The 72089-nt window shown below is 42.8% G+C and overlaps 2 long non-coding RNA genes across 4 annotated transcripts; one reads left to right on the forward strand and one right to left on the reverse strand.

The window, feature by feature from the left end:
- Window positions 1-13985: 13985 nt before the first annotated feature.
- On the reverse strand, window positions 13986-36527 carry LOC129634187 (uncharacterized). Of its 3 annotated transcripts, XR_008705464.1 has the most exons (5): window positions 36443-36527; window positions 35742-35857; window positions 15649-15914; window positions 15054-15163; window positions 14415-14735 (listed from the first exon to the last, which is right to left on the reverse strand). It is a non-coding gene; the product is annotated as an uncharacterized LOC129634187 (long non-coding RNA). The 3 variants fall into 3 exon arrangements; XR_008705465.1 differs by lacking the exons at window positions 14415-14735; window positions 36443-36527 and adding an exon at window positions 13986-14093 and having other exon boundaries at window positions 35742-35869; XR_008705463.1 differs by lacking the exon at window positions 36443-36527 and having other exon boundaries at window positions 35742-35869.
- LOC129634188 (uncharacterized) lies at window positions 35016-39864 on the forward strand. Its single transcript, XR_008705466.1, has 3 exons — window positions 35016-35382; window positions 35756-35937; window positions 39458-39864. It is a non-coding gene; the product is annotated as an uncharacterized LOC129634188 (long non-coding RNA).
- The last annotated feature ends 32225 nt before the right edge of the window (window positions 39865-72089 follow it).

Below are 72089 nucleotides of genomic sequence, written 5' to 3' on the forward strand. Positions count from 1 at the left end.
TACTTGGAGTCTGAGCAGCTTCGGAACCCACAATTGGCCAAGAATGGGGTCCAACAGCCCAGCAGAGCGCCCTTAATTGAGTCCTCTATTTAACCTGTTCTGTCTTATTTGCCCTAATGGGCACCAGAATCCCTAGTAAACCAAAAGATGATGATTCAGCCCTCTGACTTCTAGGACCTTAGAGAAGTCACCTAGCCTCCAAGTCTCCCAGTACTGGGGTCACCCAAGCCTCCTTCCTGAAAGTGCAGCCTCCTAGGCCCCTCAGCAGGAGCTGTGGCCCAGGTTGGAATGAGCCTTGAGGGGAGGGGTGAAGCTTTAGGGGGAAGAAATACTGAGATACAAGCCCTTGGGTGTTGGCTCAGGCATGTTGCACTTTAATTTACAGCTCAGGAAGCCAACATTTCCTAAGGTTCTGGCTGCCAAAGGAACCCGTGTTGGGCATGAAGAAGTTACTGCCACCTTATGGACATTTCTTGTAACTACAACTTGATCCGTAGGGCTCACTGTCACCTCCAACTACCAAGACCTAGAGGACTAAAATCCCATGGACAGAGGAGCCTGGTAGGTGCAGTCCATGGGGTTGCTAAGAGTCGGACACGACTGAACGACTTCACCTTCACTTTTCACTTTCATGCACTGGAGAAGGAAATGGCAACCCACTCCAGTGTTCTTGCCTGGAGAATCCCAGGGACGGGGGAGACTCGTGGGCTGCCATCTATGGGGTCACACAGAGTTGGACACAACTGAAGGGACTTAGCAGCAACAGCAGAGGGCTATTAATGACAGCTGCCCTGGGGAAAGTTCCTGGGGTGGGCACTTCAGAAATAAATTCCAAAAACAACTGACTCTCCAGAAGACAATTGCAACACATAAATATTCCTCACACCCTTTAAGGTAAAAAATGCAAAAAACAATCCAAATGACCACAGGACATGATGTTCAGCATCCCTAATTATTATAGAAGAAATACCAATTAAAACAAGATATCAAATCCTACCTGTCAGAATGGTCATCCTCACAATTGTACAAACAATAAATGTGGGAGAGCATCGGCAGATGACGGAATCCCCTTCCAACAAGGTCAGTGGAATGGACATTGCAAACAGCATCGAGGAAGGCCAGCCTTTGCATACTAGAGAAAGTCTTTCAAAAAGCTAAGCCTAGAATCTGATATACCCTCACCTGTGCTAATATTCCAAAAGTAAAGCCATCATTCAAAAAGACATGAACACCCCACTTTCACTCCAGCACTATTTACAACGGCCAAGTACAGACCTAGGAAAACATCCACTGAACATATGAAAGAGTAAAGAAGGTGTAGCGTATATATCAACGGACTATTACTCAGCCATTAAAAACTGCTTCTGAAATTAGGAAATTATGCCCCTGGTAGTCATAACAGTGGACCTTGGAGGATCATACACTAAATGAAGTCAGAGAGAGAGGAAGAAAATAGCAGATAATAACCATTCTACTGCACTGGTCATAGCAAACGCCCTCTTCCAACAACATAAGAGAAGACTCTACATATGGATGTCACCAGATGGTCAACAATAAAATCAGACTGATTATATTCTTTGCAGCCAAAGATGGAGAAACTCTATACAGTCAGCAAAAACAAGACCAGGAGTTGACTGTGGCTCAGATCATGAAATCCTTATTGCCAAATTCAGACTTAAATTGAAGAAAGTGGGGAAAACCACTAGAACATTCAGGTATGACCTAAATCAAATCCCTTACAACTATACAGTGAAAGTGACAATATATTCAAGGGATTAGAACTGGTAGAGTGCCTGAAGTACTACAGATGGAGGTTCATGACATTGTTCAGGAGACAGTGATCAAGACTATCCCCAAGAAAAAGAAATGCAAAAAGGCAAAACAGTTGTCTGAAGAGGCCTTATAAACAGCTATGAAAAGAGAAGTGAAAGGCAAAGGAGAAAAGGAAAGATATACCCATTTGTATACAGAGTTCCAAAAAATGGCAAGGAGAGATAAGAAAGCCTTCCTCAGTGATCAATGCAAAGAAATAGAGGAAAACAATAGAATGGGAAAGACTAGAGATCTCTTCAAGAAAATTAGAGATACCAAGGGAACTTTACATGCAAAGATGGGCACAATAAAGGACAGAAATGGTATGGACCTAACAGAAGCAGTTGATATTAAGAAGAGGTGGCAAGAATACACAGAAGAACTATACAAAAGAGATCTTCACGACCCAGATAATCATGATGGTGTGATCACTCACCTAGAGCCAGACATGCTGGAATGTGAAGTCAACTAGGACTTAGGAAGCATCACTACGAACAAAGCTAGTGGAGGTGATAAAATTCCAGTTGAACTATTTCAAATCCTAAAAGATGATGCTGTGAAAGTGCTGCACTCAATATGTCAGCAAATTTGGAAAACTCAGCAGTGGCCACAGGACTGGAAAAGGTCAGTTTTCAGCCCAATCCCAAAGAAAGGCAATGCCAAAGAATGCTTAAACTACCGCACAGTTGCACTCATCTCACACGCTAGCAAAGTAATGCTCAAAATTCTCCAAGCCAGGCTTCAACAGTACATGAACGATGAACTTCCAGATGTTCAAGCTGGATCTATAAAAAGCAGAGGAACCAGAGATCAAATTGCGAACATCCACTGGATCATGGAAAAAGCAAGAGAGTTCCAGAAAAACATCTGCTTTATTGACTATGCCAAAGCCTTTGACTGTGTGGATCTCAGCAAACTTGGAAAACTCTGAAAGAGATGGGAATACCTGACCTGCCTCCTGAGAAACCGGTATGCAGGTCAGGAACCAGTTAGAACTGGACATGGAACAACAGACTGGTTCCAAATCGGGAAAGGAGTACGTCAAGGCTGTGTGTTGTCACCCTGCTTGTTTACCTTCTATGCAGAGTACATCATGAGAAACACTGGATTGGATGAAGCACAAGCTGGAATTAAGATTGCCAGGAGAAATATCAATAACCTCAGATATGCAGATGACACCACTCTTATGGAAGAAAGCAAAGAGGAACTAATGAGTCTCTTGATGAAAGTGAAAGAGGAGAGTAAGAAGTTGGCTTAAAAGTCAACATTCAGAAAACTAAGATCATGGTACCTGATCCTATTACTTCATGGCAAATAGATGGGGAAACAGTGACAGACTTTATCATTTTGGGCTCCAAAATCACAGCAGATGGTGACTGCAGCCATGAAATTAAAGATGTTTATTCCTTGGAAGAAAAGTTATGACCAACCTAGACAGCATATTAAAAAGCAGAGACATTACTTTGCCAACAAAGGTTCATCTAGTCAAAGCTGTGGATTTTCCAGTAGTCATGTATGGATGTGAGAGTTGGACTATAAAGAAAGCTGAGCGCTGAAGAATTGATGCTTTTGAACCGTGGTGTTGGAGCAGACTCTTGAGAGTCCCTTGGACTGCAGGGAGATCCAACCTGTCCATCCTAAAGGAAATCAATCCTGAATATTCATTGGAAGGACTGATGCTGAAGCTGAAACTTCAATACTTTGGCCACCTGATGTGAAGAACTGACTCCTTGGAGAAGACCCTGATGCTAAGAAAGATTGAAGGTGAGAGGAGAAGGGGACGACAGAGGATGAGATGGCTGGATGGCATCACCAACTCGATGGACATGATTTGAGTAAACTCCGGGAGTTGGTGACGGACAAGGAGGCCTGGCGTGCTGCAGTCCAGGGGTCCCAAAGAGTCTGACACAACTGAGTGACTGAACTTAACCCTTCTACACAAAATTTAAAATAAAAGAGAGATACAGGGGAATTAATTTTACAAAAAGAGACTCTGAGAATACCAACACAGCATTAAAACATGTATAATATAAAAAATGAATCACCAGTCCAGGTTCGATGCAGGATACAGGAAGCTTGGGGATGGTGCACTGGGATGACCCAGAGGGATGGTATGGGGAGGGAGGTGGGAGGGGGGTTCAGGATGGGGAACACGTGTACACCTGTGGCAGATGCATGTTGATGTATGGCAAAACCAATACAATATTGTAAAGTAAAAAAAAATGAAAAAGAAAAAGGAAAGGGCCAGGGATGAATTAGGCATTCAGTACTAACGTACACAGAAATCTGTGTCTCCATAATCCACAAGGATTATCTCCTCCTTCCTTCCTATCTCCCTTTCACATAGGCACTGAAATCTGTATGTCTAGCATATATCCAGAAACCTGTATCTGTATAAGCTAATCTACCAGGCTTACTTCCGGCCCTCCTTCCTTGATTTCTTCCTTCCTTGCACATATACACAGAAGTATAATATACACATAGAAATCTCTAATATACACATAGAAATCTGTTGCTGGAATAGATAATCTACAAGGACTATTTCCTTCCTTGGTTCCTTGCCCATGTACAAAAAAATCTGTATCTCTAATAGATAGAGATACAGGGACCTGCTGATCAGAATAGAGAACTTAACTGGACCTTGTTCAATAAACTCCATGGAAAAAAATCAAAACAAAAACAGCTACACATATGCTGAATGCATCTGTCATAACTGAATCAGCTCGTTGTACGCTGAGGACAAGCACAAAACTGCATATTGACTAGACTTCAACAGAGCACTGGAATGAGACTAAGGAAAAGGAAAAAGTAATGCCTACTTTATTCCCTCTGACCTCCAAGACATGGGCTCTTATTCCATCCCTGGACCTGAGGAGACCTGAATCCCAGGGCTGGCCCCTGGTGGGGTCGAGATGGCCCGGCAGGGTGCCCTTCACAGAGACACCCTTCATAGTGTTAAGGTCTCTTAAACCTGTACTGTGTGGATTTTTTCTTGCTGGGACCAGAATCTCTCGTGCACCCCAACAATGGTGGCCTGACCCTCTGGCTCCGAGGATACAGGGTAGACTCACCAAGCTGAAGCCTCCTTCCTGAGAGTGCAGCCTCTATACTTTGTACTAACATAAATAAATATGAATCTGCAATAGATAAACCCAAGGATTATTTCCCTCACTCCCTTTCTTCTACATATACACAGAAATCTGTATCTCTAATATACACAGAAATTTCTGTCTCTAATAGATAAGGCCCATATAGTCAAAGCTATGATTTTTCCAGTAGTCATGTATGGATGTGAGAGTTGGCCCATAAAGAAGGCTGAACACCAAAGAACTGATGCATTTGAACTGTGGTATTAGAGAAGACTCTTGAGAGCCCCTTGGAAAGCAAGGAGATCAAACCAGTCAATCCTAAAGGAAATCAACCCTAAATATTCATTGGAATGACTATTGCTGAAGCTGAAGCTCCAATACTTTGGCCACCTGCTGTGAAGAGCTGACTCACTGGAAAAGACCCTGATGCTGGGGAAAGATTGAAGGCAGGAGGAGAAGGGGATGAGATGGCTGGATGGCATCACCAACTCAATGGACAGGGGTTTGAGCAACCTCTGGGAGATGGTGCAGGACAGGGAAGCCAGGTGTGCTGCAGTCCATAGGGTTGCAAAGAGTTGGAAACGATTGAATGTCTGAACAAAGCTGGTGGAGGTGACTGAAATCCAGCTGAGCTGTTTCAAATCCTCAAAGATGATTCTGTTAAAGTGCTACACTCAATATGACAGCAAATTTGGAAATCTCTATGATCCAATGGATGTCGGCAATTTGATCTTTGGTTCATCTGCCTTTTCTAAATCCAGCTTGTACATCTAGAATATCTCAGTTCATGTACTGTTGAAGCCTAGCTTGAATGACTTTGAGCATTACCTTGCTGGCATGTGAAAATAGTGCAATTGTGTGGTAGTTTGAACATTCTTCGGCATTGTCCTTCTTTGGGATTGGAATGAAAACTGACCTTTCCAGTCCTGTGGCCACTGCTGAGTTTTCCAAATTTGCTGTCACACTGAGTGCAGCACTTTAACAGAATCATCTTTTAGGATTTAAAATAGCTTGGCAGGATTTCAATCACCTCCACTAGCTTTGTTCATAGTAATGCTTCCTTCCAGGCTTCCCAGGTGGCTCAGTGATAAAGAATCTGCCAGCAATGTAGGAAACATGGGTTCAATCCCTGGGTCAGGAAGATCCCCTGGAGGAGGGCCCAGAAACCCACTCCAGTATTCTTGCCTGGAGAATCCCAAGGACATAGGAGCCTGGCAGGCTACAGTCCATGGGATCACAAAGAGTCAGATACTACTAAAGCGACTGAGCACACACAATGCTTCCATAGGCCCTCTTGACTTCACACTACAGGATGTCTGGCTCTAGGTGAGTGACCACACCATCATGGTTATCCAGGTCATTAAGACCTTTTTGTACCTAAGTTCTTCTGTGTATTCTTGCAACCTTTTCTTAATATCTTCTGCTTCTGTTAGGTCCATACCATTTCTGTCTTTTATCGGAACCATCTTCATATGAAATGTTCCCTTGGTTTCTCTAATTTTCTTGAAGAGATTTCTAGCCTTTCCCATTCTATTATTTTCCTCAATTTCTTGCATTTCACAAGGCCTGGAGGGCTGTTAATGATAGCTGACCTCAGGAGAGTTCCTGTAACACGTATTGCAGCAATAAATTCCAAATGCCAACAGGTAAATTTTCCTCACACTCTTTAAGAAAAAAAAAGAAAGCAGTGGACCACAGGACAAGTTGCTCGACATCCCTAATTATTACAGGAAGAATGCCAATATAAAAGACAACAAGAGTTTGTAACAGTTTTTAATAAACATAAGTGTAACCAAAAAACTAAAAGACACCAAGAAATCAAGTCACACTTATCAGAATGGCCATCCTCACAAGTCTACTAAGAACAGATGCAGGAGAGAGCTGGGCAGAGAGGAAACCCCTACACGGTCAGTGGGAATGGACATTGGCAAAATCCCCTAGCAAGGACAGCCTTCACAGGCTGTCCTGTGAATAAAATTTCAAAATAGCTCAGCCCATGACTCGACACACCCCCACCTGGCCTATATCCTGAGAAATCCATCACTGAAAAAGTCACATGCACCCCAACATCCACTGCAGTACCACTTACAGTAGCCAAGACACAGGAACAGAAAGATGTCATCTGATAGATTAAAAGTTAAAGAAGATGTGGTACATATATACAATGGAGTATTACTCAGCTATGAAAAACCACCACTGAAATTTTGAAATTATGCCACTAATTGTCACAATGATGGAGGATGGAGAATCATAGATATGTAAAGTCAGCCAAAAAGAGAAAGAAAATAGCATATGATGTCCCTCTGGGCAAAATAAAAAGTGCGATACAAAGGAACACACTTATTCAAAAAGAGACTCTGAGAATTCACACACAAACAAAGGGTTCCAAGAAAATTGAAATAGCAAGGATGAATTAGGAGGTCAGGTTTAACATAAATCTGTATCTATAATAGAGAATCCACAAGGATTCTCTCTTTTCTTCCTTCCTTCCAAATATACACAGAAATTTGTATCTCAAACATATACAGAGATATCTGTATCTGTAATAGATAATCTAAAATCATTACCTATCTTCCTTCCACACATACACAGAAACCTGTATCTCTAATAGATACTCAAGAAGGATCTGATGGTCAGCACAGGGAACTTGGTCTACCTTCTGCAATAACATCTACGGCAACAGAATCCAAAAAGAACAGATATGCTGTGAGCATATGGCATAAATGATGCAGGGGGCAGGACCCTGCAGACAAACACAAAACTCCAAACTGACTGCACTCCACCATAGCACAGACATGAGATTAAAGAAAAGGCAATGTCGAGCTTTCTCCCTCCCTCCTCCCTGACCTGGGCTTGTCTCCCATTCCTGAGCAGGCTTGCATCTTCACATCTGGACAGCGAGACATCTTCACATCAAGGCAGCCAGGTGGAGACAACCAAAATTTAACGAGACAGGCAACCATGTAGGGGCCCAGATTTCGGCCCCACTAGGTAAGACAGGAAAGCAAGCTGATTGTAGAAGCCCATGAATGGAAACATACGATGGGGAAAGTGTACACAAAGCAATGTTTCTCAACTCTAAAGAAGTTGGAAGTAATGCCAAGTCCAGCCTCAGGAAAGTGAGTAGAGATGATCATTCCAGGTAAGGGAGACAAGGACAGACAAATATTGTATGATATCACTTCTAGGTGTGATCTAAAGATGGATACAGATGAACTTATTGCCTGGAGACACAGAATCACAGACTTAGAAACTTCTCATCACCAAGATATAAAGATGTGGAGGAGGGAGAAATGAGCTTCTTCAGACTAATACATGCACAATCCTATTCATAAAATCAGTCGCCAGGACCTACTGCATAACACAAGGAAACTTACTCCACACTCTGTATTAACCTATAAAGAAAAAAACCCAACAAATCACATAGACATCTGTGTAGATGGGAAACAAGGCAGGTGTTCAAGTGGCCAATTGAAGAGGTAAGTTTAACTCACACCCTTTAGAAAATATAACATGAAAAGATGTCAACATTGCTACTTATTAGAGGAATGCAGATCAAAACTACAATGAGGCATTTCCTGACATGGTTCACAACAGCCATTGTCCAAAACTAGAGAAACAATAAATGCTGGAGAAATCGTGAGAAAAAGGGAACCCTCCTAGACTGCCAGTGAAAAGGTAAACCAGCAACAGCCACATGGAGAACAGCGCACAGGCTTTTAAGAAATGAGAATCAAATTAGAATACTCCCTAACAGCATACACAAAAATAAACTACAAATAGATTAAAGACCCAAAGGACAGATAATACGAAACTCTTGAGGAAAAAGGTAGAACGCGCTTTGACATAGAACGCAGCAAGTTCTAGTTTGACCCACCTCTTAGAATCATGAAAAATAAAACAAAAATAAATAACTGGGACCGAATGCCCCTTAAAAATGATGGCAGACATACGACCCAGCAATCCCACTGCTGGGCATACACACCGAGGAAACCAGAATTGAAAGAGACACGTGTACCCCAGTGTTCATCGCAGCACTGTTTACAATAGCCAGGACATGGAAGCAACCTAGATGTCCATCAGTAGATGAATGGATAAGAAAGCTATGGTACATATACACAATGGAATATTACTAGCCATTAAAAAGAATACATTTGAATCCGTTCTAATGAGGTGGATGAAACTGGAGCCTATTATACAGAGCAAAGTAAGTCAGAAAGAAAAACACCAATACCGTATATTAATGCATACATAGAAAATTTAGAAAGCTGGTAACGATGACACTATATGCAAGATAGCAAAAGAGACACAGATATAAAGAACAGACTGTTGGACTCGGTGGGAGAAGGCGAGGGTGGCGTGATTTGAGAGAATAGCATTGAAACATGTATATTATCATATGTGAAATAGATTGCCAGTCCAGGTTTGATGCATGAGGCAGGGTGCTCAGGGCTGGTACACTGGGATGACCCTGAGGGGTGGGATGGGGAGAGAGGTGGGAGGGAAGATCAGGATGGGGAACACATGTACACCCATGGCTGATTCATGTGAATGTATGGCAAAAAATACCACAATATTATAAAGTAATTAGCCTCCAATTAAAATTTTAAAAAATGATTCCAGAGCAGAGGAAACCATAAAGACAACAAAAAGACAACCCTCAAAATCTAATATTTGCAAAAAAAAAAAAAAAAAAAACCACCCATGAGGAATTTATCTCCAAAACACACAGTGTATGCACCTCAATATCAAAGGAAATGCAATCAAACAGAGGCACAAGATTCAAATGGACATTTCTCAAAGAAGGCATAGAGGTGGCCATGAACTACATGAAAAGATGCTCAGCGTCTGTAAGTATTAGAGAACTGCAGCTCAGAAGTACAATGTATTATGCCTCACAAAGGTCAGAATGGTCAGAACCAAAAATCTACAACAATAAATTCTGGAGAGGGTATGTAGAAAAAAGAAACCTCCTACCTGGTGGTGGGAATAAAAGTCAATACATTCATGAAGGAGAAAAGGTAATGGTTCATTAAAAACTCAACAGAGAAGTTCTATAGGACCCAGCAATCCCATTACTGGGCATAGATCCAGAGAAAACCATTATTTTAAAAGATGGGTGCACCCAATGTTCTTGGCAGCACCATGTACAATAGCCAAGACTTGGAAGCAACCTAAGTGGATAAGGACAGATGAATGGGTAAAAAGATGGGGTACACGCAGTGGATTATTACTCAGTCATAAAAGGGTGACATCATACCATGTCCAAAAACAAGGAAGGAAGTAGAGAGGATACTAAGTGAAGTGAAACAAAGGAAAGCAAGTATCATATCATCATATGGAGGTAGATTCTAAAAATGGATACAAATGAACTTCTTTACAAGCAGAAATGGCCCTATAACATAGCAAGTGAAAGTCACTCAGTCAGTGTCCAACTCTTTGCCACCCCATGGACTGTACAGTCCATGGAATTCTACAGGCCAGAATATGGAGTGGGTAGCCTTTCCCTTCTCTAGGAGATCTTCCCAACCCAGGGGTCAAACTCAGGTCTCCCACATTGCAGATTCTTTACCAGCTGAGCCACCAGGGAAGCCCACAACATAGCAAAGCACCTTATAGTTACCAAAAGGGAAATGTGTTGGGCAGTGAGAAATGAGCTGGTGGAGATGAACACACACACACTACTCTTTATGAGATAATCAGCAAGGACCCCTCACTACTGTGCACTCAACAGCACACAATAAACTATATGGGAAGAGAACCCAAAAAAGGACATGTACACGTCTATGCGTAAGTGAATCGTGTTGCTGTCCACCTAAAAAATAAACAAACCCTGCAACATTCTAAGTCACCTATACACCAATAAATACAAGTTATAAAAAGTGAATGTCATCTCTATTCCCCTCAGGCCTTGGTGACCTGGGCTGCTGTCACATCCCTGAAGCCTGGGCAGGCTTGTTTCCCAAGGACGGACTGTCACGGGGCTGACGGAGCTGGGGAGGATGTGCCAGCCAATGAGCCCTGCCCCATGGACCTGGTGAGCCTGTTTTCTGCACGGGCCCACAACCTCCAGTTCCAGGAGGACCCTCCTGCAGTGAAACTACGCCTACTGCACCCAAAGGATGTGGAGCCTCTGGGCTGGAAGAGCTTTGAAAAACCCTGTGGGCTCCATGTCTCCTGGTGTTGGGGTTCCCACCTCCAACCCCCTTCCTTAGGATCACCCCACCTATGGATGAACCTCCCCAGAGTGGTGTTGCAGGAACTTGGATGTGTCCAGGGGATGGGGTAAGGAAGGAAGAAGGAATGGGACACAAGCTCTAAGTGTTTCTTGTGGCACATTCCACTCTAATTGACAAACCAGGAACAGGACTTTCCCTAAGGTCTTGTTCCCCCCGTAACTCGAATTGGGCATTAAGCCATGCTGCCCCCTGGTGGCTATTTCCCATAACAACTGTAAAACCGACGCTCTTTGGCACTTAACATTCACAAAGCCTGAGGGGCTATAAATAAAAAACACCTGCCCTCAAGAAATGTGCTAAACGAGGTCAATATTCAAAATAGGGAAGGCATTCAGGAAGCCAATTTGAGTAAGTTTAACTCACAGTGTTTAAAAAAAAATCACATGAAAAGATGCCAGCATCGCTAAATATGAGAGAAATGCAAATCAAAACTTCAGTGAGGTACCACCTCACACCACTCACAATGGCCATAGGCTGAAACTCTATAAACAATAAAATCCTGGAGCGGATATAGAGCAAAGGGAACCCTCGCACACTAATGCCGGGAATGGAAATTGGGAGCACCCACTGTGGAGGAAACAGGCAGGTTCCTTAGCATGAAAATGAGATTGAAATTAGATGATTCCCTAACACCATACACAAAAATAAACTGCAAATAGATTAAAGGGCTAAATAAAAGGACAGATACAATGGAACTCCTAAGGAAAAAAGCAGAACACACTGTGACAGGAAGTGCAGCAAAGTTCTGTTTTGATTCACCACTTAGAATCAGGACAAATAAAAAGAAACAAATGGGGAACACATGTATACCTGTGGCGGATTCATTTTGATATTTGGCAAAACTAATACAATTATGTAAAATTTAAAAATAAAATAAAATTTGAAAAAAAAATACACAATGCCAAAAAAAAAAAAAAGAAACAAATGGGACCTAATAGACCTTAGAAGCATTTGCACAGCAAAGGAAATCATCAGTGAAAGAAAAAGACAACCTAGAATGGAAGCAATTCTAGCAAATGAAGGTACTCACAGGGAATTTCTCTCCACACATACAAACAACTCATAAAGCCCAATATCAAAAAATAAAGAATCCAGTGAAAAATTGCCGAAGATCTAAATGTGCATTTCTCCACAGATGGCCATAAAGTACAAGAAAAGATGGTCAGAATCATTAGTTCTTAGAGAAGAGCAACTCAATGGTCCAATGAGGTAACACTTCACAACGATTAGAGTGACCATCTCAAAAAATCTACAACAATAAATTCTGCAGAAGGTGTGGGGAGAAGAAAGCCCTCTGACAGTGTGGGTGGGAATGTAAACGGGTACATCCACAAGGGAGGACATTATGGAGGCTCTCTAAAAAACTAAAAATAGAAGTACCAAGTGACCCAGAAATCCCATACCTAGGCATAGATCCAGAAAAAAATATTTTTTAAAGATACCTGCACCCCAGTGATCATGGCAACACTGGGTACAATAGTAAAGACAGGAAAGCAACTTAAATGTACAAGGACAGATGAATGGATACAGAAGATGGGGTATATATGCACAATACAATAATAGTCAGAAATAAAGAAGGATGAAATAATGCCATTTCCAGTTACAGGGAAGAAATCTGAGATGATCATACTAAGTGAAATAAGACAGGGAAAGACAGCTATCATAGGACATCATTGCTGGTGGACTCTAAAGATGGATACAAATGAACTTTTTACAAAAGAGAATCAGCCTCAGAGACTTAAAAAACTTACCTTACCAAAAAATAAAGGGGCAGAGAGCAACCAGCTGGTTCAGATTAATAGATACACAGTAAAACAGGTGCTGCTATGCTCTCAAAAGTCAAAAGTCAAAAAGGGCTGTAAATGACAGCTGCCCTCAAGAAGTGTCCTAAGGTAAATTATCAGAAAAGAATTCCAAACAGGGCCAAGTTTCAGCAAGCCAGATTCAAGAGTTAAATTGTACCCACAAGGTGTAAAATGATAACAGCACATGGAAAGATACTCCACATCAAGAATTATTAAATCAATGCAAATCAAAATTACAATGAAGTATCACCTCACATTGGTCACAGTGGCCATCCTTGAAAATATCTACAAAAAATCAATACTGCACAGGATGTACAGAAAAAGGAATCCTCCTACAATGTTGGTGGGAATATAAGTGGTGAAGCCACTGTGGAAAACAGCACAGAGGTTCTGTGAAACACTAAACATAGAAGTATCATATGATCCTGCAATCCCACTCCCAGGCTTAGATCTGGAGAAATTCATCGTTCAAATTACATGTGCTCAATTTTCACCGTAGCTCTGTTTATAGTAGCCAAGACACAGAACCCACAAAAATGCCCACTGACAGAAAAATGAAGACTACGTGATGCATTTATACAGTGAGATACTGCTTACCCATAAAACAGAAAAAATAATTATATTGGCAGCAGCATGAGTGGACTGAGAAATTTTCATACTAAGGGAGGTGAGTCAGAGAGAAAAAGACAAATATTGTAAGATACTGCAGACAGTTGGAATCTATAAATTCATACCAGGGAACACTTTTACAAAACAGAAATGGACTCGCAGAATGAGAAAACCAAATTATGATTATCAAAAGAAAGTTAATTACTCAGCTATTAAAATGAACACATTGGAATCAGTTCTAATGAGGTGGATGAAACTGGAGCCTATTATAGAGAGTGAAGTAAGTCTGAAATAAAAACACCAAATACAGTATATTAATGCATATATATGGAATTTAGAAAGATGGTAACGATGACCCTATATGCAAGACAGCAAAAGAGACGTAAAGAACAGACTTTTGGACTCTGTGGGAGAAGGCGAGGGTGGGATGATTTGAGAGAATAGCACTGAAACATGTATATTACCATATGTGAAATAGATGACCAGTCCAAGTTCGATGCATGAAACAGGGCACTCAAAGCCGGTGCACTGGGACAACCCTAAGGGATGGGATGGGAAGGGAGGTGGGAGGGGGGTTCAGGATGGGGGACACATGTGCACCCGTGGCTGATTCATGTCAATGTATGGCAAAAACCGCCACAATATTGTAAAGTAATTAGCCTCTTTTTAAAATAAATTAATTTTTTAAAAAGAAAGTTAAAAGGAAGGAATAAATTAAGAGTTTCAGATGAAAATATACACACTAATAGGTATAAAACTGATACTCAAATAGAATCTACTGAATAGAACAGTGAACTCTTACTGAGCAAACTGTAATAACCTATATTAGGAACAAAAAGGAAAAGGAATAGATGTCTATGTAAAATCAAATCAAATTCCTGTACACCTAAAACCAATGAAACAATGGAAATAAACTCTACCCCACTATAAAAGTTAAATTACCTGAGCTTGGTGAAGGGGAAACTAGACAGCGGTGACCCTATGAATTAGACATGTGATGTGCTATGATATTAATATGACACCTCCAAAGGTTTTCATTCTGCAGAACAGAGCAGCAACCCACTCAAAGGTGCCTAACCTTGTGTGAATGCAACAAGGTAAAGAGAAGAAAAAGGACCACAGGTTAATCACGGCAACACCCTCAATTCATTGGTTGGGACTCTCTCAGGAGACAAGACACACTGTAGGTAAAGAACAGATATGGGGTCTCTGGGTATAGATTCCTGACCCATGTGGATGGGGTGAGACCCACACAGTGCCCAGACCTCCAAACTGGGGTCACACATCCCCTCAGTCAGGACACCATGGCTGTGGTTGGCGGGCCCCCAATGTGTGAACAAGCCAGGACCCTGGGGCCTCCTGGGACCCTAGAAAGAAGTGCAGGGTCCATCTCCTCCCCCAACAATTGTTCCTGAGAAGTCAGGCCCCTCTTGTTTTCACTTTGGTATCATATGATTTTTCCCTCGTTTGAAAGCTCATGCTAGAGGTGAATACACTACCTTGGTTCTGGCAGGCTCTGTCTTTCTTGTCCCGCTGAGATGTTGAGAAAACGGGAGAGCTGGGCTGGAAGATGAGGGGCAGCTCCGTTCTCTTTGGAGGAGAGAGTCGACTGGAAGGAGGTGGCAGCAGCAACCTCACCTGCTGCCCGCTGACTTCTTGCCCGACCCCTGTGCCCTGGAACCAATTCACCAGGTGAACCTGCCTCCCTACTCAACCTGCATGTGCTGGGAAATTGGAATGATTACCAGGTAGCCCACCTGAGGGGTCTCCAGGAGCCCCAGGGAGGTGAACCTGGCAGGGAACAGACTGGGAGCACGACCGCAGCACTGACCCCCGGGAGGGCCAGGGAAGCCCACGCAGAGGAGAGAATGGTTCCCAGAGAAGCCTACCCAGCCCCAGACCCCAGACATCTGAGCACTGATGCTCAGACGCAGGCATGAAGTTTCCCAGACAGAGGCCAGGCCAGGCCTGCAACCGGGTCCCCACGTCCCAGTCACAGAGTACAGTCAGGCCTAAATGTCCTCACTGCAGAAAGTGCACGGTCTCGTCTAAACATCATCAGTGTAGACAGGACTTGGAGAGGTCTAAACCTACCATGTAGACAGAACTTGGTCAGGTTCAGGTGAGTTTAGGGCTGGTCTCCCAGGAGGCACAGGTCACACACATGTAGGGTCTCTCATCGTTGGACAGGGGGCTCACCCTCCTGTGGGAACTAGGATGTACGTTTCTTGAAGAAGAAAGCATCACTGGGCTCCACACTTCACCCACATCAGGAAACTGAATGTTACCAATTTCTGTGGCCACATGATGGTCAGGACCCAGGGGAGATCCAGGAATTTCTTACAGTGTCTCCCCGTGTCCTGTAAAGACAGACAGGAAGTGGCCTGATTGCAGTATCGCAGGTTTTCAGCAGGAAGCAGCCACACTGGAAGTCTTCTGGAAAAGTACATTCTTTATCAGAATAAAAATATACTGGTTTAATTCCAAGCATACTAGTTATTTGCAAACCTAAAATATTCTTAAAAGTTTGGAAGCATGATTTTGCAGTTTCCATTGTTCCTTTGGTTCAGATTTTCTAGGTAGAAGCAAGCCATAATTTCAAATTACTTTCTTCTAATTCTGTTATTTGTTATCATATGAATAAAAGGTCACACTTGAAAATAAAATCAAACTCCTGCAAACAATTAGTGGCTCAAAGAGCATATGAGCTACAGGGACTTAGTCTTCTAACAGTTTCCTCTTTCTCCATGAAGAAAACAGAAAACTTAGGCCCCCTGATTTTTTGCTTCTTTGTTCAAACTGAGCTAGAATGAAATTGACATTCATATCAACAAGTAACAGATCATAGAAGGAAACAGGACCTGGAGAAAAGGGAATGCTCCTACGCTGCTGCAGGGAAACCACATCCAAAAAATAAGGTTAAAATTCAAATTGGATTTAATTATGACACTATGGGGTTACATGAAGTATGAACCAAGAGTCTAAATACAGCAGACAATATGTGAAAACAAATTCAACATCTCAGATGTGAGAGTAAGGTTTCTTGTCAGATCTGCAGCTGGTATGCACAAATACTTTTAGAATACTGCATGTATCTTTTCAAATTATGGCTTTGTCTGGATGTATGGCTAGAAGTGGGATTGCTAGATTACATGGTAACTATTTTTAGTTTTTTTGAGGAATTGCCATACTGTTCTCTACAGTGACTGCACCAATTTATCTTCCCACCAACTGTGTAGGAGGGCTCCCTTTCTCCACACCCTCTGCAACACTTGTTACTTGGAGAGTTTTAAATGATAGCCATTCTGACCAGTTTGAGGTGGTACCTCATCGAAGTTTTGATTTGCATTTCTTAAATAATTAACAATGAGGAGCATTCAGGATGAATCTTTTTAGATGTGTAAAATAAATTAGGTTTGAAATCTCAACTTGACAATCTTTTCACAGATAACAATTTATGAAATATTCAGTTATTTCCTTTCTTCTAACTACAGGGACATGCATTATCATGTTACTCAAGGCGATGGGCTCAGTTTTGGATTTTTGAGCAGTTTTAAAGATGTGCACTGCTCCCTTCACAGGAAAGGCTTCAGGTGGGACCAATAAAAGCTGCTCCTTGAGCCAATACAGTCCCTGCCAAGGAGGCACACAGTGAGACCACCATGTCTACTGACCCTTCCCACATCTCAGGCCTCAGTCTGACCATTCCATGTGAGGTTTAACAGTTTGCCCTGGTGATACAGCTTGACCTCTTTCCATATGACTAGGTGAGTTGTTAATGACTTTTTACGATTCTACTAGGGCTTCCCACGTGGCGCTAGTGGGAGAACTGCCTGCCACTGCAGGAGACATAAAGACACTGCTTTGACCCGTGGGTCAGGAAGATCCCTTGGAGGAGGGTATGGCAACCCACTCCGGTATTCTTGCCTAGAGAATCCTATGGACAGAGGAGTCTGGTGGTCTACGGTCCATAGGGTCACAAATAGTGGGACCCGACTGAAGCGACTTAGCACACAGATGCTCACCCTCAGGAAAGGCCCTGCGGTGAACACTGCAGAAATAAACTGCAAACACAGCCAACATTCAAGAAGCCAATGGCGATACGTAAATTTTCCTCACACCTGTAAGGAAAAAACCCAGACTGTCACAGGATAATATGCTCTGCGTCCCTAATATTACAGGAGAAATGCCAATCAAAATGACAACAAGAAATCAAATCCAACCTATCAGAATGGCCATCCTCACAAGTCTGCAACAATACATGTGGGAGAGAGCTGGGTAGTGATGGAACCTACTTGACAGTCAGTGGGAATGGAGATTGCCAACAGCCCTAGAAAGGACAGCCTCTGCATGCTAGAAAAAGATCTTCAGAAAAACTAAGCCTAGAATCTGACATACCCTCATGTGGGCTTATATGCGAAAAACCACCATTCAAAAAGACACGTGCACCCCAACGTTCACGGCAGCCCTACTTACAATAGCAAAACACGGACCCAGGAAAATGTCCACTGACAGATTAAAGCTAAAGATGCAGGACATGGATAAAATGGACTATGAAAAACTGCCGCTGAAATTATGAAACTATGCCCCTGGTCACCACAGGGATGGACCTTTAAGAATCTTACACTAACCAAGTCAGCCAGTCAAGGAAAGACAATAGTACACTATCTCCCTTCTATGCAAAATGAAAAAAGAGATGCAAAGGAACTAATTTACAACATAAAAAGAGACTGAGAATTCAAACACAAAGTGTCCCCCCACCAAAAAAAAGTGAACGGCTAGGGATGAATTAGAAAATCTGGACTAACATATAAATAGGAATATGAATCTTTAATAGATAATCCACAAGGAATATCTCCTACCTACCTTCCTTCATTCCTTCCACATTTACAAAGAATCTGTATCTCTAATGTATACACAGAAATCTGTATCTGTAATAGAAAATCCACAAGGATTACCTCCTTCCTTTCTCATATACACATATAAATCAGTATCTTCAGTAGATAATCCACAAGGAATATCTCCTTCCTTGCTCCTCCCACCCACATAAACACAAAATCTGCATCTCTAACATATACACAGAAATCTGTATCTGTAATAGACAATTTACAAGGATTATCTCCTTCCTTCAATCCATCCACATTTGCACAGAAATTTGTATATCTAACAGATACTCCAAAAAAACACCTGATGTTCAGCACAGGGAACTTTGCTCGAAATTCTACAATAACCTCTGCTGCTGCTGCTAAGTCACGTCAGTCGTGTCCGATTCTGTGCGACCCCATAGACGGCAGCCAACCAGCTCCTGGGATTCTCCAGGCAAGAACACTGGAGTGGGTTGCCATTTCCTTCTCCAATGCATGAAGGTGAAAAGTGAAAGTCAAGTTGCTCAGTCGTGTCCGACTCTTCGTGACCCCATGGACTGCAGCCTACCAGGTTCCTCCCCCCATGGGATTTTCCAGGCAAGAGTACTGGAGTAGGGTGCCATTGCCTTCAACAATAACCTCTAGGGCAAAACAATCCAAAAAAGAACAGATATGCTGTATATAAACATAATGCATAACAGAATCAGGCGATTGTATACTGATTACAAGCAAAAAAACAGCAAATCAACTATATTCCCATATAGCATTAGCATTAAAGAAAAGGAAAGAAAATCAATGCCTAATTTCCCCCCACCTTCCTGACTTGGGCTGCTGTCCCATCCCTGGATTCTGAGCAGCCTTGGAACCCATGACTGCCCTGTAATGGGGCCGAACAACTGGGCAGGGTGTCCTTAATTGAGTACTGTCTGGTTTGCTCTGGCTGGAACCAGAGTCCCTAGTTCAACCAAAGGATGGTCACCTGACCATCTGGCCTCAAACTCTGGAAAAGTAACCTAGACCAAGTCTAATTTGTGCTGGGGACCCCAATTCAAGCCTCCTTCCTGAGAGCGCAGCCTCCTAGGCACCTCACCAGGTGCTCTGGCCCAGGTATGGATGGGTCTGGAGGGGAGGTGTGCAGCTTTAGGGGGAAGAAATAGTGAGACACAAGCCCTTGGGGGTTTGCTCAGGCATATTCCACTCTAATTCACAGCACAGGAAGCTGACTTTCCTTAAGGATCAGACTGCCCAAGGAAGCAGAATTGGGCATGAAAAGTGCTGCCGCCTTGAGGACATTTTCTGTAACTACAACTTGATCTCTGGTGCTTATCAGCACCTCCAATTCACAAGGCCTATGGGGCTGTTAATGACAGTAACCCTCTAGAAAGGTCCTGGGGCGGGTTTTGCAGAAATAAATTCCAAACACAACTGACTTTCAAGAAGCCAACTGTAACAGGTAAATTTTCCTCACACCCTTTAAGAAAGGAAAAAAAAAAAAATGGCCACAAGACAAGATGCTCTACATCCCTAAATATGATGTCAATCAAAATGACAAGAAATCACATCCCACCTGTCAGAATGGGCATCCTCACAAGATTACAAATATTACATGCAGGAGAGAGATGGGAGAAGAGGAACTCTTTTACATGGTCGGCGGGAAAGAACATTGAAAACAGCCACTAGAAAGGACAGCCTCTGTAGGCCTGAAAATAAAATTCCAAGAGAGTTCAGCCCATGATCAGACATACCCATATCTGGGCCAATATCCGAGAAAACGATCATTCAGAAAGTCACATGCACCCCCAATGTTCACTGCCACACTAGTTATAGCAGTCAAGACACAGAACCAGCAAGATGTCTTTTGACAGATTAAAGGTTAAAGATGTGGTACATATATACAATGGACTATTATCAGCCGTGAAAAAGGGCTACTGAAATTATTAAATTATGCAACTGGCACAAGAATGGGCCCTGGAGGATTATAGACTAAGTGAGGTCAGCCAGACAGAGAAAGAAAATAGCATATGATGTCCCTTGTAGGCAAAATTTAAAAAGAGAACACAGTAAGTGACTCTGCAGTGGAAGTGAGAAATAGATTTAAGGGACTAGATCTGATAGACAGAATGCCTGATGATGGATGGAGGTTCATGACATTGTACAGGAGACAGGGATCAAGACCATCCCCCCATGGAAAAAAAATGCAGAAGAGCAAAATGGCTGTCTGGGGAGGCCTTACAAATAGCTGTGAAAATAAGAGAAGTGAAAAGCAAAGGAGAAAAGGAAAGATATAAGCATCTGAATGCAGAGTTCCAAAGAATAGCAAGAAGAGATAAGAAAGACTTCCTCAGCAATCAATGCTAAGAAATAGAGGAAAACAACAGAACGGGAAACACTAGAGATCTCTTCAAGAAAATTAGAGATACCAAGGGAACATTTCATGCAAAGATGGGCTCGATAAACGACAGAAATGGTATGGACCTAATAGAAGCAGAAGATATTAAGAAGAGGTGGCAAGAATACACAGAACTATACAAAAAAGATCTTCACGACCCAGATAATCATGATGGTGTGATCACTCACCTAGAGCCTGACATCCTGGAATGTGAAGTCAAGTGGGCCTTAGGAAGCATCACTACGAACAAAGCTAGTCGAGGTGATGGAATTCCAGTGGAGCTATTCCAAATCCTGAAAGATGATGCTGTGAAAGTGCTGCACTCAATATGCCAGCAAATTTGGAAAACTCAGCAGTGGCCACAGGACTGGAAAAGGTCAGTTTTCATTTCAATCCCAAAGAAAGGCAATACCAAAGAATGCTTGAACTACTGCACAATTGCACTCATCTCACATGCTAGTAAAGTAATGCTCAAAGTTCTCCAAGCCAGGCTTCAGCAATACATGAACCATGAACTTCCAGATGTTCAAGCTGGTTTTAGAAAAGGCAGAGGAACCAGAGATCAAATTTCCAACACCCGCTGGATCATGGAAAAGGCAAGCGAGTTCCAGAAAAACATCTGTTTCTGCTTTCTTGACTATGCCAAAGCCTTTGACTGTGTGGATCACAGCAAACTGTGGAAAATTCTGAAAGAAATGGGAATACCAGACCACCTCACCTGCCTCTTGAGAAACCCATATGCAGGTCAGGAAGCAACAGTTAGAACTGGACATGGAACAACAGACTGGTTCCAAATAGGAAAAGGAGTACATCAAGGCTGTATATTGTCACCCTGCTTATTTAACTTCTATGCAGAGTACATCATGAGAAATGCTGGGCTGGAAGAAGCACAAGCTGGAATCAAGATTGCCGGGAGAAATATCAATAACCTCAGATATGCAGATGACACCACCCTTATGGCAGAAAGTGAAGAGGAACTAAAAAGCCTCTTGATGAAAGTGAAAGAGGAGAGTGAAAAGGCTGGCCTAAAGCTCAGCCTTCCGAAAACTAAGATCATGGCATCTGGTCCCATCACTTCATGGGAAATAGATGGGGAAACAGTGGAAACAGTGTCAGACTTTATTTTGGGGGGCTCCAAAATCACTGCAGATGGTGACTGCAGCCATGAAATTAAAAGACGCTTACTCCTTGGAAGGAAAGTTATGACCAACCTAGATAGCATATTCAAAAGTAGAGACATTACTTTGCCAACAAAGGTCTGTCTAGTCAAGGCTATGGTTTTTCCAGTAGTCATGTATGGATGTGAGAGTTGGACTGTGAAGAAGGCTGAGCGCCGAAGAATTGATGCTTTTGAACTGTGGTGTTGGAGAAGACTCTTGAGAGTCCCTTGGACTGCAAGGGGATCCAACCAGTCCATCCTAAAGGAGATCAGTCTTGGGTGTTCATTGGAAGGACTGATGCTAAAGCTGAAACTCCAGTACTTTGGCCACCTCATGCGAAGAGTTGACTCATTGGAAAAGACTCTGATGCTGGGAGGGATTGGGGGCAGGAGGAGAAGGGGACGACAGAAGATGAGATGGCTGGATGGCATCACCGACTCGATGGACATGAGTTTGAGTAAGCTCCAAGAGTTGGTGATGGACAGGGAGGCCGGGCATGGTGCGATTCATGGAGTCGCAGAGTCGGACACGACTGAGCGACCGAACTGAATTGAAGTGACCCTGAGAATTCAAACACAATCAGAAGGTTCCAAGAGAAAGTGAAAGAAAAATGATGAATTAGAAGTTCAGGGCTAACATATACACAGAAATCTGTATCTGTAATAGATAATTTAGAAGGATTATCTCTTTCTTTCCTTCCAAATAAACATAGAAATTTGTATCTCTAACATATACAGAGAAATCTGTATGTGTAATAGATAATCCAAAATCATTATCTCCTTCCTTTGACATATGCACAATAATCTTTATCTCTTAACATACCCATAGAACTCAGTATCTATATTAGGGAATCCACAAAATTATCTCCTGCCTTCCTTCCTTCCATGCACATATACACAGAAATACTTATCTCTAACATATACATAGGAATCTATAGCTGTAATAGATAATCCATAAGTATAATCACAAGGATAATCTCCTTCCTTCATCCCTTGCACATGAACAGAAAAAGGTTTACCTTTAATAAATGTTCCACAGGCACCTGGTGTTCAACACAGAGAACCTTACTTGAACTTGTTCAATAACCCTTATAGCAAAAGAATTTTTTTAAAGTACAAATATGCTGTATGTGTGTGTGTGTGTATATATATATATATATAAAAACTGAATCAGTCCATTGCACATTTAGGACAAACACAACACTGCAAATCAAGTGTACTTCAACATAGCATCAGTATGAGATTACAGAAAAGAACAGTAATGCCTAGTTTATCCCCTCTGACCACCATGACTTGGGTTGCTATCCTATCACTGGAAGCTGAGTAGACTAGAGTCCTAGGGCTAGACTGGGGTGGGATCAAGACAACCCTGCAAGGTGCTCCTCATAGAGACTCCTCTTAAGCCTGTACTGGTTTCCTCTAGCTGGGACCAGAATCCCTAGTGCACCCCTACAATGGTGGCCTGACCCTCTGGTCTTGAGGACCAGGGTAACCTCACCGGGTACCAGGTCTCCTGGTGCTGGGGTCCCCAGCTGACGCCTCCTTCCTGAGAGCCTCCTAGGCGCCTCAGCAGGGAGCCGTTCCCCAGGTACTGAGTCTGGAGGGGAGGGGTGAAGCTTTAGGGGGAAGAAGTACTGAGACTCAGGCCCTTGGGTGTTTGCTCAGGCACATTCCACTCTAATTCACCATCCAGGAAGCCTACTTTCCCTAAGAATCTGGTTGCAGATGGAACCAGAGTTGGCATGAAGAAGTACTGCCACCTTGTGGACATTTCCTATGATTACAACTTGACCACAGGTGCTTACTAGCATCTCCAATTCACAAGGCCTGTGGGGAAGAACCCCTGGAAGGCATGGAAACACACTCCAGCATTCTTGTCTGGAGAATCCCGTGGTCAGAGGAGCCTCACAGGCTACAGCCCATGGGGTTGCACAAAGTGGGATACGACTAAAGCGACTTAGCGTGCACACACATATGTGGGGCAATAATGACAACTGCCTTCAGAAAAGGTCCTACAGTGGGTATTGCAGACATAAATTCCAAACACAGCCAACTTTCAAGAAGCCAGTTGTAACAGGTAAATTTTCCTCACATCCTTTAAGAAAAAGAAAGTACCAAACAGCCACAGGACAAGATGCTCAGCATCCCTAATTATTACAGGAAGAATACCATTCAAGATGACAAGTAATCAAATTCCATCCAAGAGAATGGTTATCCTGACTGTAAGCAAACAGTAAATGGAGAGAACTAGGAAATGATGGAATCCCCCTATACATGCTCCATGGGAATGGACATTGGCAACAGCCCCTAGAAAGGACAGCCTCCACAGGCAACAAAGACAATTTCAAGACAGCCAAACCTAGGACCTTAATACCCACACCTGAGCCTATAATACAAAAAACCATCATTCAAATGATACATGCACCCCAACGTTCACTGCAGTGTTACTTCCAGCCGTCAAAAGAAACAGACCAAAGAAACATTCCATTGAAAGATTAAAACGGAAAGAAATGTGGTATATATACCTTAGGCTTTTGCTCAGACATGAAAAAGCACCATGAAATTGTGCCATTGGTCCAGACAAAGATGGATGTTAAAGGATCATATATTGAGTGTAGACAGCAACATGGAAAAAAGATAGCTGATGATGTCCCTTCTTCGCAAAAAAAAAAAAATAAATAAAGACATACAGGGGAAGTAATTTACCACACAACAAGAGACACTAAGATTAAAACACAAAGCTTTCCAAAAAAGGAAAGGACCAGGTATGAATTAGGAGGTCGGTACTAATATATACACAGAAATCAGTATCTATAATACACAATCCACAAGAATTATCTCCTTCCTTCCTTCCACACATGCACTGAAATCTCTAACATACCCACAGAAATCTTTACTAGGTAATTCACAGGGATTATCTCCTACCTTCCTCCTTCCTCTTCTTTCGTCTTTCCTTCCATGTACATATACAAAGAAATATTTATCTCTAACATATACATAGAAATCTGTAGCTGTAATAGATAATCCAAAAGGACTATCTCCTTCCTTCATATCTTGCGCATATACAATAAATCTGTATCTTTAACAGATACTCCACAAGGATCTGATGTTTAGCACTGAGAAATTTACTCCACATTGTTCAATAACCTCTATGGCAAAAAAAAAATTTTTTTTAAGTACAAATATGCTGTAAGTATATGTCATAACTGAATCAGTGCTTTGTACACTGAGGATGAGCACAAAACTACAAATCAACTATACTTCAACCTACCACTGATTTGAGACTAAAGGAAAGAAAAGTAATGCCTAGTTTATTCCCTCCAACCTCCCTGACTTGGGATGCTATCTGATCCCTGGAACCTGAGTAGGCTTGAGTCCTGGAGCTGGACTAGGGTGGGGCCGACACAGCGGCACAGGGTGCCCTGCATTGAGACTCCTCTTAAACCTGCACTGTTTTTTCTGTTTGAGACCAGAATCCCAAGTGCACTCCAACGATAGTGGCCTGAACCTCTGGCCTCGAGGACCAGGGTAAAGTCACGAAGTATCCAGGGCCCTGGCGCTGGGACCCCAGCTGAGGGCTCCTTCCTGAGAGTGCAGCCTCCTAGGCACCTCAGCAGGGATCGGTGCCCCAGGTAGGCATGAGTCTGGAAAGGAGGGGTAAAGCTTTAGGCAGAAGAAGTAGTGATATTTAAACCCTTGGGTGTTTCCTCAGGCTCATCCCTCTCTAATGCACAGCCCAGGAAGCCAACTATTCCTAAAACTCTGGTTGTTTCAGTTGGTATGAAAAAGTGCTGCCGCCTTGTGGTCATTTTCTGTAACTGCAACTTGGCAGTAACAGGTGCTTACTGGCATCTCCACTTCCTATTCACAAGGCCTAGGGGGCTGTGACTGACAACTGTCCTCAGGAAAGGTCCTGTTACTGCTGCTGCTACGAAGTCACTTCAGTCGTGTCCGACTCTGTGCGACCCCATGGACGGCAGCCCACCAGGCTCCCCTGTCCCTGGGATTCTCCAGGCAAGAACACTGGAGTGGGTTGCCATTTCCTTCTCCAATGCATCAAAGTGAAAAGTGAAAGTCAAGTCGTTCAGTCGTGTCTGACCCTCAGCAACCCCATGGACTGCAGCCTACCAGGCTCCTCCGTCCATGGGATTTTCCAGGCAGGAGTACTGGAGTGGGGTGCCACTGCTTTCTCTGCCTGTTACTGGTCTTGCATAAATAAATTCCAAACACAACCAACTTTCAAGAAGCCAACTGCAACAGGTAGATTTTCCTCACACCCTTTAAGAGGAAAACAAACAAACACACGCGCACACAACCACAGGGCGAGATGCTCAGCATCCCTAATTATTACAGGAGAGATGCCAACCAAAATGACAACAGGAAATCAAATCCCACCTGACAAAATGTCCATCCTGTCTGCAAACAGTAAATGGGGAAGAGAGCCAGGAGATCATGGAACGCTCCCTACCTGCTCCATGAGAGTGGACATGGGCAACAGCTACTAGAAAGGGCAGCCTCAACAGGCAAACAAAAAATTTCAAGAGAGCTAAGCCTAAGATTTTAATACCTACACCTGGGCGTATACTATGGAAAAAACATCATTCAAAATGACACATGTACTCCAACGTTCACCGCAGTGGTACCTCCAGTACTCAAGATACAGACCCAAGAAGAAGTCCATTAACAGGTTAAATCATAAAGAAATGCAGTACATAATATACAATGGGCTACTACTCAGACATGAAAAACCATCACTGAAATTATGAAATTATTCCAATTTTTCCCATAAGGATGGACTTTCGAGGATCATACACTAAATGAAGTCAGCAACAGTGAAGAAAATAGCAAATGATGTTCCTTCTAGGTAAAATGAAAGAGATCTAGGCAAAGCAATTTACAACACAAAAAGGGATTATGAGATTCAAAAACAAATATATATATGATTTAGATAATATACAAGGATTATCTCCGGCCTTCCTTTCTTCCTCCTTTCTTCCATGCCTTATACACAGAAATATTTTTCTCCAATATGCACAGAAATCTGTAACTGTAATAGATATTCCACAACAATAGGACCCAGCAATCCCATGCCTGGGCATGCTTCTGGAGTATTCCAAAATTTAAAAGACATGGGTACCTTTGCAATCTTGGCCCCACAAGGTACAATAGCCAAGTCCAGGAAGCAAGCTAATTGTAGAAGATACAGATGATGGACACAATGCAGTATTTCTCAAACATAAAGAAGTAGGAAATAATGCCAAATTCAGCCACAGAAAAGAAAGTAGAGATGATCATTCCGAGTGAAGTAAAGGAGACGGGTACAGGCAATATAGTATGATATCACTTCCAGGTGTAATTTAAAGATGGATACAAATGAAGTTCTTTCCCAAAGAGACACAACCTCTCAGACTTTGGAAAGAAACTTCTAGTAACCAAGGAAGAATGATGTGGGTCAGGGAGAAATGAGTTGCTTCAGACCAACATGCACACTCTATCTATAAAATAAGTCACCACAACCCACTGTGTAACACAAAGAAACTTATGCAACTCTCTGTAATAACCTATATGGAAAAATAACCCCCCAAAGACCCATATATACATCTATGTAGAATCAATTTGCATTAGACTGAAAAAGGGGAAAAAAACCCACAAGAATGTAATTCACCAAAACACTTCAATTCAAATTATAGAATAAAAACATTTTTAAAATGCTGACTCTACTCCCCTCAGGCCATAGTGACATGGGTTGGTGCCACATTCCTGGAGCCTGATTGCTTGGGCTACTTATGCTGGAGTGTCCTGAGACTGAGGGAGCCTGGAGTAGGTAGCAGGTAGAGTGCCTCTTGCCCTCTGCAGAGACCCCAACCTCCAGATACAGTCCGGATAAATTAAGAGTTTTGAATTAACATATATATCTTGATATAGATGATCCATCAGTTCAGTTCAGTTCAGTCGTGTCCGACTCTTTGCGACCCCATGAATCGCAGCACACCGGGCCTCCCTGTCCATCACCAACTCCCGGAGTTCACTCAGACTCACATCCATCGAGTCAGTGATGCCATCCAGCATATCTCATCCTCTGGCGTCCCCTTCTCCTCCTGCCCCCAATCCCTCCCAGCATCAGAGTCTTTTCCAATGAGTCAACTCTTCGCATGAGGTGGCCAAAGTACTGGAGTTTCAGCTTTAGTATCATTCCTTCCAAAGAAATCCCAGGGCTGATCTCCTTCAGAATGGACTGGTTGGATCTCCTTGCAGTCCAAGGGACGCTCAAGAGTCTTCTCCAACACCACAGTTCAAAAGCATCAATTCTTCGGCGCTCAGTTTTCTTCACCGTCCAACTTTCACATCCACACATGACCACTGGAAAAACCATAGCCTTGACTAGACAGACCCTTGTTGGCAAAGTAATGTCTCTGCTTTTGAATATTCTATCTAGGTTGGTCATAACTTTCTTTCCAAGGAGTAAGCGTCCTTTAATTTCATGGCTGGAATTACCATCTGCAGTGATTTTGGAGCCCCCAAAAATAAAGTCTGACACTGTTTCCATTGTTTCCCCATCTATTTCCCATGAAGTGATGGGACCAGATGCCATGATCTTCGTTTTCTGAATATTGAGCTTTAAGCCAACCTTTTCACTCTCCTCTTTCACTTTCATCAAGAGGCTTTTTAGTTCCTCTTCACTTTCTGCCATAAGAGTGGTGTCATCTGCATATCTGAGGTTATTGCTATTTCTCCCGGCAATCTTGATTCCAGCTTGTGCTTATAAGCAGGGTGACAATATACAGCCTTGACATACTCCTTTTCCTATTTGGAATCAGTCTGTTGTTCTGTTGTTCCGTGTCCAGTTCTAACTGTTGCTTCCTGACCTGCATATGGGTTTCTCAAGAGGCAGGTCAGGTGGTCTGGTATTTCCATCTCTTTCAGAATTTTCCACAGTTTATTGTAACATTAGAGAAATGCAAATCAAAATTTGGAAACAATAAGGTATTTGCTCACACAGTTCACAGTCACCATTGTCCAAAAGTCAACAAACAGTAAATGCTAGAGAAAGTGTGGCAAAAAGGGAACCCTCCTACACTTTTCAGGAAAAGGTAAATTAGTAACGACCACTATGGAGAATGATGTGCAGTTTTTTAAAGAAATGATAATGAGAATACAATTACAATACTCCCTGACAGAATACACAAAAATAAACTCCAAATAGATTAAAGACCTAAAGAAAAGGTTGGATACAATGAAATTCTTGAGAAAAAGAGCAGAACACACTTTGACATAAAATGCAACAAGTCCTTTTTTGACCCACCTCTTATAAAAATTAAAACAAAAATAAATAAATGGGACCTAATTACCCTTAAAAGTGTTGTAACAGAAGAGGAAACCATAAACACAACAAAAAGACAAACTTCATAACGGAACTAATGTTTGCAAACAAAGACACCCACAAGGAATTTATCTCCAAAGCACGCAAACAGCTTATGCACCTCAATATCAAAGAAACAACACAATCATACAGGGGAACAAGGTTTAAGTGGACATTTCTTCAAAGAAGACATAGAGATGGCAATGAAGCACATGAAAAGATGCTCAGCATCTGTAAGTATTAGAAAACTGTGAATCAGTAGTACAATGTGGTACAATGTGACCTCACAAGGTCAGAATGGTTAGCATCAAAAAATCAATAAATGCTGGAGAGGATATGAAGGAAAAAGAACCCTCCTCCCTGTTGGTGGGAATCAAAGTCAGTTAATCCACAAAGGAGAACAGGACAAAGATTCATTATAAACTAAACAGAGAATGCTTGGGGCTGGTGCACTGGGACGATCCAGGGGGAGAGTGTGGGGAGGGGGGAGGGAGGGGGGTTCAGGATGGGGGGCACGGGTGTACCTGTGGCGGATTCATTTCGATGTTTGGCAGAGCTAATACAATATTGTAAAGTTTAAAAATAAAATAAAATTTTAAAAAAAGAAATATCAGGAAGGAAGAATACAGTAAACAAACAAAAATAAATAAAGCAACAAGCAAAAAAAATAAATAAATAAACAGAGAAGCACCATAGGACCAGCAATCCCATTCCTGGGCATAGATTCAGAGAAAACCATTATTTTAAGAGACAGGTGCACGAAATGTTCAAGGAAGCACCATGTACAACAGCCAAGACATGGAAGCAAGCTAAGTGGATAAGGACAGATGAATGGGTAAACAAGATGGGGTACCCGCACACAGCGTGTTATTACTCAGCCATAAAAGGGTGACATCATGCCATGTCCAGCAATAAGGAAGAAGAAGAGACGATCATACTAAGTGACGGGAGACAAAGAAAGACAAGTATCACGTGATGTCACTTAGTGCTGAATTCTAACAATGGATACAAATGAACTTCTTTACCAAACAGAAACCCTCACGGCATAGCAAAGCACCTTATAGTTACCAAAAGGGAAATGTGATGGGCATCGAGAAATGAGCAGGTGGAGACGAACATACACACACTACTCTTTCCAAAAAAAAAAAAAAATCAGTGAGGGCCTCTACTCAACACTGCATAATAAACTATATGGGAAGAGAACCCAAAAAGGATACGTACACATCTATGCATAAGTGAATCATGTTGCTGTCCACCTAACAAAAAACAAACAGACCCTACAACACTGTAAGTCACCAACACCAATACAAAATACTAATTATAAAGAGAATTTTGACTCTATTCCCCTCAGGCCTTGGTGACCTGGGCTGCTGTCACATCCCTGAGGCCTGGGCAGCTTGTTTCCCAAGGATGGACTGTCATGGGGCTGACGGAGCTGGGGAGGGTGTGCCAGCCAATGAGCCCTGCCCCTTGGACCTGGTGAGCCTGCTCCCCTCCGCATGGTCCCACAACCTCCAGATCCAGACAAGTCCTCCTGCAGTGAAACTACTCCTACTGCACCTAAAGGATGTGGAGCTTCTGGGCAGGAAGAGCTTTGAAAAGCCCCATGGGCTCCATGTCTCCTGGTGATGGGGTTCCCACCTCCAGCCTCCTTCCTTTGGGTCGTCCCACCTATGGATGAAAGCACCCTCCCCAGACTGGTGTTGCAGGAATTGGGATTTGTCCAGGGTATGGGGTAGGGAAGGAAGAAGAATGGGACACAAGCCTTGGGTGTTTCTTCTGGCACTTTCCACTCTAACAGACATCTAGGGAACAGGACTTTCCCCAAGGCTCTGGTTCCCCCAGTAACCAGAGTTGGGCATAAAGACATGCTGCCACCTTGTGACCATTTCCCATAACAACAACTTTGAAACCTTTGCTCATGGTCACTTAATATTCAAAATGTCTCGGGGAAATAAAAGTGAAGTCGCTCAGTCATGTCTGACTCTTTGCAACCCCATGAACTGTAGCCTACCAGGCGCCTCCATCCATGGGATTTTCCAGGCAAGAATACTGAAGTGGGTTGCTATTTCCTTCTCCAGGAGATCTTCCCAACCCAGGGGTTGAACCCTGGTCTCCCGCATTGTAGGCGGACGCTTTATAGTCTGAGCCACCTGACTGTAAGTAAAAAGCACCATCCTCAAAGTCCTAAATGAGGTCGTCAGAAAAATATTCTAAATGGGTCAGGCATTCAATAAGCCAATTTGCATAAGTAAGTTTAACTCACAGTGTTTTAAATGCATGAAAAAATGTCAATATCACTAAGTATGAGAGAAATGCAAATAAAAACTTCAATGAGGTATCACCTTACACAGGTCAGAATGGCCGTAAGCAGAAACTCTGCAAACAACAAATGCTGGAGAGGGTATAGAGCAAAGGGAACCCTCCTACAGAATCTGGGAATGGAAATTGGGAGCAGCCACCATGGAGGACACCAGACAGATTCCTTAGCAATGAAAATAAGAATGAAATTAGACTACTCCCTAACACCATACACAAAAATAAACTGCAGATAGGTTAAAGGTCTAAATAAAAGGACAGATACTATGAAACGCTTAAGGAAAAAAGCAAAAAACACACTTTGACATAAAATGCAGCAAATTCTTTTTTAATCCACGTTTTATAATCAAGACAAAAAACAAAAATAAACAAATGGGATCTAATAAATGTTTTAAAAATGTTTTAAAAAAATCAGTGAAAGAAAAAGACAACCCTCAGAATGGAAAAAATCCTTACAAAGATACCCACAGGGAATTCATCTCCAACACGTACAAACAACTTGATGGTGCAATATCAAGAAATAAACAATCCAATAAAAAAATCAGCCAAAGATTTAAATTCACATTTCTCCAAAGAAGGCATAGAGATGGCCATAAAACACAAGAAAGGATACTCAGCCTCACTAGTTCTTAGAGAAAGGCAAATCAACTGTCCAATGAGATATCACGTCACATCGACCTGAATGACCATCTTAAAAAATCTACAATAAGATCTGTAGAAAGTGTGGAGAGAAGAAAACACTCCCACTGTGGGTGGGAATGTAAATGGGCATGTCCACTCGGGAGATCATGATGCAGGTTCTTTAGAAAACTACATAGAAGTACCAAGTGACCAGCACTCCTACACCTAGACGTAGATCTGGAGAAAACCAAAATGTTTAAAAGATAACTGCTGCCCAATCATGACAGCACTAAGTACATTAACCAAGACAGGGAACCAACTTAAGTGCAGAAGGACAGATGAACGGGTACAGAAGACGGGTACATCTGCACAATGCAATATTAATCAGAAATTAACAAGGATGAAAAATGCCATTTCCGGTTACAGGGAAGAAACTCGAAATGATCATACTAAGTGAAGTGAGACAGGAAAGATGGTTATCATAGGATATCATTTCTGGTGATATAAAAAATGGATATAAATGAATTTCCTTACAAAAGAGAAATAGCCTCACAGACTTGGAAAAGAATCTCATGATTACAAAAAAAAAAAAAAAAAGTTGACAGGGAGCAGGGAGCAATTAGCTGGTTCAGATTAATAGACACCCTGTAAAACAGGTGCTGAAGGTCTCTGAATAGTCAAAAGTCCCACAGGGCTTTAAAGGACATCTGACACAAGAAATGTCCTGCACTAAATCACTGGAGAATTCCAAACAGGGCTAACTTTCAACAAGCCAGTTTCAAGAGGTAAACTGTACTCACAAAGCATAAAATAATACAAGCATATGGAAAGATACTCCACATCAAAAATTATCAAATCATTGCCAATCAAAACTACAATGAGGTATCACCACACACTGGTCACAATAGCCATCATCGAAAAGATCTACAAAAAATAAATACTGCGGAGGATGTACAGAAAAGGGAATTCTCCTACAATCTCGGTGGGAATATAAATAGTGAAGCCACTATGGAAAACAGCATGGAGGTTCCTGGAAACACTAAACATAGAGGTGTCATATGGCCCTGCAATCCCACTCCCAGGCTTAGATCTGGAGAAATTCATCGTTCAAAATGACATGTGCTCCTTGATTTTCAGGATAGCACTATTTACAATAACCAAGACATAGAATCCACCAATATGTCCACTGAATAAAAATGAAGACTACATGATACAACTATACAATTGAATACTACTCAGCCATAAAACAGAAAAAATGACATTTGCAGCAACATGGATGGCCTGAGAAATTTTCATAAAAAGTGAGGTAAGTCAGAGACAAAAAGACAAGAAGAGTTGACTCATTATAAAAGACTCTGATGCAGGGAGTGATTGGGGGCAGGAGGAGAAGGGGACGACAGAGGATGAGATGGCTGGATGGCATCACTGACTCTATGGACTTGAGTCTGAGTGAACTCCGGGAGTTGGTGATGGACAGGGAGGCCTGGCGTGCTGTGATTCATGGGGTCGCAAAGAGTTGGACACGACTGAGCGATTGATCTGATCTGATATATAAGTGGGATCTATAAATTCATACCAATGAACTAATGTACAAAACAGAAACAGACTCACAGACTGAGAAAACCAAACTATGATTTTCAAAAGAAAGTTAAAAGGGAGGGATAAGTTAATTTGGATTAATATATACACACTGCTGCTGCTGCTAAGTTGCTTCAGTCGTGTCCAACTCTGTGCGACCCCATAGACAGCAGCCCACCAGGCTCCCCTGTCCCTGGGATTCTCCAGGCAAGAACACTGGAGTGGGTTGCCACTTCCTTCTTCAATGCAGGAAAGTGAAAAGTGAAAGTGAAGTCGCTCAGTTGTGTTGGACTCTTAACGACTCCATGGACTGCAGCCTACCAGGCTCCTCGGCCCATGGGATTTTCCAGGCAAGAGTACTGGAGCGGGTTGCCACACTGCTGCTGCTGCTGCTAAGTCACTTCAGTCGTGTCCGACTCTGTGTGACCCCATAGACGGCAGCCCACCAGGCTCCCCCATCCCTGGGATTCTCCAGGCAAGAACACTGGAGTGGGTTGCCATTTCCTTCTCCAATGCATGAAAATGAAAAGTGAAAGTGAAGCCGCTCAGTCGTGTCCGACCCTCAGCGATCCCATGGACTGCAGCCTTCCAGGCTCCTTCGTCCATGGGATTTTCCAGGCAGGAGTACTGGAGTGGGGTGCCATTGCCTTCTCCGGTTGCCACACTAATATCTATCAAATTAATAATCAAATAGGACCTACTCAATAGAATCAGGAACTCTACTGAAAAAACTGTAATAACCTACATGAGGAAAAAATGGAAAATGAATAGATATGCCTCTGTTGTCCTGCTGATCCTGCTCACAGTGCCAATTGCATCAGTGTATCTCACTGTGCACGCTATTCATTGAACCCATGACAGGCACGGCGCCAGCAGGGAAGCTGGAAGAAAATGCGAGGAGCTGTAGGAGCTGCAGACACATTTATCCTCTCCTGCTGATGCAGCAGCCATAGCAGCAGTCATAACATAACCTAATAGAACCTCAAGGGCTTTCCAAGTGGAGCTTATATGTACTTACTGTACAAAAGTAGCCCATGGCCAAGCGAGTACCTTGCGATGCACATGCACAGTGCTCTTAAGTGATCTCAGCTGTTACATAATCATTATTTACAAAACGTGCGGCAAAAGCAAGACGCCATGGGGCGAGAGAGCCTGAGATCATCATCTTAGCTAATTTGTTCTTTCCCTGCATCTGTGTAAAATCAAATCAAGTTCCTGTACACCTAAAACCAACAAAACAAGGGAAATCAACTCTACCCCAATATAAAATAAAAATTAAATTACAAAACAAATTACCTGAGCTTGGTGTAGGGGGAACCAAACAGTGGTGACCCCTATGAATTAGATATGAGATATGCCATGATATTAATATGATACCACCAAAGTTTACGCTCAGCAGAGAGCAACAACCCATTCAAAGGTGCCTGACTTCACATGAATGCGACAAGATGAAGAGAAGGAAAAGGCCATGGGTTAATCAGGGCAACACCCTCAATTCAGACACTGGGAATCTCCAAGGGAACAAGACACACTGCAGGTAAAGAGCAAATATGTGGTCTCCAGGTACAGGATCCTGACCCATGTGGATGGGGTGAGACCCATACCATTCCCAGACCCTGTACCTGGGGAAACACTTCCACAGTCTCCAAGGTGACACCACCTCCCCAGACCCTGCACTTGGGGTCCCACGACCCTTGGTTAGGACACCAGGTCTCTGCTGGTTGGGCCCCTGAGGTAGGAACGAGTGGGTTCCTATAATCTCCTGGGATGGTAGGAACAGGTGTAGGGCTGGTCTCCTCCCCCCACGCTGTCCCATAGAAGTCCTCATCTTTTCCCTTTGGTTCTGTGTGATATTAACTGTTTTTACAGCTGTCATGACAATGCTGAACACACTACCTTGTTTCTGGCAGGCTTGGTCCTTTCTTGTTTCACAGAGGTGCTGAGAAAACAAACACGAAGTGCAGGGCTACAAGGCGAGGGGCAGGTCTGGTCTCTGCTGAGGAGAGAGTCGACTGGGAGATGACAGCAGCAACCTCGCCTGCTGCCCTTTGGCTTTTTGCCTGATCCACGTGCCCTGCAATCAACTCACCAGGTGAACCTGCCTCCCTTCCCGCCATGCTTGTGCTGGTGAATTGGAATAATTCCCAGGTAGCCACCTGAGGAACCTCCAGGAGCCCCAGGGAAGGTGAACCTCGCAGGGGTAAACAAGCAAACAGGCAACATGCCTGTATAAACTAAATACCATAAAGCATTAATTCCTAAACACAAGTGAAGCTCTCATGTATTCCTCACTTTTTCTTAGATTTGAGTCTGTGGTCTCCCCATACACATGCAGATGGGGTGAGTCTCACACAGTCCCCAGACTCCCAAACTGGGGTCACACATCCCCTTGGTCGGGACACCATGGCTGTGGTTGGCGGGCCCCCAATGTGTGAACAAGCCAGGACCCTGGGGCCTCCTGGGACCCTAGAAGAAGTGTAGGGACCGTCTCCTCTCCCCTCAATTGTCCCTCAGAAGTCAGGCCCCTCCTGTTTTCACTTTGGTACCATATGAGTTTTCCCTCATTTGAAAGCTCATGCTAGAGGTGAACACAGTACCTTGGTTCTGGCAGGCTCTGTCTTTCTTGTCCCGCTGAGGTGCTGAAAAAACAGCAGAGCTGGGCTGAAAGACAAGGGGCAGCTCTGTTCTCTTTGGAGCAGAGAGTCGACGGGAAGGAGGTCACAGCCGCAACCTCACCTGCTGCACATTGACTTTTTGCCCAATCCCTGTGCCCTGGAATCAATTCGCCAGGTGAACCTGCCTCCCTACTCAACCTGAATGTGCTGGAACATTGGAGTAATTACCAGGTAGCCACCTGAGGGGTCTCCAGGAGCCCCAGGGAGGTGAACCTGGCAGGGAACAGACTAGGAGCCCGACTGCAGCACTCACCCCTGGGAGGGCCAGGGAAGCCCACTCAGAGAAGAGCACGGTCACCCAGAGAAGCCCACCCCAGCCCCAGAGCCCAGACATCTGAGCACTGACTCTCAGACGCAGGCACGGAGTTTCCCAGACAGAGGCCAGGCCAGGCCTGCACCCAGGTCTCCACATCCCAGTGCACAGAGTACAGTCAGGGCTAAATGTCCTCACTGCAAAAAGCACACAGTCTTGTCTAAACATCATCAGTGTAGACAGGACTTAAAGAGGTCTAAATATACCATGTAGACAGAACTTGGTCAGGTTCAAACTAGTTTAGGGATGGTCTCCCAGGAGGCACAGGTCACACACATGCAGGGTCTCTCATCGTTGGACGGGGGCTCACCCTCCTGTGGGAACTAGGATGTACATTTCTTGAAGAAGAAATCATCACTGGGCTCCACACTTCACCCACATCAGGAAACTGAAAGGATCTGCCTCATTAAACATTTCAATAGGCAAAACAACAATGTTACCAATTTCTCTGGCCACATGATCATCAGGACCTAGGGGAGATCCAGGAATTTCTTAGAGTGCAGCCCAGTGTCCTTTAAAGACAGACAGGAAGTGGCCAGATTCCAGCATCCCAGGTTTCCAGCAGAAGGTGGCCACACTGGAAGCCTTCTGGAAAAGTATATTCTTGATCAGAATAAAAATATATTGTTGAAATTGCAAACATACTAGTTATTATTTGCAAACCTAAAATATTCTTAAAAGCTTGGCACCCTGATATTTGCGGTTCCCATTGTTTCCTTTGGTTCAGATTTTCTAGGTAGAAGCAAGCCATTATCAAACTACTTTCTTCTAATTCTGTTATTTGTTATGATATGAATAAAAGGTCACACTTGAAAAGAAACAAAAGAAAATTCCTGCAAACAATAAGTGGCTCAAAGAGCATGTGAGCTGCAGGTGGTTTTTCTTCTAACAGTTTCACTTTTCTCCATGAAGAAACAGAAAACATAGGGCCCTGACTTTTTGCTTCTCTGTTGAAAGTGAGCTAGAATGCAATTGATATTCATATGAACAAGTAACAGTTTTTGAGGTTTGAAATGTCATACCAGGGAAACAAGACCTGGAGAAAAGGGAGGGCTCCTCTGCTGCTGGAGGGAAACCACAACCTAAAACTAACGCTAAAATTCAAATTGGATTTAACTATGATACGATGCAGAGAAGGCAATGGCACCCCACTCCAGTACTCTTGCCTGGAAAATCCCATGGAAGGAGGAGCCTGGTGGGCTGCAGTCCATGGGGTCCCTAAGAGTCAGACACGGCTGAGCGACTTCACTTTCACTTTTCACTTGCATGCATTGGAGAAGGAAATGGCAACCCACTCCAGTGTTCTTGCCTGGAGAATCCCAGGGACGGGGGAGCCTGGTGGGCTGCCGTCTATGGGGTCACACAGAGTAGGACACGACTGAAGCGACTTAGCAGGAGCATGATACAATGGGGTTACAAGGAGTATGAACCAAGAGTCTAAATATAGCACACAATATATGAAAACAAATTTGGTATCTCAGATGTGAGAGTAAAGGTTTCTGTCAGATCTGCAACTGATATGCCCAAATTCTTTTAGAATACTGCATGTATCTTTTTGAATTATAGCTTTGTCTGGATGTTTGACTACAAGTGGTATTGCTGGATCATATGGTAACTAGTTTTAGTTTTTTTTGAGGAATTGCCATACTGTTCTCTACAGTTACTGCACCAATTTACATTCCCACCAACAGTGTTAGAGGGTTTCCTTTTCTCCACACCCTCTGCAACACTCATTATTTGGAGACTTTTTAATGATGGCCCTTCTGACCAGTTTGAATCGGTACCTCAGAGTAGATTTGATTTGTGTTTCTCAAATAATAAACAAGAGGAGCATTATAGGATGATTCTTTACTTTTCTGATGTGTAAAATAAAGTTTAACATGTCAACTTGACAATTTTTTCACAGATACGAACTTATTACATATTTAGTATTTCCTTTCTTCTTAGTCTAACTATAGGAACATGTGTTTTCATGTTACTCAAGGTGATGAGTTTGGTTACGCATCTTTAAGCAGTTTTAAAGACGTGCATTTTGTGTAATGGTATTCTAAATTGATTTAAACTTCAAATATTTGTATCAATGATATGTGGACTCTTTTTTTGTATTGAAAACATGTATGTTTTCAGTTGAAGGATAGTTGTTTCATGTTATTGCAGGAAGATGCCAAATGTATTCAGTTTGATATATTACATATATATAGTATATAATATACTTTATGTTTATTATATATAAACATATAATAAATACGTATATAAACACACCTGCATACATACATTCAGGTTATTAGGTGATTTCAAATATTGAATATAGTTCCCTGTGCTATATAGGAAGGCCTTCTTTATCTATTTATATATAGTACTGTATGTTGGTTAATACCAACTTCCTAATTAATCCTCCATCCCTTTCCCCTTTGAAAACCCTAAAAGTTTGTTTTCTCTGAGACTGTTTGTTTGTCAAGAAATTCATGTGCATCATAGTTCAGAGTCTACTCTTAAGTGATATATAATATTTGTCTTTCTCTGTCTTCACCTGATGTGCTAATCTCTACATCCACCCATGTTGCTGAAATGGCATTATTTCATTTTTATGACTGAGTAATATTCCATTATATATTCTATGATAGGTGGACTCTTGATTCAGGCCTTACAGATGTTTCACACAGACCTGTTAGCAAGAACGTCCTCTCATGGTGAAGGCTAAACCACGATTCCCCAGAAGAAACTTACCTGTGGTCGCCTCCTGGAAGAAATCATCTGACATGGAGCCTTCCTTGATCACCTTAACAGAACATCACACTGCCCCTTGATCCTGCCCAGATGGACTGCTCCAAACGGGCCACTTCCTAGCTCCTTCAACACAGTAATCTCTTCATTTTGCAGTTCCCAAATTCCTAATAATGCAAGACAGGAGCACTTTAGGTTGAGAATAGAAGACTTTGGAGCTAAAAGCCTCACAGGTGACTTCCTCTCCAGTGAGAATTTAACATTGATAAGATGAAGTACAGCACAGCTTTTTTTTGAATTGCTCAGTTAAAAAGAAAACCCTTGGTAATGTGGTCTTAAGACCTGTAAGATTGCATAATGATGCCACCAGAACAATATTGTTCCTGGCATAGCTACAATTAGTGACAAGAAAGGATAAAGTTAAAAAAAAAAACATTTGCCAACCAGAGGCATCTTGGAAAAACTTGGTGACAAAATGGGCTTAGTGTCCTTAGCTTGATAAGGTTTAGTGTTAGATAGATTAATTGGCTTGACTGGACTAAGAAGTTCTTGGAAAGCAAAAATTACAAGAGTAAAACTTCTTTATGTGATTTTTAAAATTCTCATCAAAATTAGTCTCTTGATGGAATCTTCTTTTTTTTAAATTTCCCCATTTTTATTTTGCTTATTTTTTCTTTTTGATTACTTTATTGTTTTTGTAGATAGTCACAACAATTTTTAAGTTGAAGTGCAGTTTATTTCGGAGAAGGCAATGGCAGCCCACTCCAGTACTCTTGCCTGGAAAATCCCATGGATGGAGGAGCCTGGTGGGCTACACAGTCCATGGGGTCGCTAAGAGTCAGACACAACTGAGCGACTTCACTTTCATTTTTCACTCTCATGCATTGGAGAAGGAAATGGCAACCCACTCCAGTGTTCTTGCCTGGAGAATGCCAGGGACAGGGGAGCCTGGTGGGCTGCCGTCTATGGAGTCGCACAGAGTCAGACACGACTGAAGTGACTTAGCAGCAGCAGCAGCAGTTTATTTACAATACTATAGAGTTTGGGGTATACAACATAGTGATTCACTATTTTTATGGATTATACTCCATTGAAAGGCATTACAAATAAAGACTATATTTCCTTGTGCTGTATAATATATCCTTATAGCTTACTGATTTTATACATAGTAGTTTCTATCTCCTAACCCCCTCCACCTATCTTGCCCCTCCCATCGCCCTATCCCCACCGGTAACCACTAGTTCTCCATATCTTTGAGTCTGTTTGTTTCATAGATAAGGTCATCGGTGTCATACTTTAGATTTCACATGTAAGTGATATTATACAGTATTTCTCTTTGTCTTTCTGACTTACATCACTTATTATGAAATCTTTAGGATTATACTGCTAAAAATGCCATTATTTTCATCTTTTTTATAGCTGAGTAGTATTCAGTATATTCAAATATGAAAACCTAGGTATATATTTCATATATGAATATATACATATGTATTTGCAGAGAAATATATATATATATATTTCCTTTGCTATTGTTCTTTAACCAAAAGAATGAAAGTTTTACTATAACTTATAATGATACCGATTCTTACAACTTGGACTTGGTAAAATGCGTGTTTGGCCAGGACTTCCAGGGCGTTAGTCCTCAAACTTCAGTTTGCGTCAGTGCTTCAGATTTACGGGGATGGCTTATTAACTAAATTGTCAGGCGGCAACTCCAGAGCTTCTAATTTAGTAGGTTTTTAAATACCAATCCATTGACCATAATGAAAATCACTGTGCCTTTTGCGTAAAGCTTTTAGAGACTTACGATAACATTTCTAAATCAAGTACATTGTCTTACGTCTTAATATATACAAAGGTCTTAATTTGAAACTAGAAGATTGCTAAATGACTTCAATTTATAGGACATTGTGAACTGAAATTAATACGTAGGCATCAAAAATAATGAAAATAAAATGTTATGTCAGAGAAATATTGACAGAAGCAACTTAAGTTTAAAAAAAAAACAAACATTTATCCTGTAGTTAGATTAACTGGCTGACTTGACTGATAAGTTGTAAAGCAAAAATTCCTGGAGGATGGCATGGCACTCCAGTATTCTTGCCTGGAGAATCCCATGGACAGAGGAGCCTAGCAGACTACAGTCCATGGGGTCACAAAGAGTCAGACAAAACTGAAGTGACTGAGCACACACAAAGAAAAAGTTAAAGGAGTAAAACTATTTCACGTGATTTTTAAAAACCTCATCAAAACCTGTTTCTTGATGACATCATCTATTTTTAAAATTTTCCTGTTTTTATTTTGCTATTTTTCTGAGTAGTATTCCATATGTATTTCATATATGAAAATAGAGTTATGTATTTCATATATGGCAATATAGGTATATATGTCTTATGTGAAAATATCTGTATACATCTCTTATATGACAATATAGGTACATACCTCATACATAAAAATAGAGGTATATAAGTCATATATAAAATATAGGTATATATTTTTATATCATAAAATTTTAAACTTTCAAAGAATTAAATCCTTTGCTTGTGTGGATCACAACAAACTGTGGAGAATTCTTAAAGAGACTGGAATCCCAAATCACCCAACCTGCTTCTTGAGAAACCTGTTTGCAGGTCAAGAAGCAACAGTTAGAACCAGACATGGAACAATGGACTGGTTCAAAACTGGGAAAGGGTACATCAAAACTCTATATGGCCACCCTGCTTATTTAACTTCTATGCAGAGTACATCAAGCGAAATGCCACGCTGGATAAAGCCCAAGCTGGAATCAAGACTGTTGGGAGACATATTAACAATGTCAGATATGCAGATGATACCAGCAGAAAGCAAAGAGGAACTAAAGAACCTCTTGATGAAGGTGGAAAAGGAGAGTGAAAAAACTGGAATAAAACTCAATTTTTTTTTTTTAGACTGCTGAGTCTTTTATTAAAAATGAGTACGTTTGCATTCCACATTTTACATCATTCTTGACATAATTTTTTCAATTCAATGTACCATCAAGGGTCTGAAAGTTTTGAATATTGTGAGAATATTTACAGACTTGAATTACTGCAGGTAACTGGAATTTGTAAAACTCCATATTTAAAAAACTAAGATCATGGCATCTGGTCCAATCACTTTATGGCAAATCGATAGGGAAGAAATGGCAACAGTGGCAGATTTTATTTTCTTGGGCTCCAAAACACTGTGGATGGTGACTGCATCCATGACATGAAACACCTTATTCAGAAAACCAAAAGAACCACAGACTGGAAGAAACTATTTCCAAAACACATATCAGAGAAAGGATCTGTACTCAAATTATACCAAACAGCTCCTTAAAATTTGGTAAAGATTGAAAAACATACCTGGACAAAGAATATAAACAGATATGTACATAGATATTTATATCAATATATAGAGAACTTTTTATATCTCTCTGTAGATAGATGTTTACATGTCTAGGTAGATAGATATTTATATCTCTCAGTAGATAAATATTTATATCACTATACAGATATTCCATAAAATTAATAACTTCCATAAAATTGAAAATTTCCATAAAATTAATACTTTTCATAAATTGAATAACACATAAAATTATTTACTTTCCTAAAACAAATAACTTTCATACATTAATAATATTCATAGAATTACTTCCATACAATTACTCACTTTAATACAATTTAAAACTTCTTCAGGAAATTAAAACCTTCCCCAGAAAATTAAAAATTTCCTCAGAAAATTAAAAACTTCCTCAGAAAAATAAAATTATAAAATTATTTATAAAGCTTCTATTCTATGAAACACCTTATTCAGAAAAATCCAAAAATGAACCACAAGCTGGAAGAGACTATTTTCAAATCACATATCAGATAAGAGTCGGACAGGACTAAGCGACTTTCACTTTCATTTTCCCTGGATATAGGGCCACATGTGGGAACTTCAGATCCTAGGCTTAGCTCTCTAGGAAAAAAAAATGTTTTTTCTGGCAGGGGAAGCTGTCCTTTCTAGTGTCTATTGTTAATGTCCATTCCCACGTACTGTGTAGGTGGGTTCTCTTTCCTCAAATTATACCAAATTACACCAAACAACCCAATTAAGATTTGGTAAAGATTGAAGCACACACCTCAAAGCAAGAATACTGGAGTGGTTTGCCATTCCCTTCTCCAGTGGACCACATTCTGTCAGATCTCTCTACCATGACCCGCCTGTCTTGGGTTGACCCACAGGCATGGCTTAGTTTCATTGAGTTAGACAAGGCTCTGGTCCTAGTGATTAGATTGACTAGTTTCCTGTGAGTATGGTTTCAGTGTGTCTAGCCTCTGATGCCCTCTTGCAACACCTACCGTCTTACTTGGGTTTCTCTTACCTTGGGCGTGGGGTAGATCTTCACGACCCAGATAATCATGATAGTGTGATCATTCATCTAGAGCCAGACATCCTGGAATGTGAAGTCAAGTGGGCCTTAGAAAGCATCACTATGAACAAAGCTAGTGGAGGTGATGGAATTCCAGTTGAGCTATTTCAAATCCTGAAAGATGATGCTGTGAAAGTGCTGCACTCAATATCCCAGCAAATTTGGAAAACTCAGCAGTGGCCACAGGACTGGAAAAGGTCAGTTTTCATTCCAATCCCAAAGAAAGGCAATGCCAAAGAATGCTCAAACTACCGCACAATCGCACTCATCTCACATGCTAGTAAAGTAATGCTCAAAATTCTCCAAGCCAGGCTTCAGCAATACATGAACCATGAACTTCCAGATGTTCAAGCTGGTTTTAGAAAAGGCAGAGGAACCAGAGATCAAATTGCCAGCATCCGCTGGATCATGGAAAAAGCAAGGGAGTTCCAGCAAAACATCTATTTCTGCTTTATTGACCATGCCAAAGCCTTTGACTGTGTGGATCACAATAAACTGTGGAAAATTCTGAAAGAGATGGGAATACCAGACCACCTGACCTGCCTCTTGAGAAATCCGTATGCAGGTCAGGAAGCAACAGTTAGAACTGGACATGGAACAACAGACTGGTTCCAAATAGGAAAAGGAGTACGTCAAGGCTGTATATTGTCACCCTGCTTATTTAACTTCTATGCAGAGTACATCATGAGAAATGCTGGACTGGAAGAAGCACAAGCTGGAATCAAGATTGCCGGGAGAAATAGCAATAACCTCAGATATGCAGATGACACCACCCTTATGGCAGAAAGTGAAGAGGAACCAAAAAGCCTCTTGATGAAAGTGAAAGTGGAGAGTGAAAAAGTTGGCTTAAAGCTCAACATTCAGAAAACGAAGATCATGACATCTGGTCCCATCACTTCATGGGAAATAGATGGGGAAACAGTGGAAACAGTGTCAGACTTTATTTTGGGGGGCTCCAAAATCACTGCAGATGGTGACTGCAGCCATGAAATTAAAAGACGCTTACTCCTTGGAAGGAAAGTTATGACCAACCTAGATAGCATATTCAAAAGCAGAGACATTACTTTGCCAACAAAGGTCAACAAAAGTCAAGGCTATGGTTTTTCCTGTGGTCATGTATGGATGTGAGAGTTGGACTGTGAAGAAGGCTGAGCACCAAAGAATTGATGCTTTTGAACTGTGGTGTTGGAGAAGACTCTTGAGAGTCCCTTGGACTGCAAGGAGATCCAACCAGTCCATTCTGAAGGAGATCAGCCCTGGGATTTCTTTGGAAGGACTGATGCTAGAGCTGAAACTCCAGTACTTTGGCCACCTCATGCAAATAGTTGACTCATTGGAAAAGACTCTGATGCTGGGAGGGATTGGGGGCAGGAGGAAAAGGGGACAACAGAGGATGAGATGGCTGGATGGCATCACTGACTCGATGGATGTGAGTCTGAGTGAACTCCGGGAGTTGGTGATGGACAGGGAGGCCTGGCGTGCTGCGATTCATGGGGTCGCAAGGAGTCGGACACGACTGAGCAGCTGAACTGAACTGAACTGAAGCACACACCTGGCCAAAAAAGACAAACAGATAGTCAATAGGAAGAGAGGAAGAACTGGGTTGGGTAGAAACAGCCCCTTGAGCCAGTTAATCCTATGATCTGACCTTCCCACACCTGAGTCAATGTCCTGAGAAAACCAACATTCAAAAAGGCATGTGCACCCCAACCTTCACTGCAGCACTTCTTACAATAGAACCAGCAAGAAGTCCACCAACAGGCTAAAACTTAAAAAATATGTGGTACATGTAGGTAATGGACTGCTACTCACCCAAGAAACACTGCCACTGAAATTGAAATTACGCCACTTCTAGGCACAGGGATGAAACTTGGAAGATCGTACACTAAGTGAAGTCAGCCAGACAGAAAAAGACAATAGCATATGAGCCCATTTTAGGCAAAATAAAAAAGCAGATACAGGGAACTAATTTATAAGACAAAAAGAGACTTTGAGACTTCAAACCCAAAGAGAGACAAAAAAAAAAAAAGGAGATTTCATCTCCTTCCTTCCACATGTGCAGAAAATCTGTATCTCTAACAGATACTCCACAAGAACTTGATGATCATCACCCCAAACTTTACTTTGTGCAATTTCCTCTATGGAAAAAGAATTGAAAAAAAACAACAGATATGCTGTCTGTATACATCACAACCGACTCAGGTGGCTGCGCACTGCCAACAAGCACAAAGCTGAAAATCAAAATGACAATGACAAATCAAATCCCATGACTCAGAATGGCGATGCTCACACGTCACAGCAATAATGCAGGAGCAAGCCAGGAGGAAAGAGAACCCACCTACACAGTACGTGGGAATGGACATTAGCAATAGCCACTAGAAAGGACAGCCTCCCCTGCCAGAAAAAAAATTTTTTTTTTTTTCTTCTAGAGAGCTAAGCCTAGGATCTGACATTCCCACATGTGGGCCTATAGCCAGAGAAAATGAAAGTGTAAGTCGCTTAGTCGTGTTTGATTCTTTGCGACCCCATGGACTATGCAGTCCATGGAATTCTCCAGGCCAGAATACTAGAGTGGGCAGCTGTTCCGTTCTCCAGGGCATTTTCCCAATGCAGGGATGATGTTCCCACATGTAGGCCTATATCCCAAGAAAACCATCATTCAAAACCCCACATGCTCCCCAGTGTTCACTGCAGCAGTACTTCCAGTAGCCAAACACGGATCCGGGAACATGTCTACATTTAAATAATAGACACGCTCAAGCTTAAAAATGTGGTCCATATACGCCATCGACCATTTCTCAACCATGAAAAACCACTACTGAAATTAAGAAATTATTCCACTGGTCACTACAAGGATGGACCTTGGAAAATCATACACTAAATTAAGTCAGGCAGACAGAGGGAGAAAACAGCATATGATGTGAATACTAGGCAAAATTTGAAAAGAAATAGACAAATTAATTTACAAAACATAAAGAGACTGAGAATTCAAACGCAGAGGGTTCAAAAAAAAACTGAAAGAGCAAGGATGAATTAGAATGTAGTGACTAACATATACACAGAAATCTGTATCTAAAATAGATAATCCAAAAGAACTCCCTCCTTTCTTCTTTCCTTGTCCCTTCCCCCCCTCCAAATGGGTTCCCTGGTGACTCAGACAGTAAAGAATCTGCCTGCTATGCAGGGGACATGGGTTTGATCCCTGGGTCAGGAAGATCCCCTGGAGAAGGAAATGGCTACTCACTCCAGTACTCTTGCCTGGAAAATTCCATGGACAGAGGAACCTGGTAGGCTACAGACCATGGTATGGCAAAAAGTCAGACATGACAGAGTGGCTAACACTTTCACTTTTTTTTTTTTTAACTTTCCTCCCACAAATACAGAAATCTCAGAATCTCTGAGAATACACAGAAATCTGTATCACTAACACATACACAGAAATCCATATCTGTAACAGATAATCACCTTCCTTGCTTTCTTCCTCCAGATATAAACAAAAATCTGTATGTCTAACATATATACCAAAATTTGTATCTTTAACATATACACAGAAATCTGTATCTCTAATAGATACTCCACAAAGACCTGATGCTCAGCACAGGGAACTTTGCTAGATCTTCTGCAATTCCTCTATGGTAAAAGAATCCAAAAAAAGAGATATGCCATATGTGTATGTCATAACCAAATCAGGCAGCAGTATAACGATGACAATATAATAATTTCATGGGCTCCAAAATCACTGTGGATGGTGGCTGCAGCCATGGAATTAAAAGACTCTTGCTCCTTGGAAGAAAAGCTATGACAAACCTAGACAGCATAAAAAGCAGAGACATCACTTTGCTGACAAAGGTCTGTCTAGTCAAAACTATGGTTTTTCCAGTAGTCATGTACAGATGTGAGAGTTGGACCATAAAGAAGGCTGAGCACTAAAGAATGGATGCTTAGCAATTGTGATGGTAGAAAAAACTCTTGAGAGTCCCTTGGACTGCAAGGAGATCAAACCAATGAATCCTAAAGGAAATCAATCCTGAATATTCATTGAAGGACTGATGCTGATGCTGAAGCTGAAGCTCCAAGACTTTGGCAACCTGATGCGAAGAGCTGACTCACTGGAAAAGACCCTGATGCTGGGAAAGCCTGAAGGCAGGAGAGGGGGATGACAAAAGATGAGATGGTTGATGGCATCACTGACTCAATGGACATGAGTTTGAGCAAGCTCTGGGAGATGGTAAAGGACAGGGAGCCTAGTGTGCTGCAGTCCACGGGGTTGAAAAGAGTTGGACACGACTGAGCGATTGAAAACAACAAAATCAAAACTACCATGAAAAATCACCTCACACAGGTCAGAATGGCCACCATCTAAAACATCTACAGAGAACCCATGCTACAGAGGATGGAGGCCAAAGGGAATCCTCCTACAGTCTTAGTGTGGATGTAAATGGGTGCAGGAACTATAAAAGCCAGCAAGGAGGTTCCTTATAAACTAAACAGCAGAAACCACATGGTCCCACAATCCCACGTCTGGGCTTAGACCCAGAGAAAATCAGAATTCACAATAATCTAGGAATCCTTGTTTTCAGGGCTGCGCAGTTGACAATGGCCAAGAACTAAAATTGCTGCTGGACAAAACATTGGCTGTCTCTGCCCGGTGAAGCCAAATAAAAAATACGGAGACAGGGGTTGGAGGAAATAGAAAGTGGCTAATACCCAGTTGGTGAAGAGGGGAACACATTAGGTTCGAGCCTCAAGAATTGTGCCCCCCTCCATGAGGAGTTTAGGGGCTCGTGTAAGATGAGGGCTCAGTCAGGAGTCAGTGAGGAGGAACAAAGGTGATAGGATTCTGATTTCTTCGTCTTGCATGGTTTCAAGGACAGTCATAAACTGGTGTCAGTAATCCAGTAATTGAGTCTGGCAGTTCGGTGGTTCTGCAGCCTTCTTTCTGATGTGCAACTACAAGGGGGAGGGTGTTGTAAAAGTAGACACCAGGCAGGAGATGTATTTAGCCTAGAGTGGAAGAAAAATAGGTCCAGAGCATAGCTCCTGCAGAGTTAGGGGGCAGAAAAGCACACTTAGTTACAGACATGCAGAGTTAGGAGCAAAGTTTAAAAAACTAGGAACTTTCAGGACTGCTCACTGTTCTCTTTATCATCTTTGTTCTCAGGAAAGCGAAAGAAAAAACTCATTCCTCCTTTTTTTCTTTTCACTGCAACAAATTCAACCCAGAAATCCATTGACAGGAAAATGAGGATCGAGTGGTGCACCTCTACAGTGGAACACTGCTCAGCCATGAATCAGAACAGAATAACACCATTGACAGCAGCGTGGATGGACAGAGTGATTACCTTACTCAGTAAAGGAAGTCAGAAAGACAAATATCACAGGGTAACATTGACAGGTATATTCTTGAAATGAATGCAAATTTCAGATATTACACAATATAAACAGACACAAACTTAGAAAACAAGCTTATTATTATATAAACAAATCTTAGCATTGAGGGATAAATTAAGACTTTGCTAATAACATATGCTCATTAATATTTATCAGATAGTTGATCAAAATAAATCCATTGAATAGTATAGGGTAGCCTACGGAACACATTTTAATTATCTGTATGGAGAAGATAACCCCAAAAAGAACTGATAAATGTAATATCAGAAATCAACTCTACTCCAAAATAAAAGAACACTGGAGGTCCAGAAAAAGGAAAAATGAAAGTGGGACATTAAGAAATGCTGCCCCCTTGTGGACATTTTTTTTGTAACAGCTACTATAAAAGCGGCGCTGATGGGCACTTCATATTCCCAAGGTCCGTGGGGCTGGAAGTAAACGACAACTGCCCTCCAGAAGTCTCCCGGGGTGATCCACAAAAAAGAATTCAAAACTGGGCAGACGTTCAGGGAGCCGATTTCAGCAGGTACCTTTAACTCACATCCTTTAAGAAAAAAGTCACACGATGTCAACATCGCTGAGTTTTAGGGAAGTCCAGGCAACCCTGCAACGAGGTATCACTCACTCACCCTGATCAAAGCGGCCATTTTTTAACACTCCACAAACGTTAAATGCTGGAGACACTGTGGAAGAACGGGAACCCTCCTCCTCTGCTGCTTGAAATACAGATTGGTAACAGCCACTCTGGAGGACAGTGTGCTGGTCACTTCCAATTCATGCAGTGGTAAGTGACAACCATCACAACATTGGAAATTGACTATGCTGCAACATAGCAAGGCCATGATGTTAAGGAGAAGGAAAGAAAAGCAGTGCCTTCTTTATTCCCTCCAACCTCCCTGACTTGGTCTGGTGTCCCATCCCTGGACCCTGAGTGGGCTTGGGTCCCACAGCTGGACTGGGATGGAGTCAAGACAGTCTGGCATGGTGCCCTTCACTGAACTTTTTTAAGATCTACTGTCTGCTATGTTCTGGCTTGCACCAGAGTCCCAGCAGGGATCAATGTCTTGAGGAACTTGGGGGCAATAATTACCAAGCCTCCTAATCTCCTGGTGCTGGGGATTCCACTCAAGCCTCCTTCAGTGCAACCTGAGCAGGGTGCTGAGAACCCAGGAGGAATTAGTCTAGTGGGTATGTGTATGTGATGCTTTAAAACAGGAAAGTCTTAAGAAACAAGCTCTTGGATGTTTGCTCAGGCATTCCACTCTAAATTCACAGCCCAGGAAGCCGAATTTCCCTAAGGCTCTGGTTGTCCTGATAGCCAGAGGTGGGCACGGGAAAGTGCTGCCACCTTGCGGAAATTTACTATGACTACAGTTTGATCACAGGTGCCAACTGGCACCTCTAATTCACAAGACCTGGGGTTCTGTGACTGACACCTGGCTTTGTGAAATGTCATGGGGTGGGTATTGCAGAAATAAATTCCAAACACAACCGACTATCAGGAAGGTAACTTCCACCAGGAAATTTTCCTCACACCATTTACTGAAAAAAAAGAACGCAAACCTTCACCACAAGACTAGATGTTCAGCATCCCTAATTGCTGGAGGAATGCCATTAGAACAACAATTGGAAATCAAATCCCATCAGTCACAATGGTCATCCTCATATGTCTACAAACAATAAATGGAAGAGAGAACCTGGGGGAAGAAGAATCCCCCTGTGCTGTTGGTGGGAAGATAATTGGCAACAGCCCTTAAAGAGCCAAATAGATTCAAGTGATTAGATCTGATGTGTCTGAAAAACTATGGACAAAGGTTCATAACATTGTATAGGATGCGATGATCAAAACCGTCCCCAAGAAAAAGAAATGCAAAAACGCAAAACGGTTGTCTGAGGAGACCTTGCAAATAGCCAAGAAGAGAAGTGAAAGACAAAGGAGGAAAGGAAATGTATACCCATCTGAATGCAGAGTTCCAAAGAATAGCCAGGAGAGATAAGAAAGCCTCCTTAAGTGAGCAATGCAAAGAAAGAGAGAAAAACAATAGAATGGGAAAGACTTGGGATTTCTTAAAAATTAGAAATACTGAGGGAACACTTCATGCAAAGATGGGCACAGTAAAGGACAGAAACAGTATGGACCTAACAGAAGCAGAAGATACTAAGAAGCGATGGCAAGAATACACAGAACTGCACACACACACACAAAAAAAACATGTATTTTCCATGACATGCAGCCAATGCATGCTCCATAAGACACACACTTCTAGACAGGAGAACACTTGCAGAGTCAACTGAATCATCCCAATTTGCAAGAGTTCCCCTTTGTTAATGGGAAAACTGCAACAACCCATTTCAGGCAGAACTGTTAATGATCCAGGCAGTGATCATCAAAATGTAGCCCAGAGGCCAAATCTGTCTCTCCACATATTTTTGTAAATAAAGTTTTACTGTAACACAGCCACACCCATTTGTTTATATGTTGTCTGTAACTGTTTTGCAGTGACATATTTTATTTTCTTGGGCTCCAAAATCGCTGAAAATGGTGACTGCAGCCATGAAAGTAAGATACCTGCTCCTTGGAAGAAAAGCTGTGACAAATCTAGACAGTGTATTAAAAAGCAGAGACATCACTTTGCCAACAAACGTCCATCTAGTCAAAGCTATGGCTTTTCCAGTAGTCGTGTACGGACATGTGAACTGGACCATAAAGAAGGCTGAGCACCAAAGAATGGATGCTTTAAAGTTGTGATGCTGGAGAAGACTCTTGAGAGTCCCTTGGACAGCAAGAGCAAGCCAGTCACTAAAGGAAATCACCCTGAATATTCATCGGAGAGATTGGTACTAAAGCTGAAGCTCCAATACTTTGACCACCTGATGCAAAAAGCCAACTCATTGGAAAAGACCCTGATGCTGGAAATGACTGAGGCAGGAGGAGAAGAGGGTGACAGAGGATGAGATGGTTGGATGGCATCACCAACTCAATGGACATGATTTTAAGCAAACTCTGAGAGATAGCAAAGGACAGGGAAGCCCAGTGTGCTGCAGTCCATGGGATGGCAGAGTCGGATACTACTTAGCAACTGAACAACAACAAATGCCTATTTTCCATTGTAACCACAAAGTTGAGCAGTGGAGACAGAGACTCTATGACCCTCAGAGCCCAAATGTTTACTATCTGACCCTTCACAAAAAAACCTTGCAAATTCCTAGCCTAAACCCACCACCCAGGTATCTACTGTAGGCAAAGGAAATACTGAATGAGCAAGGAAATAAGGTACTTATAAATGCCATCTATGACAGGTAACCAGTCGTAGAAAAGGAGACTATCATGCTCATGACTATTTCTTATTTTGATATCAATACTGGTACAAGTAAACCAAGTACTGTTCTATCACCCCCTCAGTATCTGCATAAGTTGCATTAGCAACATTTAGCTTTATCGGTCAGTACTTAATATCTCAAAGGGAGAGTGGTAATTGGCTAAGAGAAGAGGGAACAGTACCCCAAGACCAAAAGTAAAAAAAACAAAAATAGGACTCTATATCCTCTTCTGAGAAAACGGTGAGTGCCTCTTTGACTGAATATAGGTTCGTTGTAGCATATTACACACAAGAATGACTTTGTCATTGTTTTTATTTGGAGACTGAGTATAGATTAAAATGATACGTGTGGGGGCCATCTGACAGAAGCATGGACCATAGGTTTCCTAGAAAAAGATGTGTTGTTTCAACCAGACCTTGCAGGAGAGTGGTTTGCCTTTTTTTTCCTTGTGTGTAGAATGAGTTAATCCATTTCAGTGGGATCGAGTGGGAAAAGGTCATTCTGCAAATATTCAAAAGCAATTTCATGAAACACTGGGTTCTCATCCATCTGCCGTAACAAACTGGCTGAGCCCCGTGCAGCTTTAAGCACTGTACATTCGGTGAAATTATGACTCCTGCCGGGGGTAGATCATATTTTTTTTCAAGGCTGAAATGAAAAAATCTACAGTACACTGCACACACAGAACTGTTAGACTAGGGGAAGTCTTAGAGTCATTTTGCTGTTCGTGGAAGATGGGTGATAAATCACCCTGTGTAATCTGCAGCCTACTGTTTCATTGGTTCTTTAATGTTCCTTGGATCTTTTGGAAATAAAGGAATTTCACATAAAACGAATAATTTGATGAACTTTAACCTTACTCATAATTGGATAATAAAATTGGGTTCGTGCCGTAATTAAAAAGATTGTAGTGGGAGAGTCAATCTGCAGTTTCATGCTGAGCCTTTTCCATAAACTGAGGAGTTCAGTTCAGTTGTTTTCAGAGGAAATGTACTTAAAAGATAAGCTATACCATGTCAGTGATGGCCAACATTACCACCACAGGCACCTAGAGATCAGGGGCATCAGTTTTAAAGATTAGGCTTCAACTTGTTAGTGAGCAGGAAATGAACTGCTTGATTTTCACTTAAGTGAGTTCATTTGTCCAGATTATCTGCAGATCAGTTCATCTATTACCCATGCTCCACTGCTGCTGATTTTGCATAAATGCAGACTTGCAACTTGCACACAAGTCCACCTGTATCAAAGTAATGCCTGCCAGGCTAGCTCCCAGACTCAGAAGTATTCAGTCTCTCCTCTGCCCAGATGGATCCTCCTGGTCTGGCTTCTGCTCTTTTTCGGGGGGGCTTTCAAGCCCTATATCTGGCCACCAGAACCCTGTGTTGGACCTCCAGTGAGACCATCACTGCTAGGTCAGCCCCTGCTCCTCTCTTCCTCACCACTTTCTGGTTTTTCCAACATTTCTCTTTGGCCTTCTCCAGTCCTGCCTGTGGCTTGCTACCAACCTCTCCATCCTCAACTAATAACTGACCACAGACCCAACAGTGTAGACCAATCTCCACCCAGGTCCTGCCCAGCCTCAACTCGGCTACCACATCACGCCACTCTGTGCTGTGCTTAGTCACTCATTCGTGTCTGACTCTTCGCCAACCCAATGGACTGTAGCCCACCAGGCTCCTCTGTCCAAGGGGATTCTCCAGGCAAGAATACTGGAGTGGGTTACCATACCCTCTTCCAGCAGATCTCCCCAACCCAGGAACTGAACCCAGGTCTCCCACACTGCAGGTGGATTCTTAACCGTCCATCCCTGGTCAGGGAACTAGATTCCACATGCCACAACTGAGAGTTCTCGTGCTGCAACTAAGACCTGCCACAGCCAAATAAATTTAAAACCACAAACAAAAAAAGGACCTGTAATCAGGAAAGTCCCAAACATATATGGATGCTATTACATGGAGCAAAGACCACTTCTATGTTACAGATGAGGAAACGGCCCCTCAAAGAGCCAAGGTGACCTGCTCAGGTTCTCTTAGAGCAAAGGAGGCAAATTCACACCTAGAATGGAAGCCACTCTTCCCACACAATAGTGATAAGTATTCCTACTTTCTTTCTGTCTTTTTGAATAACTCATGTCTCTGTGATTTTTGTGTATGATAAAACAAAGTGATATAGCCATATTAACATTTTAGTATATGTTTATAAAATGCAGTTGTTGTGATATATTGCTTTGTACGCTGTTTTTCTTCTCAAAGCTTAAAACTTGAACATTTCTCTTCTTTAAACATTCATCAACAATATTTTTAATGGCTCTGCAGTGTATCATTGGTATAATAATGCCAGTTCCCTGTCGTTATGTGGCTGTATTTCACCAGATAACACCAATTATCACTATGAAAACAGCCCCATGCCGAACATCCCTGTATATAACTCTGGGCAAATAGCTTACATTATTTCACTAGGATGATGGTGTTGCTGTTCAATTGCTAAGTCATGTCCGACTCTTCCTGCAAGTAAAAACACAGGGTTGAGACATCCCTGGGGTCCAGTGGTAAAGAAACCACCTTCTGATGCAGGGGACTCAGGTTCAATCCCTGGTCAGGGAATTAAGATCCCATATGAGGTGGAGCAACTAAGTCCGCACACTCTGGAGCCCACACACAGTAACTGAGCCCACACAGCCTAATTTAAAGAAACAAAAAAAATCCAACCAAAACCAACAACAAAACGCACAGGGTCAAAAGTCATAGGAAATTACAAGATTTCTGTTACATTTTGCCAAATTGCTTTCCAGAAAGACTGAAAAATTTATAATCTCACAGCAGTATATGCATATGTGCATGCTCAGTTGCTCAGTCACGTCCGACTCTGCGACCCCGTGGACTGTAGTCTGCCAGATTTCTCTGTCCGTGGAATTCTCCAGGCAAGAAAACTGGAGTGGGTTGCCAAACTCAGAGCACAAACTCACTATGATTATTCTGATTAGTTTTTTATCACTCCCATGGTTGGACTTGCAGTTCTGTGATGATATATGAAATTAACTTTTTCTCATACATTTATGGCTATTTGTGCCTTTTCCTTTATGAATTACCTATTCACATCCTTTTTTCTTTTTCCTTGGGCATATTTCATTGCTTTCTTATTGGTTGTTGTTCAGTCACTAAGTCATCTCCAACTCTTTATGACCCCATGGACTGCAGACTGCTAGACTTCTCTGTCCATGGGGTTTTCCAAGCAAGAATACTGGAGTGGGTTGCCATTTTCTTCTCCAGGGCATCTTCCTGACCCAGAGATCAAACCCAAGTCTCCTGGATCAGCAGGCACGCTCTTTACCACTAAGCCACCAAGCTGGCAAAGGGAACTTGCACTAACAGAGGGAGGAATAGAGGTGATGAGGGACTCCAAGGCCACCCAGGTACTCTGGGCTCATACCCCGATCCCAGATTTTAGGTCCCTTTCTACAGCACCACTCTGTCTTCTGTGCTAAAGCCATTGCAAATTAATGGACCTTTAAGAGGAAAATAACTTCCTCTTAGACTGAAAAGCCTGGCTGAAGACCAGTCAGTTTTCATCTCTGATTAAAATGTCTGAAGAAGAAATTGGAAATAATTCAGCAAAAGGAAGCTCCCACTCTTGAAGCTGTGGAATGCAAAGGAAATTTCAAGATGGTAGTGAAAAAGCAGCTCTCTGCCCTGCCTGTGTCTCAGAGCAACCAGGCTCTTTCTCATCCATATACATACAGCTTGCTGGTAGGTAGAGAGGGGTCACTGCGGTAACTGGAATAGCTTGGACAAGCAGAACACAAGTGGAATGTGCTTTTTGGACTCTTAGTCAAGGCTTCCCTGATGGCTCAAGAAGTAAAGAATCTGCCTGCCAATGTGGGAGACACAGGAGGCATGAATTCGATCCCTGGGTGGAAAAGATCCCCTGGAGGAGGAAACGGCAATCCACTCCAGTATTCTTGCCTGGGAAATCCCACAGACAGAGGAGCCTGCTGGACTACAGTCCATGGGGTTACAAAGAGTTGGCGATGACTAAACACACATGCGCACACGTACTTGGACCCTAGTCACGCTCAGTGTTTCCCTATTGTGCCTGTGTTAGACGTCCTTGTTGGAACTACAAATCACCAATCTTTCTCCCTGGAGCCTGTGATTCGGTATGCCTAAGGTAGGACCAGAAATAAGACTTTTAAACAAGGGCCTCAGGTGCTTCTTATGATCTATCAAGGAGTTGATTCTGTCCAGCGCGTCTCACACTAAAATCCTCTGAGAAGATCTGACAAACAATACCAAGGAGCTCCATTTCTGTGGCAGACTAATGTATACAGTCAGTCCTGAATATTCATTGGAAGGACTGATGTTGAAGCTGAAACTCCAATTCCTTGGCCACCTGATGCGAAGAACTGACTCATTTGAAAAGATCACGATGCTGGGAAAGATTGAAAGCAGGAGGAGAAGGACGACAGAGGATGAGATGGTTGGATGGCATTACTGACTCAGTGGATGTGAGTTTGAGTAAACTCCGGGAGTTGGTGATGAAACAGGGAGGCCTGGCGTGCTGCAGTCCATGGGGTTACAAAGAGTCGGACACGATTGAGCGATTGAACTGAACTGAACTGAACTGAATGTATACAGATCAACATTTTTACCACAAACAAATAAAAGCTATGAACAAAACTACATTTAAAAAAAATTCTGTTTATAAACAACAAAGAGGGGACTTCCCTAGTGATTCCGTGGTTATAATTCCGTGCTCCCAATGCAGAAGGCATGGGTTCAATCCCTGAGCAGGGAAGATTCCTGCCACATGTTGTGGCCAAAAAATAAAACAAAACAGAGTTATCAAAGATGGTAAGATCTTAAGGCACTAAGATCTCACAGAAGGAAATCACAAGAGATGAACCTGATATTTGGCACAGCTTTTTGCCTTGTGGCATTTGCTGATTCTTAAGAAAAACCTAAAAGCAGAGAGTGCTTTGTTGAAACTGATCACTGAGGAAGCCAAGAGAAGGAGAAAAAAAAATAGAAACTAGCAGCCTAGCAGATTGAAGCTAAGCAGGGTTTCTGTCATATCAGCAAACTGGGGGAGCAAAGATGGGGGTTCAGGGCAAGAAGTGGAATCCTGGTGTGCACCCCAAGATTTCAGATGGGATCTGAAGCCTAGGAATATGGACTAACCAGAAAGAGTCTTTTCTGTTTTCACAAGGACTAAAGTTCAGTTCAGTTCAGTCACTCAGCCGTGTCCGACTCTTTGGGACCCCATGGACTGCAGCACGAGAGGACTCCCTGTCCATCACCAACTCCTGGAGTTTACCCAAACTCTTGTCCATTGAGTCGGTGATGCCATGGACTAAAAACTAATTTCAAATCTGCTCAATCCTAGACTGGATCACAACGATCCGCCCCTCCTTTAACTTCCAAGAACAAAAGTAAATCCTCTTCGAGTCTCGGATTATCTCACAATTCTTCATAAACAATATCTGACACTTAATAAACAAATTATAAAGCAACCGGGGTGTGTGTGTTTGTTGTTTGCTCAGTCATGTCCGACTCTGCGACTCCATGGTCAGTAGCCTGCCAGGCTCCTCTGTCTATGGGATTCTCCAGGCAGGAATACTGGAGTGGGTAGCCATTCCACTCCTGGAGGGATCTTCCAGACCCAGGGATCAAACCCAGGTTCCTCGCACCGTGGGGAAATACTTGTACCATCTGAGCCACCAGAAAAGCCCACAAAGCGTCCTAGGAGATGTGAAAGGCCAAAGACCAAGAGAAAGAAAAGACACAAAAACAGACCCACGGAGATGTAATAGTGGAATTATCAGATGAGCTTTCAAGATAACTGCGAGTAATATGCCCAAGAAAATGAAGGACAAGATGGAGAATATTACTACTAATGAAAGATGAAAATGTGTTTTTAAAAATCAAATAAAAATTCTAGAACTGAAAATATAATAACTAAGACCTCCATCAGTTCAATTCAGTTCAGTTGCTCAGTTGTGTCTGACTGTGAGCCCATGAATCGCAGCATGCCAGGCCTCCCTGTCCATCACCAACTCCCAGAGTTCACTCAGACTCACATCCATCGAGTCAGTGATGCCATCCAGCCATCTCATCCTCTGTCATCCCCTTCTCCTCCTGCCCCCAATCCCTCCCAGCATCAGAGTCTTTTCCAATGAGTCAACTCTTTGCATGAGGTGGCCAAAGTACTGGAGTTTCAGCTCTAGCATCATTCCTTCCAAAGAACACCCAGGACTGATCTCCTTCAGAATGGACTGGTTGGATCTCCTTGCAGTCCAAGGGACTCTCAAGAGTCTTCTCCAACAACACCACAGTTCAAAAGCATCAATTCTTCAGTGCTCAGCCTTCTTCACAGTCCAATTCTCACATCCATACATGACCACTGGAAAAACCATAGCCTTGACTAGACGGACCTTTGTTGGCAAAGTAATGTCTCTGCTTTTGAATATGCTATCTAGGTTGGTCGTAACTTTCCTTCCAAGGAGTAAGCGTCTTTTAATTCCATGGCTGCAATCACCATCTGCTGTGATTTTGGAGCCCCAAAAAATAAAGTCTGACACTGTTTCCACTGTTTCCCCATCTATTTCCCATGAAGTGATGGGACCAGATGCCATGATCTTCGTTTTCTGAATGTTGAGCTTTAAGCCAACTTTTTCACTCTCCACTTTCACTTTCATCAAGAGGCTTCTTAGTTCCTCTTCAATTTCTGCCATAAGGGTGGTGTCATCTGCATATCTGAGGTTATTGATATTTCTCCTGGCAATCTTGATTCCAGCTTGTGCTTCTTCCAGCCCAGTGTTTCTCATGATGTACTCTGCATAGAAATTAAATAAGCAGGGTGACAATATACAGCCTTGACGTACTCCTTTTCCTATTTGGAACCAGTCTGTTGTTCCATGTCCAGTTCTAACTGTTGCTTCCTGACCTGCATATAGGTTTCTCAAGAGGCAGGTGATGTGGTCTGGCATTCCCATCTCTTTCAGAATTTTCCACAGTTTATTATGATCCACACAGTCAAAGGCTTGGTTTAATAGTAAATAAGGCCATGCAGCATATGGGATCTAGTTTCCTGACCAAAGGGGATCGAGGACCCCCTTTGCACTGGGAGTGCAAAGTCTTAACCACTGGACCACCAGCGAAGTTCCTCCTTATTTTTTTTAACCTTTACCACAAACCTACAAGGTAGATATTATTATCATTTCCCATTTTACAAGGAGACAAGGCTGTATATTTCCAACCCAAAGAGACGTTAAGTACCTTATACAAGGTCACACAATTCCTAAGTGGGGAACCCAGGAATTGCACTCCCAGAGCTTGATTTTAGAATCTATACTTGTAACCTCTACATTCCACAGCCTCTACCGAACTCCCATGCCCCTTTCACCTATAAATTCTTGCACATTTAACCCTGAGGCCAAAAGATGGTTCCCCTAACATCTCCCTCTAGAGTGCTTTTGGTGGTAAGGTAGCCTGATAGAGCAAAGGGCGCACGTGACTAGGACTTGGAAAATCTGGGCTACTGCCCTAGCTCTGCCACTCCATTCTGTGATTCAGTATTTATTTTTTAATTAATTAATTAATTTTAAAAAATTATTTATTTATTTGTTTTAAGCTGCACTGGGTCTTCACTGCCGGGCAAGTTTGTCTTTAGTTGCAGTGAGCAGGGTCTACTCTCTAGTTGCGACGTGTGAGCTTCTCACTATGGTGGCTTCTCTAGCTGCGGCGCACAGGCTCTAGGGCGCATGCGCTTCAGTGGTTGTAGCTCCCAGGCTCTAGAGCACAGGCTCAGTAGCTGTAGTGCACGAGCTTAGTTGCTCCTCGGCACAGGGGACCTTCCCGAATCAGGGATCGAACCTGTGTCCCCTGTACTAGCAGGCTGATTCTTAACCACTGGCCCACCAGTGAAGCCCTGTGGTCCCTCCCTCCTGTGCTCATCAGTTTTCTTCACCTAGCAAACAGGGGTAATGATAGGTATCTCAGGATTCTGATGGAGATTAAATGCCTCTAAAGACCTATCACTGCTCAAAAAGGGAGCTCTGGGGTGAGGCAAATCTGAACATCTCATTCTCTGAAATCTCCCTTCTGGTGCCAGATGTTGAGGAGATTTTTTTTAAAACTTTATCTAAATTTTAATAATAATTTTTTTTAAAAAGATGGATTTGACAGCAGAAATAAATCGCATTTACAGGCAAAAATAACACTGGCAGGACTAGTTCTGGGCAAAACTGTCAAGAGGATAAAATGAGGTGGGGAACCCCTCCCCTCTCCTTCCGTCATGTTCTTGCTCACTCAGAGGGTGGGAGGGGCAGATACCCACCTTCATTCCCACAGCAGCTGCCCCAAGCCCAGCACCTTCCAGAGAATTTCCATCATATTCAGGACTCCTTCATGAACCCTCAGCCCCGGGCAGAACATTCCCAGGGTACTGCTTTCTATTAGATAAAGGAAGAGAGGGTCTCAAACTGACTTTTGGACACAGAGGGGGAAGGGGAGGGACAAACTGAGAGAGTAGCATTAACATATATACACTGTGTGTGTGTGTGTGTGTGTGTGTGTGAGCTCAGTCATGCCCAACTCTTTGTGATTCCATGGACTGTAGCCTGCCAGGCTCCTCTATCCATGAGATTCTCCAAGGAAGAATACTGGAGCAGGTTGCCATTTCCTTCTCCAGGGATCTTCCCAACCCAGAGATCGAACCTGAATCTCTTGCATCTCCTGCACTGGCAGGCAGGTTCTTTACCACTAGCACCACCTGGAAAGCCCCCCACTACCATGTGTAAAATAGACAGCTAGCAGGAAGCTGCTGTATAGCACAGGGAGCTCAGCTTGGTGCTCTGTGATGACCTAGAAGGGTGGGATTTGGGGGTGGGAGGGAGGCTCTAGAGGGAGCAATATATGTATACATATAGCTGCTTCATGTTGCTGTACAACAGAAATTAACACAGCAGTGTAAAGTAATGATACTGTGATTAAAAATTTTTTTAATTAAAAAAAAAACATGGGGGGGTGCCTCATACTCATGTGATTGAGACCCCTCCTTTGCAGATAGCCCTGTCCTTGTAGAGTTCAAAGTGAGGGGCTTGGGGAAGAAAAGAGAGGAAGAGAGAGACACAGAGATGGGAGACAGATTTGGAGGGCGACAAAGGAAGGAGAGAAAGAACAAAAGAGAGGGGGCCAAGAAATGCAGGGTTCGGGGAAGAAGAAAGAAAGAAGGAGAAGAAAGAGAAGGGGAAGGGATGCACGTGTGTGATGGTTGGACCACATGTAGAAACTGAAAAGCAAAAAACCTCATCACGCGGTGGTGACGGAAAGGCTGATAAGGAAATCAAAAGAAAACCCAGATTTGAGGAAAGTAGCCTGCAGAAGGAGCTTCCCAGGTGGCACTAGTGGTAAAGAATCTGCCTGCCAATGCCCAAGATACACGTTTGATCCCTGATCTGGAAAGATCCCACATGCCGCAGAGCAACGAAGCCCCGGGAGCTGCAACTACTGAGCCATGTGTCACAACTACTGAAGTCCATGAGCCCTAGATCCTGTGCCCTGCAACAAGAGAAGCCGCCACAATGAGACGCCGGCGCACTGCAACTAGGGTAGCCCCCACTGTCTGCAACTAGAGAAAGCCGGAGCGCAGAATCTCCAGAACAGCCAAAAAAATAAATAAATAAAGTTAATGCTGCTACTGCTAACTGCTGCTAAGTCTCTTCAGTCGTGTCCGACCCTGTGGGACCCCATAGACGGCAGCCCACCAGGCTCCCCCGTCCCTGGGATTCTCCAGGCAAGAACACTGGAGTGGGTTGCCATTTCCTTCTCCAATGCAGAAAAGTGAAAGTGAAGTCACTCAGTTGTGTCCGACTCTTAGCGACCCCATGGACTGCAGCCTACCAGGCTCCTCCGTCCATGGGATTTTCCAGGCAAGAGTACTGGAGTGGGTTGCCACTAAAAAGGACTGGGCAGGGGGAGAAGTGGAACTGCAATGCAGGCATGCACGGGCACGTGGCCTCAGCCAGGCCCATGGCGGCTGCCCTGGGATGGCCCCTCACCAGTGGCCTGCTCTGAAGCAAAGGGGCCAGACCTTCCCACCTCTTCAGTGACCATATGCTAGTGTGGGCTGTCACCAAGAAGGGGCTCTAACCTTGGGAGAGATGCCTTTGTTTTGTTGTTGTTGTTCAGTCACTAAATCGTGTCTGACTCTTTGCAACCCCATGGACTGCAGCACACCAGGCTTCCCTGTCCTTCACCATCCCCTGGAGTTTGCTCAAACTCACGTCCATTGAGTCAGTAATGCCATCCAACCATCTCATCCTCTGTTGCCCCCTTCTCCTTCTGCCCTCAATCTTTCCCAGCATCAGGCTCTTTGCATCAGGTGGCCAAAGTACTGGAGCTGCAGCATCAGGAACAATTGTTTAGCCAGGAGCAATTCCAGGCAAGGGACTCAGCTCTGGGCCACCAGCACCTGGAGGAAAGCATAGTTTAGACCTCAAGGAGGGGTCAGGCAACTTGTCATAGCACCCACTGCTCCTTGCATCATCTTCTTCTCAGACTTAAGTTCAGTCTCTGCTTGAAGTAAAGGACCACAGCTGATTTATTCAGACACAGAGAGATCTCGGACAGTAGACTTAAATTTACCTCCTGCCTTTGGAGAGCTCTCTTCAACAACTAACTCCAGCTTTGTCTGTCCGTTGTGCATGGCCCCAGTTAAAAATGAGCACAAGAACGTGAACTTCTATCAGCAGGAAAACTTTGCAGACTGCTAACCATCATAGAGTTTTGCCTTGGCATAAGTACCTGCCTGTTGACCCTCCAGGTCCAATTACTGTGTGAAAAGGGTTGTTACACAGGGTTTTTCCTTCGTGTGGAATTTCTGGAATCTCCAAGGCAGGGAAAATGGGAGACAGGTATCTACATTTTGTTATTGTTGTTCTTGCTGCACTGGGTCTTGTGTGTGTGTTAGTCACTCAGTCATGTATGATTCTCTGTGACCCTCCTGGGCTGTAGCCCTCCAGGCCCTCTGCCATGGAATGTCCCAGGCAAGAATACTGGAGTGGGATGCCATGCCCTTCTCCAGGGGATCTTCCTGACCCAGGGATCGAACCTGGGTCTCCTGCATTGCAAGCAGGTTTCCTTACCGTCTGAGCCACCAGGGAAGTCCATATGCCGGGTCTTAGTTGCCACATATGGGTTCTAGTTCCCTGACCAGGAATCAAACCCAGACCCCCTGCATTGCAAGTGCAGAATGCACAGGGGACCACAGAACATAACTGGGATAGGTTGCACACCAGCAGAACACTGCTGACTTGAGGGGTTCACACCTCTTCCACCCTACACGACTTTGGCGTCAGAGGTCAGCCCCACCAGGTGAAACCTACTATACCTATAGACAACTGCATATACTTTTCATGGCTGGCAAAAAGGGCATTCCAGTTTAAGCTGAGCTGCTCCATTACCTATCCCCGCATTTGGAGAAGGAAATGGCATGGGATTTCTTGCCTGGGAAATCCCATGAACAGAGAAGCCTGGTGGGCTACAGTCCATGGGATCAAAAAAGAAGAGCCAGACATGACTGAGCAAGTAAACATTACATTTACCTCTAAACATCAGACTCTAGTTCTCTATAAAAGCTTTCCCATGACTTTAACGCACATAAGAACCCATAGGGGTGCTTGCTTACAATGCAAATTTCTAGGCCGATACCCCCGGAGATTCTAATTTAGTAGATGGCCTGTAAAAAACCGTTTGAAAAACAGCATTTTAGAAAACAGTGCTGTCTAATAGAACTTTCTGCAGTGATGGCCATGTTTTCTCTCAACACTATTCAGTATAGTAGGCACCTAATAGGCGGCTACTGTGACCAAGGAAGTGAATTTTAAGTTTTATTTAGTTCTGAAAAGTGAAAGTGTAATCGCTCAGTCGTTTTTGACTCTTCACCACCCCATGGACACGAAGGAGCCCAGCAGGCTCCTCTGTCCATGAAATTCTCCAGGCAAGAATACTGGAGTAGGTAGCCATTCAGTTTTAATCAATTTCAATTTAAATAGCTACATGTGACAAGGGTAACCATCTTGAACAGCACAGCTTAGGACCTTGTTGCCCAGAGTGCACAGCAAACCAATAGCAGCTCCTGGGGGTTTGTTAAAAATACAGAATTTCAGGTCCTACTCTAGACCTACTGAATCAGGATCTGCAGTCTAACAAGATGCCCAGGCAGGAGCTCCCTGGAGATTCAGTGGCTAAGACTCCAAGCTTCCACTGCAGCAAGGAGTGGGTTTGATCCCTGGTCAGGGAACTAAGATCTCACATGCCAAAAAATAATAATAATAAATAAAAATGTTAAAACGAACAAGATCACCAGGCAAACCATAAGTCAATGAAGGTTGACACTCACTTTCAAGAACATTTTGGTGCCTGACTGAGATGCCCCGCTTCTGAGCTACCTACCATCTGTTAACACCACTCTCTTGTTATAGATAAATTCTAATATCCAACTGTATTAACAGTCTAACCCCTATTTTTACCCAGAATACTGGATTCTGATGTAACTAGCATTATTGGTTTAGAAGAAATAAGAGGATGTGTGTGCGTGTTAATATAAAGAGGGAAAGAGAAAGATGAAGAGATGGTGTAGTCAAGTTAGAATGGGTCCTATTTGCTAGCCAAGGGTTTTGGCAATAGACAACCATCAAAGATGTTAAGCAGGCAGATAACATAAGTAGGGTTGTTTTCTGACAATAAGGCTCCTGACTGAGAAGGATGGGGTAGAGGAGATCGCTGGTCACACAGGAATCTCCATTGTCCATTGGGTCTTATATGAAGTATACAGGGAGAAGCATTTACTATCTAATCTTATTGCTAGATTTGAGGAACGGCAAATATTTAGGACTTACAAAACCTATCTATCCTCCAGCACCCATGTCCACAAGTATCTCAACCCAGATCTTCAGAATAATGTAGTACTCTCTTTTCTTGAGAAAAAATAACAGACGATTTTTTTACTTTAATTCCTAAGAGATAATTTCTCAGTGATAAACCAGACGTCCATCATTTCTAGTAGTGAACTATTTGGGACCCGATTCACCCCTGCAACAACTGTTTGCTTCTAAAGTATACTTTTTAAAAATTTTATTTATCTTGAATTGAACGATAATTGCTATACAATATTGGCTTCATTTCTGGCATACATCAATGTGAATTAGCCATAGGTGTAAAGTATATTTTTTTACACTTCGTTGTATAGCAGAAACTAACACAACATTACAAACCAATTATACTCAAGTAAAAATAATGTAAATATACATTTAAAAAATAAAGTGTACTTTCTATACATTTTAAGGCTAAAATATAAGGAGGATATCCACAGAACACACATAATCAAAACAATGGACTTTCCTTTAGATACCTTTCCCATTAGTATTCATGTGGTCTGTTGTCACAAACATGAAAATGAAAAATAGCTGCAACTGGGGGTGGACTGAGGGATGACATGCAAGGAAGTAAAGGACTTAAAAAGTGTTCCTCATCTTTTATCTGGGCTCAGAAGTCCTCTGATGCACCCAAAGGGTGGAGATTGGTCAGCCAGGGTCTCTGAGAGGGAAAGAACCAAGAGATAGGAATCTGCTGTTTTCTAGGCAACAGGGTTCTTTAGGCCATGCTGTTTTTCAAGAAATAACTTAGAGAAATGATTTCTCCTAGTACTCGAACTCGATGGGCAAGAGAATAGCCCAGCAGAGCACACGGAAGACAAGGAGACCAGAGAGATGAAGGGGTCACGGGAGGCCAGATACATGTGGTCAATAAGAGGCAAGGAGAGGGACTTTTCTGTTAGTCCAGTGGTTAAGGCTCCACCTGCTATGGAAGGGGACACAGGTTCAATCCCTGGACTGGGAAGGTCCTACATGCTGTGGAGCAACTAAGCCCATTCACCACAACTACTGAGCCTGTGCTCTAGAGCCGGTGCTCCAGAGCTCATGCTACACAAGAAGAGAAGCCACTGCAATGAGAAGCCTGTGCACTGCATCTAGAGAGTAGCCCCAACTCACCGCAACTAGAGAAAGCCTGCAAGCAGCAGTGAAGACCCAGCACAGCCAAAAATAATAAATCAATAAAAAAATTTTTTTAAAGAGGCAAGGAGAGAAGGGGTGGATGAAGTCAGTGCCCCAAAGCTCAGGCAAGTCTGGTAGTGGAGGGGCCAGCAAACTGAAACCTCTACCAATCCCACTAGGAGGACAAGTCCTTGGAGCAGTGGTCTCCAAACAAGGTGACAAGCACCAGGGAGTGGGCAAGATGAACCACTAGGGCTCCAGAAGCAGAAATTAGAATCTCTATTTGTACTTACTTTTTATCTTCAAAAGACAATGAATTAAGTTTTGCTAAAACTTAAAACACAGATTGGCATCTGCCCTGAACTCCACTGGCACATCAGAAGGCCCCATGTCCAGTTAGGACGAAAGCCAGAAAATAGTTGTTGGAAGTGTGAACGGAGGTGTTTAGTTCCTTTCAGCATATTGTGATGTATTGTGTTTTTTCAATATCCCCAGACATGTGGATTTATGTATTATATTATGTAGTTTTTACTAAATCCATCCTTTTAAAATGGGTCTGTGTGTTTGCGTGCTCAGTCACTCAGTCATGTCGAACTCTTTGCGACCCCATGAACTGTATCTCACCAGGCCCCTCTATCCATGGGATTTTCCCAGCAACATACTGGAGTGGGTAGCCATTCCCTTCTCCAAGGGATCTTGACACTATAGTCACTGAAATAATACCATTTTCTGAACAAACTTATGTTTGCTGGAGGGATGGGATAGTTAGGGAGTTTGGGATGGACATGTCGGTTCAGTCACTCAGTCGTATCCGACTCTTTGTGACCCCATGGACTGCAGCAAGCCAGGCCTCCCTGTCCATCACCAACTCCTGGAGCTTACTCAAACTAATGTCCATTGAGATGGTGATGCCATCCAACCATCTCATCCTCTGTCGTTCCCTTCTCCTCCTACCTTCAATCTTTCCCAGCGTCGGGGTCTTTTCAAATGAGTCAGTTCTTCGCATCAGGTGGCCAAAGGATTGGAGTTTCAGCTTCAGCATCAGTCCTTACAAGGGTTGATTTCCTTTAGAATTGACTGGTTTGATCTCTTTGCAGTCCAAGGAAGTTCAAGAGTCTTCTCCAACACTGATGTTGGAGCTGATGTTTAAATGCATCAATTCATCAGCACTCAGCTTTCTTTGTAGTCCAACTCTCACATCCATACACGACTACTGGAAAAATCATAGCTTTGACTAGATGGACCTTGTTGACAAAGTAATATCTATGCGTTTTAATATGCTGTCTAGGTTGGTAATAGCTTGTCTTCCAAGGAGCGTCTTTTAATTTCATGGCTGCAGTCACCATCTGCAGTGATTTTGGAGCCCCCCAAAATGAAGTCTGTCACTGTTTACATTGTTTCCCCATCTATTTGCAATGAAGTGAATGGGACTGGATGCCATGATCTTAGTTTTCTGAATGTTCAGTCTTAAGCCAACTTTTTCACGCTCTTTCACTTTCATCAAGAAGCTCTTCTGTTGGGGGCCAGAGTGAGGCACTCCGCCCGTGGCAAAGGTCATAAGGAAGGAGGCTCGACATACGCAAAGGCAGGATCAAGCCTCAGGAGTCCCCCTGGAAATCCTCGAGCATCTACCCCCATAACCAGAGCCTGCCTACTTTACTACTTTGTGCTCTCACCTTCACCTCTGACTTTACGGGGGGCTGTCCCCCACCACCTCTTTCAGAGAAGGAGTTAACCTAGAGCTCAAGTTAATAAAAACTCCTGGGCGTGACAAGAGTGTTTTAACCTACAAACTCCTCTGAAGGTTCTCTAGCCTGCCTGACAGGCTTGTCCGGCCACATGTGATTGCTCACATCCTCCCAACCGTGAGAGGCATGAGATGCTTTAAACCTTCTAAAAACAGGTTCCTTAGAAAAGTTAGAAAACTATTAGTATAAGTATAATGGGCTGATTAGAAATTGTATTGGTGAAGGGTTTTTCATTTGTTGAGCCAATGTTTGTTGCTAAGTCTCCATATCCCCTGCCCTTACACACATTAATGAATATATAGAAGAAATAAGTATTAACCTTTGATATTAATCACGTTAGACCTTAGGCTAAGTAAATTCTTTCCTTAACTAAAACCCACTACACCCTCACTCTATAGGAATGTAACTTTATTTGGGTGGCGTCTGTTTTAAGAATAATCACCCCTGGAGAAATAAGTGTCCTGGTTGACTGACCGCTGTCACAAGGATAGGGTCATAAATTGTCAGCAGGCCCCCTGGCCAGAAGATGATGTAACACCCCTAAGACCTCTGTATACATTTGTATGAAGCACCTGACTTTGATAAAAGTCAGGACTGCTGACCCCACGTGACTTTTGTATAACACCTCAGTGTATAAAAGTAGACCATGGAAAATAAAGAATTGGGATCAGTTTCTCAAAATACTGGTCTCCCCATGTCTCTCTCTCTCTCACTCTGGCTGAGTCTCCATCTGGAGCGCGGAACCCGCCATGCTTACTAATTATGCCTGGGCTTCTAAGATCCGACCGGGGAGGCCTCAGTGTCTCCTCTCCTTCGGGACAGCGGAAGGATGCCTGCGGCCTACGTAAGTGGTGCAAGCTTCTTGTCTTGAAGTTTTATTGGTCTCCCGCGTAAACCAAGCTACTCAGCCTCTTTTCTCCACTGAATTTTCCTACTGAGCTATCCTCATTCTATTACTCTTTACATCTCTAATTAATATCTAATTGAAGCTATTGTATCCTGATCCTCGCCGATGCCGTCCCTGCTTTGAATACCCTGGATCAGCCGGGGCTGGACCCCGGCACTCTTCGCTTTCTGCCATAAGGGTGGTGTCATCTGCATATCTGAGGTTGTTGATATTTCTCCCAGAAATCTTGATTAAAGATCGTACTTCATCTAGCCTGGCATTACTCATGATGTACTCTGCATATAAGTTAAATAAGCAGGGTGACAATATACAGCCTTGATGATGTCACAAAGAGTCAAGCACAACTGAGTGACTGAACTGATCTTGCATGAAATGTCCCCTTGGTATCTCTAATTTTCTTGAGGAAATCTCTAGTCTTTCCCATTCTATTGTTTTCCTCTATTTCTTTGCATTGATCACGGAGGAAGGTTTTCTTCTCTCTCCTTGCTATTTTTTGAAATTCTGCATTCAAATGGGTATATCTTTCTTTTTCTCTTTTGCCTTTAGCTTCTCTTCTTTTCTCAGCTATTTGTAAGGCCTCCTCAGACAACCATTTTGCCTTTTTGCATTTCTTTTCCTTGGGTATGGTCTTGACTACTGCCTCCTGTACAATGTCATGAACCTCTATCCATACTTCTTCAGGCACTCTGTCTATCAGATCTAATCCCTTGAATGTATTTGTAGTTTCTACTGTATAATCATAAGGGATTTGATTTAAGTCCTACCTGAATGGTCTAGTGGTCTTCCCTACTTTCTTCAATTTAAGTCTGAATTTGGCAATAAGGAGTTCATAATATGAGCCACAGTCAGCTCCCGGTCTTATTTTTCTTGACTATATAGAGATTCTCCAACTTTGGCTGCAAAGAATATAAGCAATCTGATTTTAGTATTGACCATCTGGTGATGTCCATATGTAGAGTCTTCTCTTTTGTTGTTGGAAGAGAATGTTTGCTATGACCAGTGCATTCTCTTGGCAAAACTCTGTTAGCCTTTGCCCTGCTTCATTCTGTACTCCAAGGCCAAATTTGTCTGTTACTCCAGGTATCTCTTGACTTCCTAGTTTTGCATTCCAGTCCCCTATAATGAAAAGGACATCTTTTTGGGGTGTTAGTTCTAGGAGGTCTTGTAGGTTTTCATAGAGCAGTTCAAATTCAGCTTCTTCAGCATTACTGGTCAGGGCATAGTTTTGGATTACTGTCATATTGAATGGTTTGCTTGGAAATGAACAAAGATCATTCTGTCATTTTTGAGATTGCACCCAAATACTGCATTTCAGACTCTTTTGTTAACTACGAGGGCTACTCCATTTCTTCTAAGGGATTCTTGCTCACAGTTGTATATATAATGGTCATCTGAGTGAAATTCACCCATTCCAGTCCATTTTAGTTCACTGATTCTAAAATGTCGATGTTCACACTTGCCATCTCCTATTTGACCACTTCCAATTTACCTTGATTCATGGACCTAACATTCCAGGTTCCTATGCAATATTGTTCTTTACAGCATCAGACTTCTATCACCAGTCACATCCACAACTGAGGGTTTTTGCTTGGGCTCTGTCTCTTCATTCTTTCTGAAGTTATTTCTCCACTGATCTCCAGTAGCATATTGGGCACCTACCGACCTGGGGAGTTCATCTTTCAGTGTCCTGTCTTTCTGCCTTTTCATACGGTTCATGGGGTTCTCAAGGCAAGAATACTGAAATGGTTTGCCATTCCCTTCTCCAGTGGACTGCATTTTGTCAGAACTCTCCACCATGACCCATCTGTCTTGGGTGGCCCTACATGGCATGGTTCATGATTTCATTGAATTAAACAAGGCTGTGGTCCATGTGATCAGTTTCATTAGTTTTCTGTGATTGTGGTTTTCATTTTGTCCAGCACTCTGATGGATAAGGATAAGAGGCCAATGGAAGTTTCCCGATGGGAGAGACTGACTGAGGTCTTTTTCTGATGGGTGGGGCCATGCTCAGTAAATCTTTAATCCAATCTTCTATTGATGGGTGGGGCTGTGTTTCCTATTGTTTGACCTGAGGGCAAACTATGGTGGAGGTAATGAAGATAATGGCAACTTCCTTCAAAAGGTCCCATGCAGGCACTGCCACACTCAGTGCCCCTGACCCTGCACAGGCCACAGCCAACCATGCCTCTGCCCGACTCCTGGTCACTCACAGACAAGTCTGGGTCAGTCTCTTGTGGGGTCACTGCTCCTGGGTCCTGGTGCACACAAGGTTTTGTTTGTGCCCTCCAGGAGTCTGTTTCCCCCATCCTGTGTAACTTCTGGCAGCACTATGGGGTTAATGGCAACCTCCTCCAAGAGGGCTTATGCCATACCCAGTTCCGCTGCACTCAGAGCCCCTGTCCCTGTGGCAGGCCACTGCTGACATGTACCTCCACAGGAGACCCTCAAACACTCAAAGGCAGGTCTGGCTCAGTCTCTGTGGAGTCTCCTGGTGCGCACAAGGTTTTGTTTGAGCCCCCTGAGTGTCTCGGATGGGTATGGGGCTTGATTTTAAATGCGCTTTTGCCCCTCCTACCATCTTGCTGGGACATGTACACACTGCTATATTTAAAATGGGTAACAAAAAACTATTGTATAACACATGGAATTCTGGTCAATGTTATGTGCCAGCCTGAATGCAAGGGGGGTTTGGGGG

This window comes from Bubalus kerabau, chromosome 19 (assembly GCF_029407905.1).
Source record: "Bubalus kerabau isolate K-KA32 ecotype Philippines breed swamp buffalo chromosome 19, PCC_UOA_SB_1v2, whole genome shotgun sequence".
NCBI classification, from domain to species: Eukaryota; Metazoa; Chordata; class Mammalia; order Artiodactyla; family Bovidae; genus Bubalus; species Bubalus kerabau.